The sequence below is a fragment of the Panthera leo genome, chromosome D2 (assembly GCF_018350215.1).
Source record: "Panthera leo isolate Ple1 chromosome D2, P.leo_Ple1_pat1.1, whole genome shotgun sequence".
Taxonomy (NCBI): domain Eukaryota; kingdom Metazoa; phylum Chordata; class Mammalia; order Carnivora; family Felidae; genus Panthera; species Panthera leo.
Window position 1 is genome coordinate 73947886 of NC_056689.1, and position 72089 is coordinate 74019974.

General features: G+C 40.7%; 1 protein-coding gene across 11 annotated transcripts; it reads right to left on the reverse strand.

Annotated features, from left to right (window-relative positions):
• Positions 1-15482: 15482 nt before the first annotated feature.
• On the reverse strand, positions 15483-53324 carry RAB11FIP2 (RAB11 family interacting protein 2). 11 transcript variants are annotated; one of them, XM_042907759.1, is made up of 6 exons: positions 52636-53324; positions 46503-46945; positions 45279-45747; positions 34837-34880; positions 23452-23497; positions 17541-17594 (listed from the first exon to the last, which is right to left on the reverse strand). In XM_042907759.1, exons 1-5 carry the CDS (start codon positions 52986-52988, stop codon positions 23487-23489), a joined length of 1320 nt encoding a protein of 439 aa, XP_042763693.1. In that variant the 5' UTR covers positions 52989-53324; the 3' UTR covers positions 17541-17594; positions 23452-23486. The 11 variants fall into 11 exon arrangements, 9 of the variants coding, with proteins under 9 accessions (XP_042763692.1, XP_042763687.1, XP_042763694.1 ...); XM_042907757.1 differs by lacking the exon at positions 17541-17594 and adding an exon at positions 32330-32383 and having other exon boundaries at positions 23451-23497; XM_042907758.1 differs by lacking the exon at positions 34837-34880 and having other exon boundaries at positions 15483-17594; positions 46503-46729.
• Positions 53325-72089: the final 18765 nt, after the last annotated feature.

Consider the following 72089-nt stretch of genomic DNA (forward strand, 5'->3'; position numbering starts at 1 on the left):
TAATAGGTCCAACACATTGGACGGATCGCAGCTCAAACCTGGGAAAGCCAGAAAAGAACTTACCCACGATTTGCTTCCTGACATAGGTGTATGAAAATCATTAAATTGGCCTCAACTGTTTTAAGATTTATTTGCTTTTGGCGTTATTTGGGAGGTCTTGGGGATTCCAGGAGAATGATAGGAAAGGTTTGGGGCATTAAATTTCAAAGGGCGAGACGGAAAAGGTCAAACTAGGGTGAGGAGGGGCGACAGGGCCCCCAGGAAGGAAGAGACGGACGGCACGTTTCTTGCCACACAGGCTACTGACAAGTGGTAACACACCCCCCAGACATGCCCCGGCTCCAGAAAACAGATGCTGATGATTGAAAACACCTACCGGGGCACCCATGTTTGGAACCTGGGTCTGGAAAGGCATGGGGCCGTCTCCGCCGGGCCTTCCTGGTTTTGGAAAAGGCCAACAGCAATTTACATCGTGACTATGAACTGGGCACCTGGGGAAGCCCCAGCCCCAGCCCTGGGGCAGGGAGGGCAGGAAAGGCCAGTGATGCTGACAAGAAATTCATGACAGCCCCAGAGGGGAAAAAGGAAAGAAAAAAAAAAACCCACCCAAAGAGGCCCAGGAAGGAAGGCTTTGCCAGGTGGCAACACTTCAGTTTAATTAGACAAAGGCTTCAGGGGTGGGGGCGGGGGGTGAGGTCTGAAAGCAGAGACACCTGGGGAGCGAGAGGAAAAGGGGGGTCGGGGCAAAGGTTGAGAAAAACAAGCCACCTGGGACCCTGATGGAAACACTCCCAGCGGCGGGAGAAGGTGTAAGGAGGCCGGTCAAGGAGGCTGCCCGGGGGTCAGCCTGCTGCTCGTGAAAAGAGGTCAAATGAACCAGGACAAAGTGAAAACACTGATAGGGACCTTTACCAAGCGAACGTCCTCCCCCTCGGGAAATAGCGGTAACTGTCAAATCCGGAGGGATGGCAGAAAGTAAAGAATCTAAGCTAAAAAAAAAAATCTTTCTTCTTCTTTTTCATTATTTTATGCTTATGCTATCTGATACTCCTAAAATTAGATACTATTATTACTATTTAATACTGAGCGATATGACTAAACTTTTAATTTTAGTACTCTTTACCATCATGTTATTGGGTTTTGCTGTAGGTATTTCTCTACCAACAGTATGATTTTATGAGTCCAATCAGATTCCCCCCCCCTCCATTTTTTTCATTTGAACGTTTCAAACTTCCTTAAAAGAGTTACAAGAAAGATACACTCTGCACCCATATAGCTTTTGTCTCAATTTATAAATTGTTGCCATTTTGCTACATTTGCTTTAGTTTTCTGGCTGCGTGCTTTTTCCTGAGCCCGTTTTGAAGTAAATGGCAAACACCAAAATGTTTCCATCCCAAATACTTTAATAGCCCCTTACCTAATAAGAAGGCCATTCTATTACTTAACCATCAACATACCTGAGAAAATTAACATTAATTTTACTTAATAATAGTTCATATTCAATTTTCTCAAATGTTCCCCAAATATATATATTTTTTGCCTTTTTTTTCCTAATCCAGACCCAATATCTGTGCAATAGATTTGGTCATGTCTCACAAAACTATTTTAACCTGAAGCAACACTTTTTTTGTTTATTGTTTTTCATGACATTTAGGATTTCAAAGATAACTGCTTAGAATGTACTACTCCTGGATTTATCTGATTATTTTCTCATAACTAGATTAAGATTAAATACCTTTGGCAAGAACACTCCATAGGAGATAGCTGTTTTTCCCAGAAGGAAAGCACGTCTGAACTACATCTCACCTATATAACAGCAAACGTTCTCATCAGAGAGGCATTAAGCCTGATCATTTGTTTACAGTTTACTTTGATGTCACGGTTTCTCCCGTAAAAGATTTACAACAAATGTCTTGGTCACAAACCGGATCCTTAAATAGTTATTAAGCACGCAGATATGTACTGAACTCTGAATTTGGTGCTAAGATTCCAGGCAAAAAAAAAAAAAAAAAAAAAAAGCAATCCGGTAAAGAAACTGAATTCTAGAACTTCGCCATCCAACTCCTACAGAAAATTTAAAGAGAAATTCCTAGACTGATATCTGCCGGAAATCTATGGTAAGAAACATGATGGGCAGTGCCTTCCCTGTGGCTCCCCAGCGGAGGCAGCGTCAGCCCTCATGGGGAGCCTGGGTCACAGGGATTCTGTGCTCTAAGGGGAAGGGCCCCATGTGTTGTGGATACCAGATGTGAGAATAGGGAAAGCTGACAGTTTTGGAAATGGAGGAGCCTGACTCTTGTTCTTGGCCAGATGGAGAACCACTCACCTCAGCAGGGCAGTGGTTTCCTTGAGGCTCTCCGCATGATACGTTCCAAATACAGACACCCCAAATTCTACAGAGTGGCTGAAGTCTATAATCAGATAATGGTGAAAGATTCATGAAATTGATCAAAAGATGTATCTTATTTAATTCTGAAGTTGGCACCTGGATATGATGAAAAATTAACACAGACCAAAAGACATTACGAAAAGTTAATCTGTCTCCTTATGCAAATACCCAGTCCTATTCTGCATAAATGACCACCATCTCATATATTCCTTGAGGAATGTTCCTGCAAACACACATACCCGTACATATTTTAATAGGAAAATTACTGGGAGCTCTCTATACTTTTCTGTTGCCTCTCCCTTTACCCCTAACAATGTGCCTTGAATATTTCGGCATATCAGCTTATGTACAGATTTCCTGCTTTTTACTTGCTGCCTAGTACTCCATTAGATACCAAAAATGTTTGGCTGGTGGCCGATTTTCCGGTTTTGTGTGATCATCAACAGTGCTGCCAGTCAGCATTCCAGCAAGCCCTTGTTTGTAGATGTTCCAGAACATTTGTAAGATAAATTCCTAGAAAAAAAGTTAACTGGATCAAAAAAGTTATGCATTGAAGATATTAACAGATATTGTGAAACTGTCCTCCGAAGAGCTCGTCTCAAGTTTTGCTGCAAATGACCTCTCCTGGAAAGCTTGTGCATTAACACCGCCAAGTAATCTGCTAGGTGAAATACGGCACCTTCTTTGTTTTTTCTAATTTGCAGATGTTTATAAGGATATTTGGGTTTCTTCTTCTGCCTGTTTGTCTTCTGAATATTTTCCTAATGGTTTACCTTTATCTTACAGGTATGCGGCGGCTCTTTATATAATAGAAAAGTTAGACCTTTTTGTCATGTGTGAGGCAATCTTTCCCCATTTTACCATTTGCCCTTTGACTTTACTTACGGTATTTTGTTGTTGTTCAAATGTTTTAAAAGGCTCATGTAGTCAAATATATCTATCTTTTCCTTTATAGGATTCAGGCTTTGTGATTTGAAAGAAAGACCTTCTCTGCTCTGACATTGTTAAGAAACAAAACAAAAACAGAACAAAAGCTTCCACACTTTTTTGGTACTTTTCACTATCTATGTTTAAATATTTAAACCATATAGAATTTATTTTGGTATAAAAAGTGAGGTTTGGATTTGAATTTGTATTTTTTCCAGATGGCGTTCAGTTGCCGTAAGTCTATTTATTGATCGGCTCATCTTTTTCCCATTGCTTTGATGCTTGGTTTTCATCTTTTGAAAAAGGTAATTACTCTCAATAAAAAGGCTAAATCAGACATCATTAGATCCTGAGTATGAAAATTTTTCAGTTAGTTTATTCAGTCTAGAAGCTACTGAAAAGAATGTCTGTTATATACAACTCTTAATCCATTGGGCAGTTTGGTACTTATTTTTTCTGCAAAGCAAAGAAATCATGTGTCATAAATGTTGGTGAAGTTTTCCTAAATAAAACAGACTTTCTTCATCTTTCGTTTCTAAATGATATGTTTGCAGTTCTGAGTGGAGAATGATAATGAGTTTTCTGCAACGCAGAAAAGGATAACAATAGTCCATTTACATCATTACTTCTAATTATTTGAGAATTGTCTGTATACTGGAGACAATTTAGTCTGTCTTTCTTTCTTTCTTTCTTTCTTTCTTTCTTTCTTTCTAATCTGGTTTGGAAACATCTCCCAGGTTTCGACTACATTTTTTCAAAATTAAACTTCATGAATTAATTAAGAGACTCATGGAAGCATTGCATATGAGCTCATCATTACTTCTTTGTGATACTGGATACATCTATCATTAACTATTGTCTCGTCTTGGTATCATCAGATGACATAAATTTCTACCGTCATAAAAAGATAACAGCTAACTGGTTATGGAGTAGACCCTAAAAGACTCAAAAATGCCCTTTAAAAATGGGGTGGGGGGCGCCTGTGTGGCTCAGTCAGTTGAGTGTCCGACTTCGGCTCAGGTCATGATCTCACAGTTCATGAGTTCGAGCCCTGTGTCGGGCTCTCTGCTGACAGCTCGGAGCCTGGCGCCCGCTTCAGATTCTGTGTCTCCCTCTCTTTCTGCCCCTCCCAGCTTACACTCTGTCTCTCTCTTTCAAAAATAAATAAACGTTAAAAAAAATTTTTTTTAAATGGGATGGGATGAGGGAGCAGGGACTTCCTGAACCCTTGGTAGACATCACTGATTGATTACAGCACTATTTGTCCATCGTGTTCAACTCTGTATCGTTTGTGTTTAGAACAGTGCTTTGCACAGAGCAGGTGTTTAATTTGTTGAGTGGAAGGAAGGAGGATAGGTGGACATAGGTTCAGATCAATGGATGATGGGAGAGCCCAGATGAGGCTTTACCAATGTCCATGACATAGCAGTAACTGTTCATTGATCAATTAACACTCGAGGGGAAACCTATTTACCATGCTGCACTGAGGTTTTCTTCTGGACTCATTTTTCCTGACTGTTCAATGAAAGACATGTACATTCAATAAAACACTTGAGTCAGAAAAGCCTATCTTGCTTAGTGTCCTCAGCAAGATGCTTTATTTATTTTTTGCATCATGATACAATTACGTAAACTGTTTTTATATCTAGAATTTCCGTAAGACTCCTGAACAAAAGTGGACCCATGTACTCTCTGTTTCAATTAGGGACCACTCCAGGTTTCTTTCTTTCTCATTAATTACAAATACAAGCCATATTAGGATGGGAGCTCCTCCCTTCATCAAGGACAGTGGAAAGTGTTTTTATAATAACCATGGTTGCAATATTTTAAAGTGCAGATAATTAAAATCTCAGCATGCTACCACATACAACAAAAAAAGTAAAACCTTACATCCTATTTCAAAGAACCAGCTACTGAGCCCCACCCTCCCCTCCCTTCTCTAACAGGCATCCGGGAAGGACCTGGAACGTGATGTGTGGTGGGAAAGCAAAGGTGAGCAGCTATTTTGTTCCGTTCAGCTTGCATACAGATGAGCAGGGCACGTAGACAAGGAAACAAGAATCCACAAAAAGTTATGGCAAACCCTCACTAAAGTAGTGAATGAAGGAGTTGATTAAGCACGCTTATTAAATTTTGACGGGCTGCCTATAATTCGAGATGAATTTATTTCTGCGTCCTGCCCGTTTCCCCAGGCAATGCGTTGCTACCTGTTGTTTCTCCTCTAGACCCAACTCCCACTGCCTGTAAAAAACCCTTATGTTCATCCATTTCAAAGTGTGTGTGGGGGGGGGGGTGGGCTCCCTTATAAGATAAAATCACTATTTATAATAGATATTTGTAACGACTGTATGAATCTTGGTTAAAAAACCTTGCTCACTCATTCAGCAATCATTTATCGAGTCCCAACTATATAGCGGGCATGGTGCTAGTTATCCACCCGTGTTACGGTGTCATCCGAGACTCAGCTCTTTGCCAGGAATTCTTTGTGTCTTTTGGGGATATTAAAAAAAATATATAACTACTAGACTCAAAAGAAGGACAAATGAATGTGTAGGGTGGGGGTTTGCTGGAGGTTGGCAGAGACCAGACGGGGCAATTTGTATGGAGGGAAGTCAGTGCGATCGGAAGAAATGTATTCCTACGATGGAAATGTATTCATGGTAACTCATTTCACAAAACAGGTGGTTTACAAACATCCACACGATTCAAATGATGAAAGTAAACGAGTCAGGAGAAAGAAATAGCGTCTACAAATCATAAAAGTAGGAGTAAATTTATCATTGAGAAATGCAGACCAAGGGGCACCTGAGCGGCTCTGAGAGTAGGTTAAGCATCTGACTCGATCTCAGCTCGGATCTTGATCTCAGGGTCATGAGTTCGGGCCCTGCACTGGAGGTGAAGCCTACTTAAAAAAACAAAACACAAAAATGCATACTAAGATTTGTTTAGTTACTAGGGAATGCCAAACACTAGTGATTGCCAGACTGAAAAATAACTTAGGTGGAATCTGTTCAACTCGATGATTCACTACGCAAATAGGAAGAACTCAGTGCAGAGAGAATTAAAAGGCATTTATGAAGTGATTGGCCAGTTTGTGGGAATCCGCAGATAAGAAAGTCCCAAACTACTTTAGGTGGATAATAATATATGCCTAGGGAGTCTGTAATAATGTTGAAAGAGTAAGGATCAGACAAAAGGTTGAAATAATATGTTAATGTCCCATAATAGTGAGATATTTGCAATAGTGAAATCAGAAATTAAGGTGTGGTCCATTGCTGTGGTTTTAGTCTGGCTTTTTTTTTTAAGGTGTATTTATTTATTTTTGAGAGAGAGAGTAGGGGACGTAACTAGGGGAGGGGCCGAGAGGGAGGGAGACACAGAATCCGAAGCAGGTTCCAGGCTCTGAGCTGTCAGCACAGAGCCCGACATGGGGCTCGAACTCACCGACTGTGAGATCATGACCTGAGCTGAAGTCGGATGCTTAACCGACTGAGCCACCCAGGTGCCCCTTAATCTGCCTTCTGACAGGAGATACGCTTTGGGAGTTTGCAGGACACCCACGAGTGAGGTCACTCCTGTCGCTGTGAGACCAGCAAATAACAGACACTAAAAAATAGGTTGAATTCCAAGGGAGCCTGGTTTAGGCATCAAAACACAAGAGTTGAAAGCCGTCGGAGAAGGCCCCACTGGAGAATGAATACCAGGATTAAGATTTATAATCAGTGAAACATTCCCTAAGTCTGGTGGGAACTAAGTTTTGTCCCATGGATACAGCATTCTGGCACATTCTTAGAGGAGGCATCATGATAGGTGTCTAGGCCACAGCTCCTCAAGTGGTGCGACCCCGAAGTAACAACAAGCCTCCCAGGAATGCACAAGTCTCCCTGGAATCTCTCGTGACTAAAATAACATGCGGGTCGTGGAAGAATCCGGGTGCCTCCACGCAGCTGAGTGACTTAGGAAACCTCCGTTTTCAGTCCTTCACACGAGGTCCCTTGCTCTGGGGGACCCACCCATGGTACCAACCTGCCCCAGTCCTCCATCAATTCGGAGAAAAGAAATAAACAAATGGCCTCAACTCCGAAGAGATTAAAGACCTAGGATTCCATAATGGAGTCACCGCAGCCAGCTCAGTGTTTCTAAGACTGCCAAATTAAACCCGATGCTCCCCCCAAGCCCTTCCTCCAAGGATGACCCTGAGACACCCAAGCCGTCCCTGTCACAGCCTCCCGACCTGGCCCGCTGCCCAACACGGTCCGCTGTCCATGGATCCCGTGCGGCTGTTACCATCTCTCTGCGAGCCCTCCTCTCACTTAACGGAGAGCTCATATAAGCACAGTTCCAATTAGTATGAATTCCAGTGTTTTCATTTAAAATCTATTCGCTTAAAGTCAAAATGACATCTTAATGCCACTCAGCAGAGCAATTTGCCCAGAATAAGAAGTGAGCTGCTTTTTTGGAAAGACTTACTGCTAGATTTCAGTCCACTTTTTTTTTTTTTTTAATTAAAATACATGGATTGTCTTCACCAACTCTTCCTGAATATTTCATGTGTTTTGTGCTTTACTTGCTGTACATATCTTCACAGCATGCATATTATTCAAATATTCCGAACAGATGGTCTCAAGTGCTACATATTATATAGCATTAAGTGAATAGCTTGGTAAACAAATGAGTCAAGGATTAAAATATTTTACAGCTTATAAATCATGAAAGATGTTCAATAACAGTACATTAATAAAAAAAAAATCTTTAAATGTAAACATAAAAACATTTAATGCCGCTATTGGATCAGTCAACTGTTTATGACAAATGAATTACTTTTTTTTTTTTATTTAAAAAAATTTTTTTAAATGTTTTATTTATTTTTGAGACAGAGAGAGAGCATGAGCAGGGGAGGGGCAGAGAGAGAGCGAGACACAGAATCCGAAGCAGGCTCCAGGCTCCAAGCTGTCAGCACAGAGCCCGCCGCGGGGCTCGAACCCACGAACCACGAGATCGCGACCTGAGCCGAAGTCGGACGCTTAACCGACTGAGCCACCCAGGCACCCTGACAAATGAATTACTTCTTAAAAGAGGTGGTCGTCCCGTAGGGTCTCAGATTGTAACCTAAACTAATCTGAGGCTGGCAACCAGTTTACCTGCGGGCCTGGCTCACTCTGGCCTGCACCCAACTTTGGTGGCTTCCTCTGCCATTTTCCTCTCATTAACCCCTCCTTCACAGCGAGGAAAGGAAAGGAGATAGGTAAGCCGATTTTGGTACTCTGTAGACTAACTTGAGCAGAATTTTGCTGAAAGAGGTTCAAGCTACAGGGTCACGGTGAGGATTCTGAACTGGCCGTGACTTTATGCCCTTGTGCTCTTAGTTCTCCTTCCACAACTCGCCAAGTTTGGCACCGATGTCTCCACGGGGGGAACTTGCAAAAACAAAACCCCAACCCCAACAACTTTTGCCAGTGTTCAGATGTCTCTGAATCCATTTTCCACTGTTAATGTTCTAGCCATTTTTCCACCAAGGGATAAAAACCCATAGACTCTCCCTACATTAGATGCTCTCTCTCCTACCACCCTTATTTTAAATCATGTTGCTTAAATTTAATGCATGATGGCCTTTTCCTAATCACTTGGCGTTTCTAATAATTGATGCAGGATCCTACAAGACTTTTTAAACTTCATTCTACATTTCCCTGGAAATGAGAGAAGTCAACCCAGTTTTAATTGTGAAAATAATATATGCTTTCACAACTATTTGACAAAATGGTTCTAACCAGCAAAGTAATGAGGTGGCTGTGAAATAAAGCCTCTGAGCTACAGTCATAAGCTGGCTTCATTTGTTCTGTTAAGGTTCGCTACCCAATTTCACACATAGAGTCACAACTTTATTCTACCACATTCCATATCCAGCAGAGAAAGATACTGCCTTCCTTAACCAAACGTAGAATAATCACCAAGTCAGAACAAAGGGAAGACATTCTGGCATTTTTACACGGAGGCCCATAGCCTCAATTGCAATCCAAAATCTCACCGCGCGAACCAAAACATCGTATCGATGAATCCATAGTATTCATTATGTGTCTCCTTTGCATAATGCACTGTGTTTATCTTAGGAGGATTCTACTCTATTAAGTTTCATCAATCTTGACGACTAAGTTTTTTTAATGTAAAGTAGTCACCAAGGAACTAAAGAAACAAAAAATAGGTTCATAAATTCAGGACTGGTGAGGAAAGTTACATTAAGTAAAAAAAAAAAAAAAAAAAAAGATTATAATAAGCTACAAAAAGAGGGTGGGGTCTCTATCTCAGTGGTTCTCAAATTTGAATGTGGCTGGAGGGCTTATTCTAAGAACATTCTGAGTCCTACCCCCAGAGTTTCTGATTCAGTAGTTCTGGAAAAGGGCCTGAGAAAGTGCATTCTAACAAGTTCCCAGGTGATACTGACATTGCGTTAGGGACCACATTTTAAGAACCAGTGATCTAAACGATTCACCTTTCCTGATCTGGCTGGAGTCAAACAGTGTGGTAGAATTTTAAATGGCTGATGTACAAAAATCAGACAAATTATGGAATCAACAGCCGTTATATTTTCATTGAAATACGTATTTCATATCCTAACAAAGGCAACATGAGAACACAGAGTCAATATAAAGTCAGTATTACTGGAAACTCACATACCACATGACCTTAACAGAGCACAATATTATGTGCATCACTGATCTTTGAGACACTAAGGAATTTTAACACAATTTTTGCCAAAAGGCAAGGACATCATAGATAAGATATCGAAAAATCATAATTACCACAAAAAAGGTATATAAGAGATCCTGAGAAAACATTCTAAAAAGCTCTAAACACTAGAGCAGGGGCCTTCAGAATGCAGTTGGACTTACCTGGACTGTTATCCTTCTTAAAAGCAACTCGGGTTCGGGGACAGGCTAATCAGGCAAGGCTCTGTTCTTTGTTGTAGGAAGAAAATTTAATGAGACCCCCCCCCCCTCCTGACAAATTTTGCAAGTGCACAAAACAGTGTTGTTAACTGTAGGCACAAGGTCGTGAGCAGAGCTCTAGAATCTATTCGTGTAGCATAACCGAAACTTTATACCCATCGAATACTCTTTCTCACCCCCTGCGAGCCTTGAACAGGGTTGTTACGTCTCCCACACAGCCCGCAGGGCCCTTGGCCAACCCAGGTTTTGATGAAACACAGAACCATTTGTGGGGGGGGGGGGGGGAGTAAAACATACTCTGAATTGGTCCGACAATGACTCGATGGTACCTCAGAACCAGTGACTAAGGACGAGATAGTACACTGGTGACCGCTTGTTAAAAAAACCAACGAACTAGATGCTAACATCTGGAAATCATACTCCACGTAGAAATCTGTATCTTCATTTTCTCTAGGCAGATCGGATTTGGCGGCCCTGGCCCCACGTTCATTTCCATATGGCCGCATGAGCTAGAAAACGGGCTGTCCGGATTGCCGTTACTGTCCCCGGGAATCCCTGCTCTGCTACCCCGGGCCTGCCTTACTCGCCACCATACCCACCGGACCCTGTCAACCCTGGAGCTTGCAATCCGTGCACTGAGGCTACTGTACAAATGAGCAAGTTCGCTGGGAACCGAACACGACCTGTGGACTCGGTCTCCTACACTCTCTGGTCATTTGCCGGAGCCTAAGAGAGTGCACGTAACGTTACAATGGTGAAACCTTCGCTCCGTTCTAGTTCGTCAACAAAGAAAAAAAAAATCACGTGCAAACTTGGGCACTAATATCAGTGACCAGCTGGGCACACCTTACGTTTGACCACAACGCACTACAATGGAAAACCCGCTGGAGAAATCTGATCGCTGGCTTCCCAGCATAAATGCTGGTATGCCCAGCAAATGATGAAACCATCGAACGTTTGACAGATTTTAGGATGTGAGGAGTAAAAGAAGGGAGTCAGGCATTCCTAGTGCATGTAATTACAGGTTTATTAAAAAATGTCGCTTGTAAGTAGGATCTCTGTACAATCATAAAAACGTGAAAGCGTGCCATTTGTGTTACCGTGTAAAACTATTCGGTGGGGGGAGGAAATGTAGAATGTTAGACACCCAGGTCACAAGCCCCTTACCTTGAAAAACTGAACAGGAACATTTCTGAGACAGGCATCGCGTTACAACAAACGCCAGGGGGAGAATGGCCCCGTTAAGAGGATGTCCCTGTTCCTGGGGCACCCGGTTGGCTCAGTCAGTGAAGCGTCCAACTCTTGACTTCAGCTCGGGTCATGATCTCATGGTTCCTGGGTTTGAGCCCCGCGACAGCACGGAGCTTGCTTGGCGTTCTCTTTCCCTCTCTCTGCCCCTCCCTTGCTCTCACTCTGTCTCCAAATAAATAAACACTTGGGGCTCCTGGGTGGCTCATCATGCATCTGCCTTCAGCTCAAGTCACGATCTCGCGGTTTGTGAGTTCGAGCCCCGCATCGGGCTCTCTGCTGTCCTCGCAGAGCCCACTCCAGATCCTCTGTCTCCCTCTCTCTCTCACAAAAACAATAAAAATTAAACACTAAAAAAAAAAAAAAAATATGTGCCTCTTCCCAAATGACCCCAAATATCTTTGTCTCAGTAGACTAAGGGAACATACGTGTGGGGATAGGCAGAAAGGGGAGCAATGTGGGGGGAGCGCAGGGATACGTTAAACGGACCCTCCCAGCAGTTAGAGAACAGGAAGGTGTTCTGGTCTGCAGAGAAATCCCTGGCTCCAAACGTGTGCAACTTGTGGCCCAAACTACCACACACGGATCCCATCTCACCGTCTGGAGTAACACAACTGCCTCGTACGCTGCCATATACACAACCGCACCCAAGCCATCCTCCTTCCGTTCCTGCCTCCTGCAGCCAGCACCTGGACGGGCAGGTGTGCCCTGGGACTGCTGGGCCGAGAGGGCGGAAGCGGTGACAGGTGAGTGATTTCTGCTGGACGGTAAGGGGGGAGAAGTGCTGTGGGTCTGCCAACTTACTCTCGAGTTTCACGCGTAGATTTTTCCTTAGTCGTCTTCCCTTTCCTCTGCGAGCCTGTACGGTTCTAACCGTACAGGGCTGTTGTGAGGAGGAAAGAAAATAACGTCTAACGAGGGGCGCCAGGGTGGCTCAGTCGGTTGAGCGTCTGACCCTTGACGTCAGCTCGGGTCATGATCCCAGGGTTGTGGGATCGAGCCCCGTGTCAGGCTCCGTGCTGAGCACGAAGCCTGCTTAGGACTCTCTTTCTCTCTCCCTCTGCCCCTCTCCCCCACGCGCACTCTCCCTCTCTCCCTCTCAAATTAACATTTTTAAAAATGCAGAAATAGAAAGCCTTCAAGAGGGGCCTTAGCCTCCATCTAAATACTAAAATGTCATTCACTACCAAACCGTAAGTTCCAGTTTTGTGAGGGGATGCCTCACACACAGAGGGCACTCACACATCTGTTGAAGAACGTCCACTCTAAGGTGCTGGAAAACCACTCTGAGTCACTTTGCAGAACAACTTCCGCAGTGAAGTGAGCTTAGGCCTTAAAATACACTTGCTATTGTAATACATCAAGAGGCATCCTAAGTACTTTTCAAAGGCAAGAGGGACTCACGTACAAATGCGTACATCCTACAGTCCAGTCTTCTCTGCAGTAAGAAATTATGACAACCAGTGGCGCCCGGGGGGCTCAGTCGTTTGAGCGGCCGACTTCGGCTCAGGTCACCATCTCATGGCTCGTGAGTTCGAGCCCCGCGTCAGGCTCTGTGCTGACAGCTCGGAGCCTGGAGCCTGCTTCGGATTCGGTGTCTCCCTCTCTCTCTCTGCCCCCTCCCCACTCTTGTGCTCTGTGTGTGTGTCTCTCTCTCTCTCTCAAAAATAAACAAACATTAAAAAAAAAATTTTAATAAAAAAATAAAGGAAATTATGACAACTGAATTAAGATTAGACACTTTAATCAACTATAATAAATCAATACTTATATATTATATAAAATTCTGATTCATGCATCAGATTACATAAATTATACAGCTGTCACGTATGCAATGCTTACAGACTTTTGAGTTTGTACCTGCAAAAAAATGTATACAAGTTTCCAGAGCTTTTTACTTAAGTGTAATACTCATCAGTTATAAATAATGCTTTTATCTTTCAAATACCTGCTAAATATATACACTTACAGATCTGCAGCATTTTTTTTTTGTACCTCGAAAAACGAACCACCTGGGAGCTTCAAGGATTAATGAGTCCAATGTATCGTTTTTTTTACAGACTTCCATTCCATCATAAGAGTGGAAAATGTCAATGTCGACATAGGAAATAAATGAAATAAAACGTCAACTCTAGCTTAATGCTCGAAAGCTTCTACACTTCCTATTAAATACATCAGAAAACCCTTCATATGCAGATTAATTAGTTAAGGTGCTACCTATTGCATATTAAATACTTCCAATGATTGCATCTGGATTATTCAGGTTATAAAGCTGTGGAAATGGGGGCTTGCGATGTGTGCCGACAGACCCCTACATCTCCATAAACCGGCGGCACCGTGGTCCTTTACCTCCTACTTCAAAGACGTCAAGTGAATGAGCATGCTTTATGCGCACGCACACACACGACACCTAGCATATCTAGAAGACACGTGAACACATGGACAGCAAAAAGTTTCGGCTGGATTTACAAATCCAAGGTAGGGTGCTTCTCCTAAAAAGGCTACAGAGGGAAAATAACAAGCTCCAGCGTAACAATGACTAGATACATTGAAGACAGCAGTTTTTTAGTTTCTGTTTTAAGATTCTCCTTGCTAAACAATAAGCACTCTGATGGGGGTGGGAGGCAGGAGGGAGGCGAGGCTGGAGGAAAAGGTGATGGAAGGATGTGAGGAAAGCAAGTCTGTCACTAATGCGCTGAGTTTTACTTAGGTGTCCATTCATGAAATCCTTTTCAATACGAGGCAACGTCTTCACAGCTGGAAAATTACAAGTAAATCTTCATTTACTGCCAAAAGCAATAGACGTAGCTGTGCATAATCTATGGATAATATGACGTTCCCGGGAGGACGGCAAACTAGGCTCAATGTAGAATACAGCGGCACAAAGAAATACCTAAACGTTTTCATGAATGGGTGACGTGTCACTTTATATACGTTTCCCAGGTCTGACCCTGGTATTCAGAAAACGAAACCTGACGCATGGGATGGCAGGACAGACAGCGTGTTCAACTTTCAAAGCCAAATTGTGGAACTGGAAGGGAACCAACTGTAAAACACTGTTATGAAAATAATAGCAGAAATACTTTTATCGGTAACAGAAGTACGTTCGCCGAAGATAGGTTTAGGATAGATACCCATTCTGGGATTTCAGGAAATTCTCTCACAGTGGGAATGCCCTACCGCATGCAGTTTTCAGCATAAAAGCAAAAGTAAAATCTGTTTATAAAGTCTATTGTGCTGTGCATTATTTAATGAGCACACGTATTTTATTTCTATTTCTACGCTACTAACAAAATACACCATTGGAATGCTTCAAAGTCACATTTTGGAGAAATTAACTAAAGGTGATCTCGATGGCCTTTTTCCTACGACATTAGAAACTAAAACTACTCTGTTTGCACTTCTGTCCAAACACGGAAACACTGATGTGTTTACTTGGGAACTCATTTTTACTTTTTGACTTTAGCATATTGTAGTGACCAATTACGAAAACATACAAGAAGTTGTACTGTGGGTCATGAGTGGAAGTTCATAAACACTGGAACGACGCTTGGACCCAAATGCCGACAATCAGCCATGACAAGTGCTGATTCAGTTTTCAATACAAGTCTTGTCTTAGATTTAAAAACAAAAGTATCGATTCAGTTATAACCAAATCATTCACATCTGATTGGTCTAATCCTTAACAGTTTCATATTGGCAAAGAATCTCTCCTCAAAAGTAAACTTCCTCATAAAAAGAGCAGTATTTGAGTAATGCTTTTTAATGAACTCGATTTACATAAAACATATCCCCGATACGAAACTGACATCTTTTGGCCAAAGCATATTGAAATATCGGCAGATAATCTATCACAATACTGCAAACACATGGACTTTAGTATTTTAAAAAGTGTAAGAAGAGCTTCGGTTGGACTAACATCAGAAAAAAAAAATGCTGAAAGTTTTGTAATATTTAATGAAATGTTAACTAAAAGTGGTACCGTGTTAAAAAAAATGACTCAGACCTCAAATGGGAAAATAAAATACTAATAAACCAAATTCTGAGGGTCATTACAGAAATTTATAAGTGGGGAAAAAAAGGTTGGTGGAAGTTATTTTTCCTTCTCCATTTCTTCATTTAAAAAGTTATTTAATTTTTGAAAAGAGAAAAAAAAATCCTTATTTTTTGTACGTAGAAGTTCTCAGAATTTCCAAATGTATGCTCTCATAGGAAAACTAAAGAGTCAGCTAACACAAATAAGCAATTTTAGCTTATGAATCTAAACTTGGCCAAGCATTATCTGATTCAGAATATTAAAATGAGCCAAACTCTTCTCTCTGCTTTGCATTGAACTTTCAATGGAGTCTTCACAGAGATAAATATTAGACAAAAATGAGGTTCATTAAAAGACTGCAGAATAGATGTCTCCAGAGACAAGCAGATTTTCCCTTTGAAAACTGGAGACACAGATTCAGTGTTTCATAATTTATTTTAGATTTTTACGGGAAAAAATAAGCAGATGATTAGCGATATTTTTAGACCACTGTTTTCCACTGTAAATTTCAGGCTAATTTCGTACAAATATATCAAGATAATTCTCGGAAGTATTGGCATTTGGGGGGAACTGACTTAAGAAAAGGGCCAACATATAATTCTGTGATAAACCAATTCTTAAGGGCAGATGTAGAACTGTGTCCAGGGCCACGCTAGCGAAGGTCTGTTCCAACGATTCACTCTTCCTTCGGTGACTCTTCTTTTGGTTCAAGACCCAAATGCAACCATCTGTCCTATTATTTACGTAACTTGAAACTAAGCCTAATTCTTCATTCCTCGAATTTGCTCGTTGCTTTGGGTTATCAGGCATCAGACGATCACCTCCTTTTTTCCCTCAGAATGATTTTCAGATCTAACTTCCTAATATCTTTCGGGCTAGTGATCTAAAGGCATTCAGAATGTCAACAAAACAGACTACCTTAGCTTCTCTTGGACTTAAATGAAACTCAAACGTGAAGACAAGTTACTCTCCTGAAGCTAATCAAGTTTCCTAAAATAGGTCATGCTTCAAAACAAAAACAAAAACAAAAACAAAACTCACAAAACTTTGGATCATTCCTTTCAGAAAAAGAGCAACATCTGATACCGGAATAACACAGGGGAGCAGCTCTGTGAAACCAAGGTTCACAAAGTCAAGAGGGACCTGAAGCAGCTTCCCGGTAACAAACCGTACGTGATACGGTAGCGATGACGATTTTGTTTTGCATCGAGAGAGCACACATAGATTTTCACATTGAGAAACTGGTATCTTAATTTTAGAGGCAACCAGTTGTTCTCAACTGTTTTAAAAACACATGTATATATGAGGTATATGCATGTATTTTATACACAAAGATACATGAACATATATTCATGTACACATACGGATGCATATAAAACAGGAACTTTTTTTTGAGTGTTTACAATGAACGGTATTCCTGCAGCTAAATGTGTCTACAAACCGACTTCTGAGAAACCGGCCACGGCGTCGATTCTGCTTGAGGAGAAATCTATTCCTGAGGAATCACAAGTCGTGTACTTCCGAAGCTGCCCCTAGGCCTGTGGCAGGTTCGTGGGCGACACCAGCACCTAAGTGAAGCCGAAGGAACTGCTTATTCACGGAGAATCTGGCCCCTTTTCACTTTCAAAGTGTAAATAATTTAGCTCACTTCACAGGTCACTCTTGAGAGTCCCTGCTAGTCTTTACACGGAACGTAGTTTTTCGCAATGAAGGCGAGTATGTAACGAAGCCTGATCATGTGGTTTCTCGCAGTACCGAGATTTCCTTCTCCCTTTGTCTCTTTTCTTCCTGCCCCGAGCGCAAGCACAGTACGACTGGCTTATTAACTGGTGGCGAACTTGCCAGCTTTCCGGGACGGTTCGTATGGCACTCTGAGGATACTGGGCGTCTCCTCCATGACCCTTACGAGGAGGTTGTCGATGTAGTCCTCGAGTTCCCGGATGTGCGTGTCTTTCCTCCTGAGGAGCTCTTTGTGCTTCACCAGCTCCTGTAGGACCTCCTCGTAGGTCAGACCACGATACCCTGCGGTGGCATCAAAAGGGTTGCTGTCCTGGAACAGGAGAAAGGTGGTCATTTCAGCAGACAGAGCATGGCCAGGGGGAGGGGACGGCAAGGTAAGAATTATTTGGAACTTCAACTTTTGGTTTTTCAAACCCCGATCAAGTTTCTTCTGTGTCCTTGGCTAGAACCAATGTGACGTTCAGAGTGGCTAGCCAGTCCTGAGGCAAGAACTAGGGTGGACACACCAAAGCCTCGATTGTAATTCTAAATCTTTCTAGAACGGTTCCTTACGTTGTGGACAGTGTCCTAATAGACGAAATTGACCACACAATTTAGGATTAAGAGATAAAATGCTCTACAACAAACACAATTAAAATAGACAAAGACTAAAGATCTCTAAGATTTGACTTGGAAAAACTCGACGTAGCTATGGAAAATTATACATTTGCACAATAGCTTAGCCCTCATGAACTGCTTCTACTGAACTGTGGTTTAATGCTGTGACTTTGGCTTTTTACTGAAGATGGTTTCAAAAAGCAGCCGTGTCAAATCTGCTTCTCCAATTTGCTGTAAAATGTTCAAGTCATTCAGAATTAAACCAATGAGCAGCCTTGTAAGAAGCCCCGTGGGAGTAATTCCTGTTTTAATTTAGAGGCAAACAAAGCTTTTTCTCCCCTCAGTAACTGGTCTATTTCCTCCTCCTAGGACTACTACGCACATAACTCATTTCCCCTTTTGCCCTGGTTATTAGGAAACTCAGAGTTCAACTACAATCATGTTAACTAACACTTAGGATTAGTGGGTCTGTGTTCTCTCATTCACTCATTTACTTATTTTGCTAACTTTATCCTATTGATGAACGTTCCTTTTTACACAAAAATAATAAAACAGAAAAAGACATGGATTTGACCTTTATTACAAAGCATTCTAATATTAAAAGAAAAACATCTGTCATAAATTTAATCAAAACAGCACTGGAACGTCACCTATGGTGTGTAGTATTTAGATTTTTCATTATAGTATATGTGTATATATGCAATATATATATATATATATATATATATATATATATATATATATATGTCCAAATATAAAGTAACAACTTTTATGCCTTTTTTACACAGTTCTGTCCTTAATCAACAACTTAAAAAGGGTTTTTATCACTTTCTTTCAAAACATTTCCATTTGGCTTTAAGGAAAAAAAACCCCCTGTAATACTGAGGAAACGGGTCTAGCTCTTAAGGACTAACTGATCTAATCTATCCAGTGGAGGGTAGAGAACGGGGACTGCTGGGTAAATGCAGAAAGGCCGTTGACTCTTTTTTTCTCTCCACTGGGTTAAATTTGTCTTTAGTCCTTTTTCAGGATCTACTTTAATTTGACATGTGTCTGGTGCTCACGAGGAAAGTCAAAGTGTAACTTTGTATCCCCTCCTCCCCCCCCCCCCGGCACCTTGACTTTGCTGTCCGGAGAAACACCTGAAGTACAGATACCCATTCGATGCTTAGGTTATCAAAGTCACTCCCTTCTCAAGGATAAAGGAAAAATTCAGGACCCAAAACTGGTCCAACGCCATGGGCATCTGAAGCAGTGAGCTCTGCTCGTTTAAAGGAGGAAACGTGATTCAAGGCATAAGGGTCAACAGTAGGTAATCCGTGGAGAACAGCTGGAAAATAAGGTTCAGGACAGAGGGCCGAGAGGCTGAAATGGTAGGTTCCGACAGACTGTCAAGGATGCCGGATGCTCTTGTTAAGGACTTTTGAGACTTACTGCAATGGTGAGGAAGCCATGGAAGGTTTCTACACAGAGGCAGAGTATGATTAAAGCGAAGTGCTAGGAAAATTAAAATGGGACCAGTGGGTAGGATCATTTGGAGGAGCTTAGTTGTAAAGCTACTGAATGAAACATTAAAGACAAGTAATAAAAGCCTCCAACAGATTAGCAGAAAGGACAGAGCGGATGCTAACGGAAAAGTGAGCTTCAATTCCATAAGATTATATTTAAAACAACTTATTTGAGCACTAGAAACTGGGAGCAGATACAACTTTATGAGTCATATTACCTTTGTCCCTAAAAACATTTAAGAATATTACTTCACAACAACTCTGGAGAGAAGTGTTGGTTTACTTTTTATTCTCTTCTCTCTCAATCTTTTGTAACAAGACGACTACACACACACACACACACACACACACACACACACACAGACTCACATGTTTACTAACTTACATAACTGGTCACGAGCAGTTTAGAGATATAAAACTTGTAATTTCCTAACCACATTCTTGTTAAACATTTATTACATTAAGCAGATTTCTAAAGAAAAGATAAGCTACAGTAGTACTCAATACTGAGGTAAGTATATTTTTAAAATGTCTTAAAAATAAGCTAAACTTTCTTACTATAACCTCAGTAATTCTGCATAGATTTGAGACAGATACCAGCCTAGGCCTCACTTCCCTTATCTGATAAATGAGATGTTCGCCACGGTTCCTTTCAATTCTAAGATTTCCTGGTCTACAAAGCAATTTTTTTCTGAACTCCATTTTGAAAAAAGTAGCGACATCCAACTCATGTGACTTCATTTATCTAATAAAACATTTACCGAAAAACAGAGTTCTTGTGCGAACTGCAGGGGTTCATGAAATTGCACTAAATGGGGTTCATTACTGCCGAGTTGACTGTTTTATGTGTTTTCTTAGTTTAACATAATAACAGCGTCAGCCTGAGTCTCTCTAATCTTAATCAAATTACACATATATGAACTGATTCCTCCAAACTAATTAAGTGACGATACACAGTTAGAAAATCATTCAGATGGTTATATTCAACGCCACACCAGGACTATCAGATAATGTAATGGAAATCGTTTTTAAACATTTCTGTGAAGACAATGAGGGTGAAGAACATGTCAAAGAATCCTTATTTTGACATGTGTAGTTTACATTAAAGCCACGATATGAATCGATCTAACAATTTAATCTCTCAAAACAATTACCATAAATACCGCTCAACGCTTTAAAGCCATAATCTGGCGTAGAAAAGCCACTATTTGGCTTATTTTTTCCCCCCTCCCGACCATCTAATACTTATATATAGACAGATTTCCTGGAAATACATTTCTGGCCTTCTCAATAAATTTTCCATTTGTCCTTTTATGTGAAAATTTCCCCCCAAATTTCTGCATTGAGTTTCTAGGCAGGAAAACATCTTAGAAACACATGTACTATAAACTATATTCTGGAAAAGAATATAAAATAATTAAAAACAGTTTTGTGCTTAGTTCCAGGTTTCATCCCACAGTTGAAAGCCAGTTAACCCTTCTAATTTTGGGCATCAGATGCTCACACTGACCGACCTATTCGGTTAATACATACAGATGTCTCCTCCTGTTCGTTGATACAATTCCCAACAAAATAATACAGACTAATATTAACACCTACAATAGGGAATGGAGTTATTTGCTGGTTACAGAAGTTCTTTTGCTTGAAGAGGAAAACTCTCAGGCAAATATAAAAATTAACTATTTTTCCAAAAGATATTTCTAACACTGTTCTCAGAAGAACTTCTAAAACTGAGAAACCTCCAAACTGGTGGAGACTCAAATAACCCCAGCAGGGCTCCTAGGTACTCAGTATTTATTCCTTCAGCACTCCGTACAGACGGCACATATGTTTTTAAGCTGTCTTCTCGTATTGAAATTTAACGTAAATTTGTCTTCTCTCTTCCCCTCTCACGACCCATCCTTTGTCATCCCCACAGAACTTCGGTTCAAAATTTCCATACGCGGATATCAGACAGTGGGGATTGGGTGAGAGGACAGCAGAACCGTTACGTGAAGTTTTCCAATCGGAATTTTAAGTAGCACAGTTGTACGAAAGGCTTTTGAGAATTACCAGGGAGCTATTTTTACTTCACACGTAGCCTAGCCTTTTACACCGGGAAATGTATATTTTTTGCAATATTGAAATTTAAACAAAAGCAAATTATCAGGACTCAAAATAACTGGAGATTTAAAGAGAGGTTGTCCTGGCAACCAAATATTGGTGGGGCACTAACTGCCATCCAAGGCGGCCAGGGGAAAGAGACAGAAAGATGAAGGCTTGGCATTCTCTGATCTTCTCATTATTGTTCTAATGAGGAACTTTGCTCTGGGAATATCATCTCAGCTACTTTCACATCTTTTGTCCGACTGCCTTCACCTCCCTTTCAGTTCTTAATTAGGCCTTAAAGAGCTCGCGCTGCCCTTTCAACTGGCTACTGCTCCTGTTTAAACACTGCGCTTTCACAGACAGGTGTTGGCACCAGCATGGAAGACGTACAAACTTAATTACAAAATACTAGGCCCAGAAGGGGAAAAAATAACTTGGGGGATGGCTCTTATTGGCGAACTTAATGTAAATTACTTCAAACATCTTATAATCTTCAACAGAAGAATTGTTCAAATGCTTTCCCTCAATAACGATCCGGAGAAGGATGAGCTTTCTCCTCTTAATTGCATCCTGCGGTAAATTAACAACACCTAGTAATCCTTCAACTGTCATTTAGAAGAGTTAGTATTCCAGAGAAAAAGAATCGCACATCAAGGATTCTTTTATCACCTTTAAATCCTTTAACTAAAACAATTTTCACATTTATATTTCTTTAAAGAATTCTAAGGATGCTTCTACGGCAATAAATCGCAAGATTGGGAAAAGTACATTTACAAGCACACAGAAATTGTAATTAAGGTTACTTAATAAACAATAGCTGCACATTAAATCGATTTTTTGATGTTGCATTTTGTTTGAGATTAAGTAACCGCCTGATAGAATTCATTTTACTATCTGATCAAAGGCTGACTTCATATATTCTGACATTTCTCGCCAGACTGCCATATTATAAAGACTCGAGTATTTATGAAACATCAAAACTTATAAATCATTTACATAAAACAGCAAAAATGCAGTACAGAGTCCTCTGCTTCTATAATGTTTTCTATAATTTTAAATACAAATAACTACATTTAGAACGGTTTATACACCACACCAGTTTCTTCTAGGCATATCACATCATAGAAAATTGCGATATGTTATTGCTTTAAAAAATTCTTATTATACATCTGGATCACACACATTAAGGACAGATGGTTCAAACAGCAACCACCAGCCTCTTGGAATAAAGGCTCTATTTCTGTTATTCAGTGGGAATCCAGTTTTCTACCGAGAACATGTGCCCATATTTTTGTACAGTAACTTACTCTCTAGATTTTAATGCTTTTAGAATCGACTGAAGATGCAGTGAACTCTGAACAGAGATCCAAACCTGGACTTCAAACACAATAAAATGAAGTTAAGATATCTGAATGATCCTTGCAAAATGTGAGTTACATTTAGACGGTCGCTTCCAAGCCTGTTAACATATTTGGTTTTGTTCTAAGAAGGTAAGTGTCCTAAAGGTTCTTTCAAAGACTCCCCCGGTTACCTCGATCTCTTGCCAAGATGCTTTTCCTATTGTTGGAAGTTAACAGGCAGTTTTATTCTTTCTTCGATCTTTGTCACAACAACAAAAATCGTCCACTTTCTCCCCACGCTCTCATTTCAGAACCGTGATGTTGACCTTGACCTACAGCTTTCACATTAATTTTAAAAGTCTGTAAACAAAATGTGTAGATTCTAAATTGGCTTCAGTTATATCTCTAATACTGCTTGAATCTCTACACACCATAAAGTCATGCCCTATCGTACGTTAAAGACTGAGTTTGAATTTTGCTTTTCTTCTTTCTCCCCAGATGACCACATTAAGCTATAATCCAAAGGTAACTGAAGGGTTCAGGATGAAGGTTTTTTTCAAAAATGTATGCCAGGCAGAAGGTCAGTTTGTGGTTTCTTTTCTGATGATGCACTAACCCCCCCTCGGCAACTTACCGGGATTTTCCTGAGGTCCTCATTGCTTGTTGGATTCATATGAAAACTAAGTAACAAAAGACAAACATCCATGTTAAAAGCGTATCACACAGTCCACAGTGGTTGAGGAAACAAAAACATAACGTTTTTAACCCACACTGCAAGAACAATTTCTAAAGTCCTAATTTACTTGGACGAATGAAACCTAATCCAGGATGCAGAAGAAAAACAGTATTTACTCAACATCCTAAAGTATCTATAATTTTAAACTTTAAAGGAAAACCCTCCAGTTATTATCAGAACTGAAGAACTATATATAAATAGATACAGTTTCTAAACATCTTTAAACATAAGCGATTTTACCCAGCAGGAGAGTTTATAAAATTGAATTTTATAACTTACTCATTTTACATACATGCACTCACCTCAAGCCTTGTACTATAAACTATGGAGAATTCAATAAATGTAGGTTGGAAAGACTGGAGAATACATGAGTTAAAGCAATCTTTTAAAAACATTATACAGGTATTAGAAAAATTAACTTTTATACACTATCCTCTCAATGAGAACGGAGTCAGAGTTGTATGAACGATTTCCGTCATTAATGTGATTTCCAAGCAACTGGCCTTCAAAATTTAAATACCCAAATGGACCCAAACAAAATGTGTTTTTCTTCCATGTGGAGAGTAAGAGAACGTCACAGCTGAATGCTATAATGATTTTCTTCTTTGAAACATGTCCATTAGGAAGGGGCTGTGACCAAAAAGAGGCTGAACTTCAAAGCCATCTGATGAGTAAATATTTCATCATTGCCATTCAAGTTTAACTCTGACCCGGCACTTAAGAGTATTGGACATTAGAGCCTCGACAAAGCATTACTGTCCTCGGAACCTTTTTATCCCCCCTCACCCCAACAAAAAGACTTAACTGTAAAGTATACATTTTTTTTTTCATTATCTGTGCTTTATCAGCCAAATAATTGGAATCCTTTGAAGAAATTCACTTTTAAAACTTTTGGCGGTGTGCACGAAAAGTCTCAGCTGGATGCGGTGTCTGGAAAATCCCTATCGCTGCAGGTGCACGGCCCAAGCGGTCAATCTGCAGGGCCTCTGTGCACATACCTGCACGGGAGAATAACTCACAAACCCGACGTTTCATCGGCTAGGACTGAGATCTGGAGTACAAGCTTCCAGAACTGATTGCTGACCTTCTCTATAGAATCCCTGTGGATAAATGTGGTATTTCAGTAGAGCCGGGTGCCACGGCAGAGCACATTAACACACGTCTTAAATACCTACAAACGAACACGCCGTCAGCAGGCTGACGCGGCTGAGCCACTCTCTCCTTCCCTGTCTTTGTGGTGTTCTGTATGGTTCCAGACTAGAGTCAGTGGTGCCAGCAAAGCCGCAAGAGCCTGACAAAAGAGTGGCTTAAGAGAAAATACCAAAAATAAAATCCGTTATCGTACGGCACGGCTAGGCCGGGGGTGCCGTGGGAGCAGCTAACACGTGCGGTTCCCGTCCTGCCCATTTTTCAGTCCAAGGCGGCCCACGGCAGACCAGTGGGATGACTCCCTTCCGGCCGTCGCCTCACAGCACACCGCTGTCCCGAAGAGGACAAGAGACACATCCAGCTGCGTTTCCCTCCGTCCCACTGAGTCTCAAGGACAACGCGATTTACAGTCGGGGCTGCAGCACGCCTCGGTGGTTAAAGGAGAGGAGTGACCGAGGGCCCCGGAGCCAAGTGGCGTCAACGCAAATCCTGATTCTGCCCTAATCTTGCCGTGTGACCCTGAGCAAGTCACTTAACGCTGCGTCGTCTGTAAAATGGGGCTGCGGACGCACCTGCACAGAGACTCCCGGAAAGACGAAGAGTTAGCAACATGGACAACACCCAGCAGAGTGACCCACAGGACGTGTTCAGCAAATTACTGAGTAAACATCTACCCAGCACTTGGACTGTGCCAGATCCGATTCTAAGCACCTGACCAAAATTAGCCCATTTAATCTTTACAACCCTCAAGGTGGGTATGACTTTCACTTTCAGAATAAGGAAACGAGTCGCAGAGAGGTTAGGTAACTTGAGTGTGGTCCCACGGCTGGTAAGAGAGGCGGGGCAGGGTGGGGTATCTGGCCCTCGAACCTGTCCTCTTCACTGTGACACAGAGCCCGAGCCCTGCTCTCTGCTCACTGGGCACCGGCGGCACGGCTGAGGCCCGGAACAGGCAGGACGCATGGATTACCCAGAAAAGAAACACCACCTCCCTTTGAGTGGGCACACGGCAGAGCTGTGGCTGGGGAGGTGGGGAGCACGCCCTCGAGAGTCCAAGCTTTCGACCACAGGGAGGAAGGAGATGTCCCACCACAGCAATTAGCTGAGCAAGGCCAAAGTCAAGGGAAAAGCAGGATTCCAGATCAAGTGAAGGATGGGTTTGGCAGAGAGAGAGGGCTCCGAAGACAGACACCGTGGGGCCTGGGGCTGGGCGACAGCGGTGCCTTGGCAGGACACTGAAGAGACTGGAACGCAGGGCTGCGCTGGGGGGGGGGGGGGGGGAGGGGGGGGAGGGGGGGAGGGGGGGGAGGGTAAGCAGTCCCTGAAGGCTTTGGGTGCAGAAGATGGGGCTCCTACACCTGATCTGTGGAGCAACAGGCAGGGTTTTGACAATTTAAATCTTCCTTCATAAATGCCACTTAGACAATTCATGTCCCATGGTATAATGACAGCATTACAAGAAATAATTATGACCGTACAAGTATCATAAACATTATTATGCTGATAGATATTTCATTCTGCATCTCAAGAAGAAATTACTGAACTGAGAAATACTGGTGGTGTAATTATTGTAACACAGATTTTTAGGAAGGAGACCTTTAGGACACACGTGTTACCCAAATCACGACACCACCACCACGTAATAACCAATAGCTTTAGCCTATGGAACTAAAGTGAAACCGTGGCAGTCTGAAAAATGCCCGAGAGTTCTTAGGGATGATTACATCACAACGGTCGCAGGCTGGAAGGGAAAAGGGGGTCGTGCGCAACAATGCCGGCCGTCCCCAGGTTCCCCACTCTGGCTGAGGGCTGGGACTGTCCAGCGGCCCACAGCACAGAGCGGAGGGACAGGGCTCTTGCACGGGGCATTGTCTGAAATCCAAAGGCACAGCCCCTCCCCTGTGGCCGGCTTTATTTTCACACACTGACGTGTCAAACACATGACAAAGTCAGTCATTCACGGCTGCCTTTTTTTGATCTGTCCTTCAGGGGGAAAAAGAGTTAACTGAACTGGATTGAATCAGCTTGGTGAAAAATAAAATGTCTCTATTTATTGAAGTGTGGCACCAATTTGTGTTATCTTTCTCTTTGGACTGCTGTCCTCCTGTCAGACAAGATACCGAATAATACAGTCTGACTGCTCAACTAAGCTGTTGACAGGTTAGGGAAAATGGTGTTTTTAACCAGGTATAGGATAAACTTAAACATGCTCCTACTGAAAATGTCTATACGAATTTCAACTTACGATTAAAACAAACTTAATGTTAGAAATCAAAACGGAAGGAATTTGGGGGTGATAAATAAAGAACTTTAAAGCAAATTTTAAGCTGATGAAAACATTTTGAATTCCCGTTTTCAAAAAGATTTTAAGCCAAGGAAGTATTTTACCTTAACATTCTAGCGTTCTTACGTAAAAGCTCATTTTTCACCTTGTGATATTTCCCCCATTTTAAAGAATTGGTAAACTCTTGACAATTTTGAAATTAGTAGTGCTCGAACAGATTTCAAGGAGCCATTAGTATCTCTTTCATAACATCACTTACTAATTTATTTTGAAGGTAAAATAAATACTGAGTAAGGAAATAAGTAAATTGGTGAGAACTTGAAACTGTCCTAAAATGTCTACTAGAGACTAGCCTGCCATAGACAGGCCAGAGAAGTCTACCAATCTTTACAAAGTGATCAAACCGATCACCACACAAATCACTAAGCATCTGGCAGTGATCATTTTCTTCTCTGTCCTTCATTTTCTCTACCAAATACCAACCTTGGGAGCAAGAGTATCTATGAAAGGGCAGACACTATCAAGAGCAAAAATGTATATACAGGGCTTGTCAAGAAAAAGAAACGACGACAACAACAACAAAAACCCAGAGAAGAGCAAAGATCTATGAAAACTGATTAACTGTCTTGTTAGCATAAGACAATGCAAACTGTGTAAATTCCTGGTTCTAGGATTTTAAATCTTTCAGTGAAAAGTCATGTAACAATGCTTGAAGCACTTTTGAAGGCGTTTAAAAACAGGTATTATTACGTCTTCCATAATATCTCTTTCCAACCCCCATTACTGCTGAAATTATAAAGCTAAATCCATTTTGGCCTACCACCTGACTCACTGTGTATCTAGTAAGTGAATTCAAGTCACCTGCAAAATCCAGGAGGTAGGTGACCCACCTGGCTGGAAGGGGGGGGGGGGCAAAGAAGGAAAGGAGGGGGGTAATAATGGAGTCACTTTTCTCAAACACCATTCAATTCCTTACTGAGTGAGGATGGGAAAGAAGAAGAACTTTAAACCATCACAGAAGAACTTCTGACAGCATTTTCAAAGGACACTATTCTGTCGATCTTCTTGATTAACTGTAAGAGTAGGGACTAGACCCCCAGGGCTCCTCCTCGGTGGCAAATGTAGTTGGGAGAGGAGTATATCCTAAGAACTACACGTGACGTGTTAACACTTTTAATGAATCTGAAAAGAGGAAAAGAAAAAATGCCCCATTTACAGTGAAGCAAGGGCAAAGGATAAGGTGAGCCTTACGACAACGGATACTTAAAAAAAAATTTTTTTTAACGTCTATTTGTTTTGAGAGAGAGAGCAAGCACGCATGGGGTAGGGGCAGAGAGAGAGGGAGAGAAGAGAGAATCCCAAGCAGGCTCCACACTGTCAGCACCGAGTCCGACTCACGACCTGTGAGATCGTGACCTGAGCCGAAATCAAGAGTCGGACGCTTAACCGACCAAGCCCCCCAGGCGCCCCAACAACTGGTATTTTATTGACCTTAACTGTGGTACCGGGCAACTTGCAGAGCCCTTGACATGTTGACTCACTTAATCCTTGTGATGTGCTGTGTTGTTTCCATTTACAGAAGAGGAAAGCGGCACAGAGAAGCTAAGAAGTTGACTCAAGGGAACAGTTACTAAGTCGAAGAGTCAGGATTCAAAGAAAAGCAGCCAAGCTCCGCCGCCCGACCTCTGGGGCCATGAACCCCGCTTCTCCCGCACAGGTGTTCTGAACTGTGAGCTCACAGAGGGCTGGTTTCAAATATAAGGTATGTCAACCTAGACACGGATCTTACAACTTTCATAAAAATTAACTCAACATTGATCACAGGCCTAAATGTAAAACACAAAGCTATAAAACTCCTAGAAGATAACCCAGGAGGAAATCCAGATGACCTTGGGTATGGTAATAACTTTTCAGATACAACACCGAAGGCATGATCCATGAAAGAAAGAACAGATAAGCTGAACTTCATTAAAAATTTCTGCTCCGTGAAAGGCATTAAAGAGGATGACAAGCCAAGCCACAGGCTGGGAGACGATGTTGGCAAAAGACATCTGATAAAGGACTGTTATCCAAAATATGCAAAGGACTCTCCAAACCCAACAGTAAGAAAACAAACAAACCCATCGGAAAATGGGCCCCACATCTCAACAGACAACTTCACCAAAGAAGGGATGCAGAGGACATTAACATATGAAACGATGCTCTACATCCTGTGTCATCAGGGAAATGCAAATTAGAACAATGAGACACCATCCCACACCTGTAAGAACGGCCAAAGTCTAGAATACTGACAACACCAAAGGCCCATGAAGACGGGGAGCACCAGGAACTCTCGTTTATTGCTGGTGGGAATGCAAAATGGTACAGCCGCTTTGGAAGATAGTTGGTGGTTTCTTACAACACTAAACATACTCTTACAATACGACCCAGCAAGAGCACTCCATGGCATTTACCCAAAGGCGTCAAAAATTAGGTCCACACAAAACCCTGCACACAGAAGCTTGATTCATAACTGCCAAAGCTTGGAAGCAAAACGTTCTTCGGTAGGTGAATGGATAAACTGTGGTACCACAGACAGTGGAATACTATCCAGTGCCAAAAAAGAAATGCCCTATCAAGCCATGAAAAAAAGACATGACGTGCATATTACTAAGTGAAAGAAGCCAATCTGAAAAGACTAAACTATAAGACATTCGGGAAAAGGTAAAAAACGACAGAGGCGGTAAAAAGATCAGTGGTTTTCAGGGTCTGGGGGGGAGGAAGAGATCAACAGGCAGAGCCCAGGGACTTTCAGAGCTGTGAAAACACTCTGTATCATACTATAAAGGTGGACACGTGTCATCATATATTTGCCCAAACCCACAGAATGTACATCACCGCAAGTGAACCCTAAACTATGGACTCTGTAGAGTTACGATGTGTCATTGTAAGCCCATCGATGTTAACAACGGTACCACCTTAGTGGGTGATGTTGATAATGGCAGAGGCTACACATGTGTGGGGGTAGGACACATATGGGAAATCTCTGTACCTTCTGCTCAATTTTGCTGTGACCTAAAACTGCTCTAAAAAAATAAACAATTTGTATTTTAAGTTTGCCTTTTGGGAATCGATCTTAATTCCTGGATTCCCCGCCCCTTCTGCTAGAACTTACTTGAAGAAAGAAATGACACTCTGTTAATCTTTTCAGTCCTGGCATCTGACCCAGTGCCTAGAGCATGGCAGATGCTTAACAAATAGATGTTGACAACAGCCAGTGCTTAATAACAATGTCTAGGAACTGGGCTAATACTTGACCAAGGAAATCAATGGTAGGCCAATACAAATTTTAACAACAAGATTTCAAGTCCCCAAAGAGCAGAGGAAATCATTTGTCTGAGTAACAAAGATTAATTAATTATACCTAGACCTGACGGCATATTAATGGAATGTCTTTCAGTTCTTTTTAAGATAGGAAGAATTATCCTGAGGCTTATACACTGCTAATATGAATTGACCTAAGTTTCAAATCGGTGGCCTATAATAAAATCAGTTCAACTAGCGAATCTATCCAGTTTACCAATCAGGTCTACCAGTTTGAGTATTTGGCCACAATACAGATTAATTTGAGATTTTTCTGGCAAATCCAGAAAACACTGATTCCGTAGAGGTTCAATGTTAAAGGAGTTTAAAGAAATGTTAATGATCCTCTTTACAAAAGTCCTAAAAAATAAAGTATCCAAAGAGAGATTCCACTAGTAAACACAACCTTTAGCATATTTCGAGAGGGCTTCAGAGGCAAGGTGGAACGCAATATTTTTTTTTTTCCTTCTTTTTGGGAAAAGAAAAAGTTAGCTCCAAATCAAATTAATGATATTTGAGATTAAAATACTACATTATCTCTCCTGGGACTGGGCACACACACTGAATACCTGAATGGCAGAACAAAACCTAATACGTAAATGTCTACGGGGATTAACCGTAATTTACTTATTAATATTCTCACAGGATGTCTTTCATGAGATCTCACAGGCAAGACAATTAAAACCTGTGGTCAATGACACCGGAGATCATGGACAGCAAATTCAGAACAAGCTGCTTTCCAATCATGAATAGTAATGAATATATTGTTGAAGATGTCCTAAAATTTGAGGACTTAAAGAGATCTATGAAATTAAGGTACATTTCATCAAGAATATCATATTCAATCCAATTTAACTTGCCATTTTCTCCTGATGAAGAAATGAAATAATTATTTTAAATACAGTAGGTCAAACCATTCACAAATTTCCAAACCTAAGCCCTATGGCTTGTACGATCAAGGCCAACCCAGCACCCTTGATCAGCCTTTTCTTGTGAGAGGCTGAGGACCTGGGGAAAGGAAACTCCTCCCTGGAGGGAGGGGAAGGGGTGACAAGTTGGCCCTGGGTCCCTTTGGCCTAAGCAAAGAAGGCCAGAGAGCACACAATACTCTGGGCCAAGAGTACCAAGCTGGCTCTGTACCTGGGACAAAGTCAAGTTGCGGAGAGGAAGTCAATGGAGCCCTCTGGTCACCAGGGAGGCCTCAGAGGTTCAAGAACACCCTGCAATTAGGCCCCTGGCCAGAAAGCAGCAGCTTCCCCAACCCCAGTCATCTTTGCTGAGCCTTCAAGGAGGGACACCCCAGGCAGCCAGACTTACCAGGGCCCTTCCATTAGGTGATCTGCACCCCAGACTCCTGTGCATACTCCCTGGAAGCAGAGCTGCTGGGGCAACTGGGAGATTTCTGGCCACTCTACACCCTCAGCTGAGAAGGCCAGCCCTGAACCTTTCCGGGTGATCAAGAACTGATTTCACAGGGCTACGAAATTATAAAATTTTGCTGGAAAATATATTGTCTTGTGTAAAAATATACTCCCTAGACACTCCAAAAGTCGGTAAATATAATTATTTTTATTGGAAATTATACATTATACTGTATCCCTCAGCCAGCTTTTTCTGAATGGTTCTTCATTATTAAAATGGTTCTTTATTATTAATAGTAAAAAAAACTAAGAACATTTTATTATTTTTTTTGAGAGAGAGAGAATGTGGGCACATAATCGGGGGAGAGGGACAGAGACGGGGAGAGGGAGAGGGAGAGGGAGAGGGAAAGGGAAAGAGGGGAGGGGGTGAGAGATTGAGAGAGAGAGAGAGAGAGAGAGAAGAGGGAGAGAATCCCAAGCAGTCTCCGTGCTCACTGAGGAGCCCAAAGCGGGCTGGGTCTCACGACTGTGATCATGACCTGAGCCGAAATTAAGAGTAGGACACTCAACCAACTGAGCCACCTCAGCACCTCACGACGAACATTTTAAACACAGGAATCCACTGATTTAAAGGGTGTACCTTGTCCCATTTGCAAGCTTCTGACGCCACAGTAACTTCCTCATATTCTTGCTCCTACAAGCGATATAAATAAAATTACTTTTCACTGCCAACGGTTTCTATCCGAATTTAAAAACTGAACTTAGAAACGTGGCTTCACTGGCATCATTCTCTGATTTCCTGAGTGTCTCTTCCTGTTCCGGCCCATATCATACATGCAGTAGCCATGTCGCTGTTCTCTGGTCTTCCCCACAATTGTTTTCCTTTCACATCGCTCATATGCCAAAAAAATCTTTACACTTATTATAGCATTAGGTGCAAATTCTTCATTCTGATATTCTACGTTCCCATTAACAAGGTCCCATCTCCACGGCTACCTCCAACCTTAATAGTTTCAGGTAGGCTAGGTCCCTGATAGCCACTTAAAACACTAACTTTTAACTCATTTACTGGTCTCATTCTAACCTCCATTCAAAACAGCACTTTCCTCTCTCTTCAGAGATCCATCCTTTGAGGCTCTGACAATTCTACCGTTTCCATGATGCCTAGGCTGCCTGACCTCACCCATTTAATCTCCTGTCATTTTTAGCTCTCTGAGCACTTACTAACTGTACCACCAATTAGCACAATTAATTACGTATCTTGTAATTACCTGCCAATGATCCTAAAGACAGAGACACTGCCTTATGCATCCTTGTTTCACAGTATTGACAGAATTGTCATAGGGGCGCCTGGGTGGCTCAGTAGGTGAAGCGTCCGGTTAGTTCTAAAACGAACATCTTTTTTTAGGATATCACCCTAATGCATACTGTCTTATAGTCTAAAGATAAAAGGCACAAAAAGATGGCATTATAAGACCCTACCCATCCCTATTATTGCATAAAATAAACTGATGACAATAGAAAAATACCTTAAATTTTGGTTATATGTATTTTTTCTCTTATGTGAGGAATATTTTTTAAAACCAGAATGATAGAACATTAAACACATCAACTAATATTACTTCAGGCATATTAAAGAACCTTGAGTGGAGAAACCACTCAAGCACAATCTTATCTTCTTGGTGAAAAACAGAATATAGGACGCTTTCCCCAGCAAAGAATGAAAGAGCCCACCTCCAAATCTGGTTAGAAGGGATACACTAGTGCCTGTGTGAATTTCCTAAGGCAGCGACCCTTTTCCCAAAGGGCACTCTGGAATGTTCTGAGGAGTTTTCTGTAGGCAGCATTTATCTTTCTTTTTAAAAAAAATTTTTTTTAATGTTTATTTATTTTTGAAGGAGAGAGAGAGAGACGGAATGTGAGTGGGGGAGGGGCAGAGAAAGAGGGAGACACAGAATTCCAAGCAGGCTCCAGGCTCCAAGCTGTCAGCACTGAGCCTGACACGAGGCTCGAACTCACAAACCGCGAGATCATGACCTGAGCCCAAGAAGTCGGACGCCCAACCGTCTGAGCCACCTAGGCGCCCCAGCATTTATCCTTATTTTGATAGTCTGAACTGCCTTCTTTAACAATTTAATCCAAGCTCAGCCACATGAGTTTAGAAAATATTCACCATGATTTAAGGTAAAGCCAAAGCTTAGATATTTACCCTATCCTTATTAGAGCTATGCAAGAATTTCTGAACGCAAGGTCTCATAGCAATATTGATTATAATACTTTTGCCTTGCAAAGTAATACATTTTCTACTTAATACGGAGAATATTTTACTTAATGTGATTTAGTTTATCAAAGATTATTATGGAACATACATCTTGAAAGAAACTAGAAAAACTATCAAGTTTCTTGTTTTCTGCCAAAAGTATATCCTCCATCAATGAGAAACATGAGCCCCTAAATTCGACTTTAAGGTTTAAGTTGAGAATACATTATTACTTGGAAATAATGTAACTTATTTAAAGCGATTATTACATATTCTGTGGATGCCGTGGAAGATGCCCCCACTTTCCGGGTCACCCTGTGGCAAACAACCGTAAGCACTTCACGTGCACCTACATTATTCAATCTCTTCTACGACTCCAAGGTTACCAAGCTGGTTATTCTATTTTACAGCTGAAAAACATGAGGCTTAGAAAGGCTTTAAATAAGACCATACAGGTCTCAATCCAGACCTGAGGCCTAAATTTGAACTCTTAGTACCTCTCCTAAATTCTCTTCAGAATATTCTACTATTACCGTATTTATATTTTCATGTTACCCGGCAAGATCTTTGAGTGGAAGAAGGTAATCAAATAATACGTTCCGAAACAAATATTAAATTATGTGCAGTATGATTCCCATTTTTCATTAATGCAGGGCACTTAATTTCTTTGAAAATGGAAAAAAAAATCTATATGAAACAAATATACTGTTTACCTCTAGGCATCAAACACGTGATGAACCTGAACACCCCCCCCCCCCCCACCGCCTTTCCCCCTCCAGGATCCACAACAAAGAGGTCCTTTTATTTAACGCAGGGCTGCTGCAGGGCCCTGGCTAATTGGCTCCTTGGTCCCCTGAAGTAGCAAACGTACTTCCTTAGGAACCTACCGGGCAGGGAATGACAGACATAGAGTATAGCTCCAAGACTCCAACTAAAAAAAGAAACGGCAGAATTACCAAGTAGTTAGTAAAGAGCTAATGAAGTTAACAGTATACAGTCACTATTTATAAAATATCCTTTCAAAATGTGTCTCGCATTTTTTTTCAATGAGTTTTCTTGCTAGTTACTAAAATAACTGTCTCTCCACTCATTCCCCAACTTACAAAATCATCTTTGATGGCCAAGGTTAAGCTCAAAGGCCTCTTCCTTGAGGAAGCATTTCCCAATTTCTAGCCAAGTGCTCGTCTACCTTTTTTCTATAGTGAACTCCGTGTGCAACAACACACAGTTCATTCTGCCTGGATTATGGGTCACTGCTTACATATCCCTGTCCCTAGTTTGCGTGGCTACTAGGACTTTAGTCCACTCTGACTTCTATCTTCAAGCCACCCACCCTTAGCCCTAGTAGAGCTCATATGCATGTCTGTTAAAACAATTTTTAAAAACTGGTGAATTACGTTTACTCCAGGCCAAGTTGACTCATGTAATTGCTATTTAAGTGGTATTAGCACTTTTGTCAGAAAGGTTTCTAAGATTAAAATAAATACATAAAATACACACATTTTTATCTGATGTATGACATATTATATTTAACATACAATATCTATATATCACCTGTTAATGTTTGTATTATGTTATATAGTAGTATTGTATTATATTTAACACATCAAATCCAAGAACAATAATTTGTTCTTAAAATATAAGTTCAAGGAGACAAATGTCAAATATCTGGATCCTAATATTCTTAGAAAGTAGCTAAATGTATAAAAAGGAAATTGTTTCGTAATCAGAGTAGTTGCTTTATTTTCTATCATCGGCAGCCATTTAAAACAACCTGGCCACAGGTTAACACTCCTACCATATATTAAAATATAAAAACAGTACCTGTATTTCAAAAGTCAGAGCTTTACTGTTATGGCAAGAAGTAGCCACGGGTGAGGTCATTAGTCATAGTGGTGCAAAAGAAAATGTTCTAAACATAGAAGCTGGGGCCTGGACAAGTAGTGTATGCAGAAGTCAGGGCTAAGTATGAAAGAAACAGAAGTTATTCTCTTGAAAGAAACAAACAAAAGGGTTCCAACAAGGACACGATTTGGTAAACTCAAAACCGCTGGAGAGAAGTACATGCAGTCATTACAGTGCTAAGGTGAACACGCTTTAAATGCATTAAATCCATAAGCAATTACAGAAATCTGCATTGTTGTGTTCAAAGAAGCCAAGTGTGTTTCAGTATTCACAAAATCTCAAGAACTGTTATTACTGTGCTGATACTAATTTCCTTGTCTTCAATAACTCAGAACACGTGATTTCAATTTCTAAAATAAAGTTCTAAAATAAACAAAATAGCAACTCATTAAAAAAAAACCCAAAACTTGAACCTCTCCATTAAGACTAAAATGCCAACTTTGATTCAAAAATAGGTCTGACATTGTTGTAATATAGATCTTCCTTGACTTACAATGGTGTCATGGCCCAATAAACTCATCATAAATTGAAAATACCATAAGTTGAAAACGCATTTAATAATCCAAACCTACCAAACATCATTGCTTAGCCTAGCCTATCTTAAATGGGCTCAGAACACTTACATGAGCCTACAGTTGGGCGACATCATCTAACATGAAGCCTATTTTATCATAAAGTGGTGAATATCTCATGTAACTTATTGACTACTATACTGAGAATGAAAACCAGGATGGCTGTATGGGTACAGAGTGGTTGTTAAGTTGTCTGACCTCGTAACCGAGTGGCTGACTGCAAGCTGTGGTGGCTGCCGCTGTCCAGCCTCATGAGGGAGGATCCTACAGCATTTCATAGGCCCAGGAAAAGAGCAAATCTCAAAATTCCGAAGTATGGTTTCTACTGAATGCGTATCGCTTTACCACCATCACAAACCTGAAAATTCGTAAGGTGAACCATTGTAACTTGTGTTTCAACAAATTTAAGACACTGATGAAAGACACACCATTGGAATGATCCTTGTTTCTTCTGCTTTACCAACCCCCCACCATCCAGACCTCTGCATACAAAAGTAACATCTCCAAGATGTTCCTTTCTTTCCCAACCTCACTGCCAAGTAATCTCCACCAACTCTCGCCCCCACAATCGTTCTAACTTTCTAACTAGCTTTTCTCCCCCTTCCCATTCATGTCCCCACCAGAGTCCCCCAAGCTCCAGTCCCCCAAGTCCCTAAGATAATTACTCTGATCCTATCACAACCTAAGTTAAATATCTTTCACGGTTCCCCAGTGCCTATACAATGTCCAGTCCTTAGCATGGAATTGAGACCTAATACGTACATGCCTGCTTCTATGAACTCTAAGAGCAGGATTTATACCTTGATAACCTCTGAGTTTCCTGTATATAGTAAGTATCCAGAAATAACGCAAATGAAAATACCATTTGATTCTCAGATCTGAAATTTAGAGTAAATCATCTGGAAGGCCTGGATTAGTCACCCTGAGGAGGCAATGGAAAGAATCAGGAGACCTGCAAGGGCTTTCTTTTTATTCTTAATCTTCAGAGTATAACATGTTTATAATAAAGGTCTGCTGATTGTGGGAGTCTTCTGAACCAAAAATCGATGCATACCCCAACAATTTCAAATTTATGCAGGAAAAAAAACACACCAAATGTCTGAAATTGGGAATCTCTAGAAAGTACCGTAAGAGCATGACTGGAGAGACCTGTGAATATTATATAAAAGCTACACTGGTGAAAAACAGTTGCCTTTCTGGCCTTGATCCTGAGAGCTTTAAAGGGAATGAGGAAAGCAAGGTCAATTTGGAATAGACAATTTTAGCCGACAGGAGACAGGTAAAGACTAAACAGAACAGCAAATGTCTAAAACAATTAGAATCATATCATTTGTGTCTTTCCAATGTATTGTTCTCATAATGCACAGGTTCATTAATGGCGATTAACAAAGATTATTAATCTATATGTAGCAAGCTTCCCTGCTTGTTGGTCTTACAAAGAAATAATCCTCTCAAATTCTATCTTAAAAATTAAAATTTACATATTGATTTACAAAATTTGGTGCACTGGGGTCACTAGAATATAATCTTAATACTTTCCTATCAGAAATCTCAAGGGGACTTATATACTATAGCTTGTATTTGATCATATCATAACAACTTGTTCTCTTTAACTATTGGACTCGCTGTGTTATCCTGTGTCCAGTGCCTAAGAGCTCGTTAATTACCTAAACTATATCTCCATAGGTCTTGTTAATTACCCGTCTCCTGTCTCAGAGGACCTTGTTAATAACTTGTACAGTCTCTCTAAAGAGGTCCTAACAACACATTAAAATTAAAGATGCTTTTCTTTTAGCACCTGTCAAGTGCTGTAAATTGAGAAATTTTCACATCAGTTTATTAGCCTACAGTAGTTTTTGTGGATTTTTTTGGCTGGTTTGCTTCTCTCACAAAATCTCTCTGTATCTTAATCTCTCAGCTCAAAATAACAACAAAAACAACAACAACAACAACTTAACAAAGTTTCGTCTTTTTTCGTTATGGAGCTTTTTTTGTTTTCAATTTTGAAGTCTATAAATATCAATTTGCATTAGTGAGTTAGCAAAAGGACGGCATGGTTGGTATCTGCAAATTAACCCATCGGGAAATGTACCAATTAATGAGAGCTATTATAATGAGTATTAGGATGACAAAGGGTAAAAAAAGTTTCAAGTGGCATCTGGGGAGTTCGGCAGGAAAGTTCTAGTTAGTGTTAAGGGAACTCATCATACTGCATATTCCGTGTTCCCAGTCACTGTTTCATTGGACACATTTCTGCAAATCCCGGGACACTAATGGATTAATGGCTCTAAAAATCACCTCAAAAGTTTTTGTTTTCCGTCTCATAAATGAGGCTACAAGTTTTCAGCTATGTAAAAGGTGTATAGCCTGTCATGAATAATAGGCAAAATTATCTTTAATATTAGACAAACAAAAAGTAAATTCTGCTATTAAAATAAACCTCATGCACTTTAAGGTTTACCACGCCAAAGACTGAGTTGTAAATTCACACGGGAGGGGGAGAAAAGGTCCATAAGGAGTGTTATAAAAATGAAGATTTTAAAACTATGAATGGGACTATTTCTTTAGGAGCATTTGTTCGCTATAACTTTTTAAAATCAAAATGTAGGCCTATAGTAAACAGTCTTTTTTTCACGAACATGTTCTGCAACTCCATAATAATGATTACATGCTTATAAGCCTATGGTGATTGGTGATTTGTGAAAATAAGAAACACATTTAAATATACATTCTAGGTAACAATTTTTTATACCTTCTAAGAAAGGTATGATACAACCATAGACAGGAATTGACTAGTTAAGGAAAGAAAGAAGGGAGAAAGGGAAGTAGGTCAATGTGATCCCAAAAGTAAAAGGCATTCTGTCATGCAAAATTACAAAATACTAGTGATAGATAGGAGTTCTTGATCTCAGACACTATTTCTGCACTGTCCTAAAAAATAGCTAAGGGGCACACAGGGTTTTCCACAGCAAATACTGTCAATGGAAATCCATGCATATATGCTCCAATAAAATCAGTAACACCCGGAATGATATTATAAAACATACCATTAAGTGAACATAGAGCAACTGAGACTTTTTGCCACATGGTATTCACAACTACAGTAAGGCGGAAAAATAATGAAGGGAAAGCATGTTCTTTGTGGGAGTCACAAACGGAAGGATATTCCCAAAACGAAATTCTCCAGTAAAAATACCTCCCGTAAGTTCTTGCTCTCCGACGAGCTTCCTCTCTTAACATCAAACATCAGCTCTCCATACAGGGTACGCTTATATTATCGACTGTGTATTTTTTTTTTTAATTTCAGAATAAGACATACCCAACGAACTTTCTCCTTAACGAATTCCCTTGACTGGGTAGAGAGAGTTCTTCAATCCTACACTTTTTCACGGAGGCTCAGAAGAACACCCATCTCAGAGTTTCTCTTCAAGTTATATATAGTATATATATATATATATATACTATATATATATAGTAGCGTATAAACACACGCATGTTTTGTAAGTGTTGTTCATCACTACTGATGCCTAGGTTTTACCTGAACCCTGAGAAAAAATCATGCACAGAGGCCATAAATATTAAACCGTCAGACATTTCAATGCCTACAATGATTTAGATGTGTCTTAGCTATTCGGCCAAATCTCATAGTCGTCTCCACTGTTACAGTCAAGCTGATCTCCTTACTATGGCCTCCGCCTCAGCAAAGGCCCTGTCAGCAAAACTGACATGACGATGTCACCTATTCAACTATGAGTTCACCAACAGGACTCCTAATTCCTATTCATCAATGAGTACTTACTGAGCTCTTAGGAAATACATGATATAATTTAGATTAGTGATTGTTAAACCTGAGAATCAGTGGTTAAGTCTTAAAGATGTTGATTTTTATTTCAGGGCCCATTCCACTAAAGATTCTAACTCAGTATGAGATAGGACCCAACAAACTGTAAGTTGAAAAGAAGTCCCCAGGAGCCCCTGATGATCAGCACTAAGGATGTGCACCGATGTAGGTGCTGTGGGGCACCCACAAAAGAAGAATTCAGCATAGCTGTTACGAAGCTTAGGTAGCTTAGGAAGTCTGGATCTGGTGTTACAAATCAGTGGTTCTTCAACTTTTTCAACTAGGCTTTTTAAGCACACCTGTTACCATGGCCCCTGTGCCCTAACGATTAATAATAGTGCTAAGGGTTGTGAGAAGTAAATGCAAACACTGCAGTTCACTTAATATTCTGAGGATGGATCATTCAGACAAGGTTTAACCAGTTATGCTTCGTTAGGTGGCCTTCCACACGCGTTCAGGGACACAGGCTGCCCCTCTCTTATGGCTCTGCCCTTCTCAAAGATCTCCACTCAGCCTGGGGCTCCGCCAACTAGTTCAGTAAACTGCCAAATAATAAATACCTTTGGCTTTGGCCTTCCTGGCCATACAGCCTCTGTTACAACTACTTGACTCTACCACTGTAGCACAAAAGTACCCATAAACCAACGGGTAGGCTGTGCTCCACTGAAACATTCCTTACAAAAATAGGCAGCGAGCCAGACTTGGCCCCCGAGCCTTGTTTGCCAACGCCCTGGTCTAAGGTAGTGAGGAAGAGAGGCAACAGTACGTGGACGACTATCCGGTACGTTTTCACGAACAGACCTGAAGATGGTCGACATCTCTTCGGCTAACTCTTCATTAAGCCAGAACTTCGTCACATGTCCCCACCTAACTAAGGGTCTGTGTCCGTCTGAAAAGAAAGGGCATCACGTGTGCTGAACACACCCACCCCTTCCACGTTCCACTGGAAGACCGGCCCCGTGTTATAGAAGAAATGGCTGTGAACAGATTATTTAAAAATGGTGCAACAAACACGCAGGGGTTTTTTGTTTTCGGAAAATTATATACTGCTGATGCAAACAGGCACGACTTTACGAATTGTGGAGTTAACCACACATTAGTTGATGCTGATGATGCCAAAGCACCTGTGATTTGTAATTACAAAAAGCAAGTGTAGCAATTTTAAATCACAGATAACTCGATACCCATCGCAAAGCGATGAAACATCTTCCTGAAAATGGCAAGAATTCCAACTGCACCTCCCAGTGCACGTGCAGTAGGCGCTTTGCAGCATGCCGAGTGTTCAACGGCATCCGGGCTTTTCAGAAGCGGCACAGACCACAAAGTCAATGCGGTGTACTCACCGCACCCCATTCAGCTTCTTCCGGGTCCATCGCTGAGCCCGATTTCTTCACTGGCTGCACTGAGGCTGGGACGTGACTGCGCTCTGGCCAAGGGGACATCTGCAGAAGTGACGTACGGCACGGCCGGGCCAGGCACATAAAAGTGTGCTGCCTGGGGGCCTCCGCTCGCTTTGCCTGCCGCCCGACCTTGGAGACAAGGTGGTAAATGGTGGCACAAGAAAGGAGGAGCCTGGTTCCAGAATACTAGGGTGGCGCTGCACGGCTGCAGGGAGCAAAACACTGGCTTCCCTCGTCCCCGGCATCGTGAGTCAGGAGGCAACAACACGGAGCTGTATGCTTGTACCGTGAGAGGTGATAAGCCACTGAGATCTGGGGTTATTACGTTACAGCTGGTAACTTGCCTAACACTGGGTTCTTAAGGAACTCCAGAAAATGTGCTATTTAGGGTATGAATATTACATTTCAGCAGTCCTTTAAACACACTCAGATTCTGAATAATGCTTAGTTGTACACAAAAAATGCATGTATCTGCCTTTGTGGCTCTGTCTTCCACATCCCAGAAGATCTTGATCTCTGCAGCCCACCCTGGGCTGGAAGAGGAGACTGAAGGAATAAAAGCACATTTTAGGAAACTGGTCTGCCAAGCTTTGTATTCATTCATTCAGAAATGTTTTTTTCTAACACCTGCTACCTGCCAAGCATCAGGCTGGAGACTCGGGGCAGAAACACGAATGCCATGGGGGCACTGCCCTCAGGTTCTCCACGGCGGCGGGAGGGAAAACAGTGACCAGCCTGTATCAGCGAACGATGGGAGGCCCGCAGAAAGGAAGACTTACGTAAGAAAATGCTGCAGCACACGGATCAATTACCCTCTCCACCTCCCTAGAAAGAGCAGGCCGGGCTTCCAAGAAGAGGGGCAGGGACATGAAAGGGACTGCAAGTCAGTGACTGCGAGGACAAGTGAACCCCCGTTCTCTGTTGGAGTAATCCCACAAAAAGCCTGATTCATTTCTCCTATCAGTTTGATGCAAGACTGTAGGACCTATTCCAAGGACAGAAGCAAAATACCGTATTTGTTTGTGGTTTACAAGGTGCTTTCTTCAGGTGGATTTCACTTTTTACTAAGAAAAACTGTGATGTCTAAGAAAGTGCTCCTTGGCCCCTTCCAGTTTTAATCCTACGCTACGCACACGCAGGGCAATACCACGGCCTCCCTGCACCTGCCATCACAGGTGAGCCAGAGACATCACAAAGAACACGATCCAGTTCCACAGCTACCCAGTTTACCCTCAACTTTGCTCAGCATTCTCGCGGACACTAGTCCCAAGAGTCCAGGAGACTCTAAACAGATCGATTTAGCACAACTGGAAAAAAATAACCTGCAGCACACGTCCTAGTGACAGGAGTCCATAGCTTCAAAAGTGCCTTCGGTGGAGATATTAATATGAGCAATCTAAAATGTCTCCAATCACTGAGGGCTGATGTCGGGACGAGAAACAGGAACATACTGTTACGTAACGACATAACTACCTTGACCGTATTCTCCAAATTCCACTCAAGATAAAGCTGCTTTCTGGAAGTTTGAACTGCTTTCTTTTCCAAGATCTATTTATAGTCGATCCTCCTTCTTTACACTATAAATTAGAGCAACCCGCAACCCTTTTATTCCAAATGTGTTACATTTACCACAAACATGGTTTGTACACAGATGAAAGGTTAACTTCCCAGGAACCTGGATGGTTGTTATCCTCATACCTGACATCCCAAATAGGGAGAAGAGAAATAAAATGTTTAAATCTTGTTTTTTTGGTTTTTTTTTTTAAATGCTTGCGAGCGTTTTATGCATATATCAAGAAACAACTCTAATTCTGATAGAAATAGCGCTCGTACTGAAATCGCCCAAACAAAGCCTGAATCGGGCAAAATGCCACACTCACTTTTCAAATCTGTGGCAGTCCATGTGAACAGCCCAAGTAAAGGGCAATTAAAGAGCTGAGGACACTTACTTTTTCCATATGCTGCCATAATTTAAAAACATTATTTTCCTATCATTTCCCATTTTTCTTGCTTTTCTTTGACTCTAAAATTATATAAATTATCCAATCTCTAAGTTATCTCAGACAGTTGTTTTTAATTATCTTCTTCATAAAAAGAAGTTCAGTGAAAGTGGGGAGAAGCAAATATATTCCTATTTACCCCTGTAATTTAGGACTTAATATATGCAATATACTATGTAAAATCCCAAAATGAAATATTTGAGAGCGGCATAACAAAACTACGGACTCAATAAAACATTAATACCACATGATAAAAATCTATTTCTTTGGAGTGTAGTTTATAAAGAAAACCGAACAATACCTTTTAAAGCCATGGCAAATATTTATTGCTAAACGAAAACGAAAGAAACACGTTTCCCGTGAAAATGTTAAATGCCTACTCGAACGCGTCATTAGGAGATCGGAAGACAGGTGGGAGAGTACCGTCTAAACGGGTGCTTGTTAGCACTGTATTTTTCGCTTACAGTGGGACAAAACAAAGCACTGCTTTTGAATAAAGTATGATATGATAGTATATAAAACATAATAACAGCTACCGTTCACGGGTTCCCTAGCTGGGCCCTGGCTTTATACCATGTACTCGATTTGTAACTTATCATCACCCAGTCCTACCAGGTAGGTATTCTTTTCCTTGTTTCAAAGATGGAGATGATGAGGTTTATAGAGGTCACAGAGGTAGCGAGCCAGGGTTCCCGCTCCGGTCTGCATTCTAGACATTACTGCCTTGAGGAAAAACTTCTATTTCCCACGGCAGACACTCTACGATACTATTCTATAATTGCTTAGGATTCCAATACATTCATCTTAGCCTTTGCTTAAGGTTTCTTTAATCAGCTGTTCCACGGTGTACTTCTGCAAAATCCATAATCTCATTTAAAGGTATATTCGCAGTTCCAACTTGTACTAAGGAATAAGAAAAGTACCGTTATATGCGTAACTGAGAACTCAGATTTTGAAAACCTAACCTTTATCGTTACCATGAGAGTGATCATTCCCATGACTACAAATCATCATATAGATACACTTTGATATATTTACAGTACCCACAAGGGTCACAAAGTTCCAGTAAACATTCACAAAGAAAAGCTACTTCTAAAGAGCCACTTGCTAAAGGCAGGTGACACCTACTATGAAAACCAGTAAGACCTAACATGAGCCAGCTATTCTTAGAGAATAGCCCACTGGTTGCTATGGTCCACTAATCCTCTCCAGAGAGCCCATGAACTAATCCCTGGAAAATAATATCTAGAAACACAACATATCACCTAAATTTCTGGCTTAAATGAACACCCACTGGTGATTCACTCTCACCATGTCTCATCAAAAGCTACACTGCTCTCTTCACAAGTTTCAGTTGAGTTTCTGGCTCACATAAGTAGAAACAGACTAGGGTAGGGATTAAGAATCTTTTATCCTTCTAAGATAAAAAGTTCAATTCCAAAGATGTATGCAATGATTCCTGGCTCCATAATTAATCATAAAAAGAAGATAAGAATTTTGTTCAAGTCAAATAAAAGGAATTTAAAACATTCAAGTATTTTTAAAGGGATATTTGATACTTTAAGGATGCTATTTTTCAAAATAGCCCAACTTCCCCCATGTTAGGCTTACCTTGAAGATGGCATTATATTTGAAGCCCTGAATTTTGTTGTAAACGGATTAGTTGACTCATAATCGAAATAGTCCTGACGATTTTCACTAAATGCATTGGGTGATTTCAAGTCACAAGGGCTATCAGATCCCCCATTGTTAAGTTTATCAGATCTTCTGCTATCTTTTTTTCCAGTCACTCTTTCAAACAGGCTAACTTTCTCCCTTTTCTCCCTTTTATTTTCTTTCCTTACTTCAACTGGTTTTGAAAATAAATTCATGCTGCTGTCCCAGGATTCACTGCTGTCTTCAAATGGATTTTTCTTCCTTGGCAGTGTTGCAAATTTTTGGGGTAATGAAGCAGTCACATTTGTAAATGGGTCATTTTGTCTTCCGAAAGACGAGTCACCTTCATCCACACTGCTGTCAGGTTGGTTCATTTTAGAAGTATCAAAGCTTAATGTTCTTCTGTGTGGAGATTTGAGACTTCCTGCAAACAATTTTGTAGTTAGTACATAATCAGTGACACATCGCATCATGCAACTTGACAGATTCTGTGTGCACACTGCTGCTTTTAGAATGAGAGCAATTAGCTATTTAAAGATATTAACCTTTAAAATAATCAAGGAAAACAATCTTAAAATGCTAAAGTATAGCAGTCTGAAGTAGGCAGGCTATTAATAATTAGCATATTGCTAGACAGTCAGTAATTTACTCAGCTCAGAAAGAAACAATAATATAAACACACTATAATGTCAAAACCAGAGGTTCTGGTGGGCATGATGGTGCTATAAATTCTCAAAGACGTTTTTCATCATTAGCATTAAATATACTTTCCTACTCCTGCACACGCAAGGTTTTTCTTCTAGGAACTTTCTGATTAAATGGAATATCCATTTATGTCTCAGGCTTCCGAGACTGAAGAAACAGCAATTAAGAAAAAAAAAAGAGAGAGAGAGAGAGAGAGAGAGAGAGAGAGAGAGAGAGAGAAAATCCAGGCTATGAAAAGCAACTGGGACTTATTTTTGTTATCACTTAACATAACCACAATGCTGAATGCAGACAAGTTCTGCCTTTAATAAACATCAATTTTGAGGATAGTCAGCACTCAACAAAGATTTGATAACTAAACTTGAAAACTATCAAGACGTTGCAATTTTTAATTTTCTAATTTCCTAAGTGAAACTCTGAAAATGAAAAGGGTAGTTCAGATCACTGAGGCTACGATTAGAAAGTGTCACTTACCACTTTCCGGAACCGCTCCGAAGGAATCTACCTGGCGTCCGAGAAGATGTGTCTGACCGGCGGTGCCAGACTTCAGCTTCTCAGAAGATATGTGGGTCCCAGTCAGATCAGACATCGAATGTGCTGAAGAGAGTCGCTGAGGACCCAAAAGGAAAGGCTTTTTTGGTTTGGATTTCATCTGCATTTCACCACTTGAAAATTCAGTACTGGCATCGGGCACGTGAGAACTTGGAATGATGGCAGAAGACGTATCAGAAAATGTCCCATCGTTTTTTCTACCTTTCATCTTATCTTTTAATTTTGCAAAAGGAGACCTTGTTTTGTCCTTCATTGATAAGTCAAACATACTTGCTGTCATATTGTTCCTCATGAATTGAATATTGACCTTTATCTCACCCCTGTTTTTGGCTCTTTTTCCTTGTTTGGATTCTAATCTAAACCACCTTAAAGAGAAGGAAAAAAAAAAAACTGGGTTGTAACATGTAACAAAGAGAGGATATGTGCTTGTTACGTACAAATAGCTTTTCAGGCTAAGCTATTCTTACAAATCAAGGCACTCTAAGCATGACAGTGATTATGTGTCCATCTGACGTAAATGTTGCTAGTGGCCCAAGAACACTGTTTAAGGTTAAAAGACACTGAGGTAAAGACTACTGAAAGAATTCATCAATACAAACTACTTTTGAGCACTGTAAAATGATAAAGGATCCCATTTTTTAACAAATACACATTTAGCCCCAACCCCCAAATATTTCTTCTCTAAAAACTACTAAAAGAATGTTGTTGATACTGGAGACCACTGCACTGGAGTTTGCTAATCATGAAAATTACATGTGATGTGAATTTAGATTCACGTGAAGTGGGTCAAAGCCTTCTCCTGAATAAAATCTGAAAAATGTGTAAAACGTAGGAAGTGACAATTAGTATTAACTCTTGTAAGGGTTTTGAAGAATAGAGAAAGCCTAAATGCTTCTTGTTAGAATGGACTTGCTTCATTTGCTATTGCCACCGTAACAATAGCAAATAAAAATTCTCTTAATTGGGGCCAAATCTTCTGCTTTTAGTCAGTTCGCCGAATTGCACTGCCCGCTGTCAAATGACGTTACAGGAGTCCCCCTTATCCGCGGTTTCACTTTCCACGGCTTGTCACCAGTGGTCAACCGCGTTCTGGAAGAAGATGATCCTTCTGGTACTTCCTCAGAAGGTCGGCGGTAGCCTCATGCTAGGTCACGAAGCCTACATCACTCACCCCACTTCGTCTCAATCCGGAGGCATTTTATCATCTCACATGATCACAAGAAGGATGATTACAGGACAGTAAGAGATGTGAAGAGAGAGACCCCATTCGCGTTACTCTTATTACAGCATATGTTACGACTGTTCTGTTGTATTATGAATTTCTTACTGTGCCTAATTTATAAGTTAAACTTTATGACAGGCACGCATATATAGGGACAAACATAGTGTATCTAGGGTGGGGTACTAGCCACACTTTTAGGCAACCACTGGGGTCTTGGAACGGATGTCCCGTGGATAAGAGGGGGCTACGGGATAAGAGGCAAAGTTTATTTTGGTTTTGTTCACAGTACTTTTATCCATGAGAAAGTCTTCAGTTGTCAGTGTGACAAGTGGTCATTCTATAGGGAAAACAGCCAAAAGAAAAAGAAAAAAATTTGCAAAATCGAGCCTAGAAGAAAGTTTCTAGTGTTTTCCCATTACTTAACAACGAAGCATAAACCGCACACAGGTTAGTACTTAAATACAGCTCTAATAAAGTGTAACAGATTTTCTTAGCTACAAAGGAACTCTGATCGAAGTTTACATTAGTACTTTCTCTCCTTGTTACTAAGAAGATACCCAAGAAGCAGCTTATGTTTACCACACACCAAGTGAAGACTGGTTCACGGGTCTTTCCAGGCAGGAGAGGAAATTAGCACATAGCATATATACCAGCCACATCTTAGCAAGCGGCACACAAGAGAAATATTTTCGTCATTAACTTGAGGCATTTCAATCAATTAAGGTTTAGTTGCATCAAAGCAAGCAATTTATTAAAATAAAATATTTTATAGTAGAAACCCTTAATCAGAGACCCTAAACTGAGAAAAGCCCTTGAGGCCAATGGTGAAATCTAAAGACACAGGGACTAGAAATAAGAAATGACAGCAATAAACTCTGTGGAATAGAAAACCCTGAACAATACAGAACTTAGCACTTGAAGAGCTTGGTAATGAAACAAGGTTCTATACCCGGTTATTAATTCCCAGTTTGGGATAATAAAGCCATTTTAAATAGGGGAGAAATGCTTCCGATGGAGGGAAATATTCTGTGCCATCTTGGGCTTTACACAAAATAAGCGAAATACACTTTGCAAGAAACATACCAGAAACAAAACAAAAAACCTAAGCATGTAGGACTTTCATGTATATAACAAATCAAAGCAAATCTGAGAAAAAAAATAAACCAGTAAACCAATAACCCAATAAATGGAAGAGGGTAAAAGTAATCGGAACTCACTGAATTTCAGAGATAAGGCCAAACCCATCATCTAATTTAACATCCACTTTTCACAGATGAGGAAATTGAGGCACAAATGGTAAGTAATGTCCCAATGTCAGATTAAAGTTCAATAAGGAAAACATCCAAGTGGATGAACAACATGTGCATGAAAACAGTTGCTCTTTCCTATGTGATGAACCACATATGTTAGTAACATTAAAGGCAGGGCTGGTCACATGTTATAGAACACTCTATTTAATCAAGAGACAGTGACAGCCAAAGAGGAAGGCAGCACAGGTTTTCTACTGCTAAAGGGTAAGCTACTTGAAGAGTTTGCCTTGCACTCAATAAATGTTTACTGAATGCTTTTTCTAAAACTCTATTTTTAACACAACCAAGCTATAATTCCGTGTGTGTGTTGCATTGTTTTATTTTATGGTAGGGAACACTAAAGACTTAGGTAAGCTTTGAAGGATCAAGCAAGTCGGTATCTGAATACAAACTGTAAATACAGTATATTTTCCATCCTCCCCCCACCCCGCCCCAAGGAGAAAACTGCAAAGCACTTTTAACAAATATATAAACTTAAAATTTAGGCATGACAAATAACTTCGGCTGCTTTGTTTTGAAAGTGATATAATGGGGAAGTCTTAATGAGACCTTCAAGAATCATTCCAGAGATACTACTTATTTTCCCAGGCTTCAGAAAGATAAAATGAAGACACATCATTTGGGGCTTAGTGGATTAATGCTGATTTTTTTCACCTCTGGAGTACCGGGTTTCAACTGCGTCTGGCCTCTGTTCAATTTTTAGCGGGCACAGGCCCATGTTCAAAAGCCACCACACATGTGGGAACTATTCCCAAGCAATCGGTGCTGTGTGGTCAGAAACGGGACAAGATTGGCAGGAAGGGTGCCAGAGGCCAGGACACAGGTGCACTGCAGACTCACACAAAAGTCCTAAAATCTGCATGTGTTTGAGTCATACCTAACTCGAGGGACTCTGATTGTTAATACTTTTCATGAGCATTTAAAAAAAAAAAAAAAAAAATCAACATCACCCAGTTCTGCTGTAAAAAAAAAAAAAAAAAAAAAAAATCAATAGATATTACATAACAGCATGAACGATTTTACCATTCTATTATTAAACATTGTATTATTTCCTTAAATCTTGTGCCAGAACCAACCCAGACACTCATAAAAGTGGGAGATACAGAAGTTCTCTTTCCGTGCCCCACTCAAAGTGTTCTGGCTCAGGCCCTTTCCCTCTCCTTACAGGAGAAGAGAAGAAAAGAAAAGGAAAAAAAAAAAAAAAAGGCATTTAATTTCAAATCATAAAAATAAGTAAAATAAGAGTTTTAGCCTTCATACTTCTCTCCCTATCATGACACAATTGGAAGGCAAGCTGTAAATACTTAGTCTTCAGCGTCAAGAGTAAAAAGTGTCACACCCAGCAGCTTCATGGGACTTCTAAATCAGCTGGTGGCCTTCATCACTCATACCGGTTTTCTAAAAAGCACTTGGGGATAGGCCGACAAGGCTCAGCCCTGTGCAGAATATTAAATATCTTTCTTGCAATACACCGGTGGCTCAAGTTCATCGCTCACTGTGCCACGTGCACAGCTGTGCTGCAAAAGGAAGCTATTAAGTATATTAAAAACCCAGAAATATTACCAATAAAGATATCTCATCAAATACGTGGTCCTCATTTATCCACAAAGAAAATGGGATTTAATAACATATGAAAATCGCTTCACATGCAATAAACATCACAAGCCCTGTTGATAACATTTAAAAGCGTTTTTCCCCCTAAAAGTTCTTATCAGTTTTATGTAGTGGCCAATAGAGAATTCCCGTAGGGAGACTACGATAAGAGAGTGTTGCTTATGATCAAATTTATTGTCATTCGGATGCTGACAAAGATAAAGAGTACAACAAGAAGGAACTTTAAAAGCTTAGTTCATCCTCTGAGTTTCCGAATTCACAGTTGGGCCTACTTTCGCTCAGAAAACTTATATTGGAGAGAAGGCCTGAAATACATCATTCGATAACCTAAAAAGTGGCAAAAGTGCAGCATAGTATTTCAAGTTATAACATACTTAAAAGTTTACATTCAAAGCACTTTAAATATTATAGAGTGAGTGTCATCCAGAGTTGGTGATTTGAAACAAATTATTTGCTAATTATCCACTTTTTTTTCAGTTTAAATTTGATGAAGAACTCCTCAGGGGAAACTGAATACCACTTTGTAGGTATCAAACAGTTATATCAACATCACTGATATATATTCAACTTTACAGTTTTTAAGCCCTTTCTCTTTTTCTTAAAATACTGTTATCTTTCGGTGAGCTTAAATGTTTACCATTTTCCCTCATGCACTCCCAGTACTTATCCCTCTACCCTTTTACCCTGCGTATATTAAATCTTACATACAGTTCCGATTTAAAAGACATTTTTTAATAAAAATAAAAATTGCAACCAGGAGAAGCCTGCAGGAAGATATGTACAGAAAATAGTAAGACACGGTTGTTCTAAAAATATAAGAAATTAACATGAACCTCAAGAAAGTTATGCTTATAAAAAGTTTTTAAAAGGGCAAATAAATTTCAGTTATGACTGAAACACCAAAGCTGCTTCGGAAACTTGAAGTCCTGTTATAAAGTCAACCTATATTTTTCTCTCATTAATTCCATTAATCTTAAGGGTCTCTCAGACCAGAATAATTATAGGCTTAAGAAAGGGTGAGTACACCTATCTCTGGAAATTTACTATTTTTCGACTTGAGACATAACATCCAGTGTTAAATTATATTATCCTTTTTTTAAATGAGAACGTATCTACTCTAAGCTTGAAAGTCACAGGTAAAAGGTCATGTTTGTATTGAAAAGGTCATCAAATCACTTCATCAGAACTGAACCCTTGTCTCCAATCTGAGAACATTCCACGTAGTCTAAACATGCCGACTTTACAGAACTAATTCCGAAGTAATACACTCCCTCCAATACGTTGTAAATTCAAAGAAAAATGTTAGTGTCTATTGAAGGTTGAGAATATTTGTACATAGTTTTCATTTTTTTTTTCTTGTAACGGCTTTAGACTCCATCAAGCTGTACTGACCCTGAAAGATGGTTGAGCTAAAATAAAGGCCAAGTTTATAAAGCTGCAATGAAATACTGAGCTCTAAATTTGGTAATTTATCTTCCGACAGAGTTCAGTATGTGATCTGATATTGGAAGACTTAATTTTCTGATGTTCCAATTCCTGGAAAATTGTAATGTTTAATGATTATAACAATTTACACATACATGAAGTTTTAGTTGGTCAACACTGGGATCCAGTCCTCCTAGGAGTAGTGAAACAATGTCAATTTACTTACAATTCAATGCAAAATATTCAATTATTTAAGATGTTTCCCTTAAACTCAAAATGAGAGTAATGGATCCTTAACGACTCCATTTAAAAAATATTTCTTCACAAGGGCTACTTCGACTTCAGATGTGTGCAAATGTGGTGCCCAAAACTAGGTCATATTTCAGTCCAAAAACCAACGCCCCAGTTACACAAATAATTTCCAAGAACAGAAAATCCATAAATATCATCTCCCCCCAAATTCAAAATAAATTATATAACTTACTCTGTTTTCCTTCTTTGTTTGTCCTCAAAGATGTCATTGAGATTGATTGCCACCTGCCCTAAAAATTTATCCAGACCCACCAGGGACCTGTGCATAACTATGAGGAAAAGAATGTATTTCTCTGGATTCCCCTGCATTAGCAACCCAGGTAGCTCAAAAGAGGCCTCTTCCTTCCAGACTGGCTCAAGGGTTTTCTCGGCTACAGAGGTGGAGTACTTTTCCTTGCCCAGCTGAATTATAGTGTATGTGTCATTGGTGCCACTTTTGCCTTTGGGCTTCAGATCTTTGGCTTGGAGCACTGTGACCTGCACGTGGGTAGGAAACCACTTTTGGGCTTGCTCGGACAGCATCATTCTGTCCTTTTTCTCTGCACCGGGTTCTCAAGCGCAGGCGGTGCCCCTCCCGGAGGGAGCGCCTAATTCCTTAATCGCTGCATCCTAAGGGCACTTAACGGCGACGGGCAGCCTCACAGCTGCCCAACTTCGCCAGGGCTCACTGTCAAGCGCCTTGCTGGGGCAGCCCCGGGGCACGGCTGCTCTGGGGGTGCCCTCGCCGCCGCAGAAGCGCAGGGGCCCACCATCCCCAGGCCGCGCCGCCCAGGCCTCCGCGAGGACCCCGCACCTTCACGCGCCGCCGGCCGCGGGGACGGGCCCTGGGCGGCGGCGGAGGCGGGGGCGGGCGGCTCCCGGGCCTGCGGGCAGGTGAGGCCTGGCCGCCGGGGCCCCGCGGAGGGCTGCGGGGGTGGGAGGGCGCCCCCGGCCCGGCCGACTAGAGCTCGCCCGCCCCAACTCGCAGCCCCCGGCCCCCCCCCCACCCCGCCTGCCTGCTCGCGGCCGGGCCGCCCCCGCCTCCTCCGCACCCCCCGCCCGCCCGCGCAGGCCGGCGGGCCCGACCCGGCTCCTCCTTCCGACCCCGGTAATACGAACCGCCGGCGGCTCGCGCGGCCTGGCTCCCTCTCGCAAACCTCTCCCTCTCCCTCTCCCTCCTCCTCCTCCTCCTCCTCCCTCCTCCTCCCCCTCGCCTCGGCTCCTCCTCTCGGGCGGGGGCGGGGGCGGGTCGCCTGGTTGTGGAGCGGGACGGGGGACGGGGCACGCGGCCGCCCCGGCGCCGGCGGGCCGAGGGCTGCAGGGCGGCGGGCACTGGGCTCGGCCTCGCCGGGCCGGCTGCTGCTAACACCCCGCGGGCGGCGACGGCGGCGGTGGCGGCGGCGGCACTTCCGGGTTGGCCTTCTCCATGTTGATCTCGGGAACGCGACGGGGCGGGGCCGGGCGGGGCCGCGGGGTCAAGGGTCAGCGCCTCCCTGGTTGCCGTGGCGACCGGGGGCGCGCGGCGCGAGCTCCTCTCCCAGTGCTGAGTGCTCCTCCTGGGTTTCGCGCCCGCTGCTGCGGCCTGGCATGGCGTTGGGCTCTGGGGACGCGGGCACCTGCACGGGGCGGCTGGGGAAGCCAGGGAACGTTCCTGAAAGGTGGCAACCAAGGCCCGGGCAAGCCCGATCTAGGAAGAGACCCAGTTTTAATCTTTGGGAACCGTCTTGGGGGTAGCCTGATGCCTGGCGCTCGGCACCGAGCGGACCTTAGATAAATGGTGGTGGGATGCATGGGCCCTCTTCCTTGACCGAAAACACACTTTTCCCCAACCCCTTATCCACTCTTCTCAAATTCACTGGAAACGCATCCCCCACCCTCCACCTCAGTGGAAGAAGAGAGGGCAGCCGATAAAAGATTCCAAAACCGGCACAGGAATTTAATAAAGATCGCGAGAGACACTGGGCTGCAGTCAAAAGACCTGGTTTTACACCCATGTCTGCTACCATCAGCCTGTGTGACCTTGGACAAGTCATTTCCCCGCCCTGAGCCCCAGTTTCTTCAAGGGTGAGAAGACCGTGTCTAAGACCGCTGGCCACTGTATGGGTTCAACGTCAAAAGGACACCTCGTGGGCACAGTCTGCTAGACTATCCTACTTCGGAAGCCAAACCCAGAGAGGATTCTCCTTCACCAAGGGCTACAGACTATGGCCTTACCTGCGTCTTAGGGCAAAACCGAATGGACACCAGTGCTGCTGGAATGGAAGGGGTTTTTTTAAGAGAAGAAAATGGGGATCTGTTAATGCTGAGCTTTTTCTGGACTAGCCTGATCTGGTGGGGAAAGTATGGATGATGGCTGACGAGCCGGGAGCCTTCCTTGACGCTCTGCCTCTGCCAGAAATTCAGTATAGTGCTCGTGATGGGCACTTAGCCTCCTGAGGCAGGGAACTGAGATTCTGGGAGCCTCCGACTCGTTGCCCGTAACTTGTAGATAAAGTGGCTGTTGGATTGTAGATAGGTTTTGATTTGATTTGATTGTGAATAAAATAGTTTGGAGGAGTATTCTGAGATAATGTACGTTTCCTAGCATAGTGTGGCACCGAGTCTCCTTTGCCCCTCAATTTCTCAATGACAAGAGACCTGCATATACTACCTTTATTGTATTTCTTTCTGTTCCTGTTTTACCTTCCCAAGGAAAGTCTAAATTCTTTGAACTGCCTTGTGTGTATCATGGATCATCCCTCCACAGTGGCTGACATTCAGTATGTACTTGCCCTGTTGAATGACTTACTGCCTTTTCTCCCTTTATAGGACTACTTTTGAGACCCAAACAATGTGATAGATGTGCATATACTTTTCCGACTTAAAATGGCTGTAAAACGGGGCGCCTGGTTGGCTCAGTCGGTTAAGCTTCTGACTCTTGATTTTGGCTCAGGTCATGATCTCGTGGTTTGTGAGATCAAGCCCCCGGCACGGACAGCAAGGAGCCTGCTTGCGATTCTCTCTCCCCCTCTCTCTGCCCCTCCCCTGCTCACTCACACATGCTGGCTCTCTCTCTCTCAAAGTGAATACACGTAAAAATAAAATAAAATAAAATGGCTGTAAAAGTAAGGTATTGTGTTTATTATTTTTAGGCAAGGTTTACAACTTTTCCATTTGAGGACATGATGTTGTCCATATTCCTCAGTGCCCCATATTTACAGGATACTAGCTGCAGCACTTAAAACTAACAAACAAGGTCTTTTCATTAAACGTTTTTTGAATGGAGGCGTGTGAAGGCCTAATATATTTGTACCACCAGAGCAGCCAATGAAAAACTTTAGTTAGGGAGGGGATGACCTTATACATTATTTTAATCTTGAAGAAAGAAGATATCGTCCTAATTCTAAAGGACGACCCCACAAATCTCAAAGACTACCCAGATTCTAGCACATTCTTTCAGGGACCCACTGGCACTTGCTAGTGTCTATAGATTTCCTCTCATCTATTGGAAACTCCCAGTTTTTTAGTTCTGCTTACACACAGTGACCGGTGTGAGTTCTGCATGAAGTAGGCACTCCAAAAAGAGACACTGGATGGATTTGCCACCAAAATCTTCGGGGGAATAAACTATAGATGAATCTTGAATAATCCTGAGCTGGACACCATCTAGAAAGAAAAGACCTGGTTTTAGGGCATTCTAAAGAAAGCATGCTATAAAAGTGGGGTTTCTTTTTTTTAAAGAGAATTTTCCATCTCTGAGACACAGTGTATGAAAAGGCCATGTGTGGAAAATAAAACAAAATCACCATCATACTGTGAATATAGCAGCTGGATCCCAGAGTGGGCCATTGTCAACGTTAAAGAAAAACATTCTTAATGATTTTTAAAGAGTGCACTGAATAGTCAATGGTGGAATTTCAACCAGGATCTCCAGGGAGAAATCATTTGACACCTGAAACTCACGGAAACAAACATGGTGAAAACAAATGTAAGTTCCGATTTTGTGTAAGTTGCATTTTTAGACGCCTTCATGCCTCTGTTAAAGGCTGTAATTAAATAAACAATAGGCAATTAATTATAATAGTGGATGTGTGTTTCTAAAGAGCTTAAATTGTTTGGTAAGCTTTATTAACGATTATCAACTTGTTTACAAGTATCAATTCACTCATCTCTGAAATACAGCCATCTCCAGGGTAGGAGTTAGCAGCCATAGTTCCCAACGACACAACCACAGACTCCAACACAATTCAAGGAATACTCTAAAGGCAAGAGCGAAACAACTGGAATTACTAACGTCTCTTCCTGTGGCACCGAAATTTCTTTTGAGTTTTCCCCAAACCTAGCTAGGGCCAAAATTGTTTAGATTTACTATCTGGCAAGATCAGAAGTTACGACCTAATGATTGTAAGCCAGAATAAGAAAGTAGCATATTTTTGCCCCAGGGAAAGCAAATAAACAACAGCAACAAAAATGAGCTAAAAAGAAGCCAGAATTACATTGTAAAAGTGAAGTGATTGCCTGTAAGACATTTCTCAATTGTTTACTAAGAGAGTAAAAACTTGTCCGTTGGATCGAATGTGTGGTTGGCTCACAGTGAAAAATAACGGCAATTATATAAGATCCGGGATCAAAGTGGTTCTGCAAAATGTTTATTGTCTGACAGTTTTAAACATCTCTTACTAATTTTAAGATACACATGGAAGGTAATTTAAGAGGGGAAGAAGGAGCGGTGCCTAGGTGGCTCAGTCGTTGAGCTTCGGAGTTTTGCTCAGGTCACGATTGCATGGTTCATGGGTTAGAGCCCTGCATCAGGCTCTGTGCTGACAGCTCGGAGCCTGGAGCCTGCTTCAGATTCTGTGTCTCCCCCTCTCTCTCTGCCCCTCCCCCACTTGTGCTCACTCTCTCTCTCAAAAATAAATAAAAATATTAATTTTTTTTAAAAAAGGAAGAAGGATTACATACATAAAGACAACATACCAGAGTTGAACAGAGTCACTTGTTTTTATTATCCTATGACTAATGATATGTGCAGAAATATTTAGTATTGGGAAACCAAACACCAGGGCTTGGGAAAATAACACAGCTTAAAGGAGTAAAATGCTGAAATTTCTCATTTTAAACTGTTACAAAGCCAGTTGCAATGATTAGGAAAAATTTGACCAGAAAGTAAAGTCAATATTTATTCTCCAATAGTGGAAGATTCCAGTTTAAAATATTTACTAAGTGCTGCACCTTTAAGTAACGCCCCATAGGGAGACTTGTTCCAAGCACTGTGAAAGACTCTTCCCTTTGGGCAGCAGCATCTCTAAACTTGCAACTTGCAAATCTATTGTAGGACAATTACAATGCTCTTAGTGTTTAAATAACCCACTAGGTCATTCCCATATACATAATGTAACAGATGTTAATTATTTTTCAGTTGGAGGTTCAGAGACATAAGGGCAGCAAGAAGCTTTTCCAAAGTATCATTACAATCTTCAGACTTCGGATACACACACACACACACACACACACACGCACGCGCACTTCAAATATATAGATAACTTGTACATATATACATATGGCAAAATTCCAGAATCACGTTGAAGATATATACATAGATTAATTTTCACATAATCAGTCAAAAAATAAAAGAGTATTTGGCAAGTTGATTTACAATCATAATCACAATAAACTACTATTGGGAGGTGTTGATGATTGTTTTCATCGCTGTATTGGTGGATTTGTCTTCTGGGATTGGGCAGTATATGGATTCAGCATATAGTGCACGAGAAGCAGTGGGGTGTATAACATAAAGAGCTCTAGTCAGCAACTTGGGTCTTAATCCCCAGTCTGCCTATTACTAGCTACATATCTTTAGGGAAGTAATTTTCCTTCCTTGGACCTCTGTTTCTTCATCTGTAAAATAAGAGTCTATAATAGGAATCACTAAAGCATTCTATAATATTTAATTATTCTAAGTAGTACGTCCACAACACAAAGAAGCAAATTGCATTTTAATTTTCTAATTGAATTCAGTCAACACACTAAAGCAGATTCCCTTTCTATGTAACTTATTCATAAAGGATCCTCTAATTCAAGAGAAAAAAAAATCTTCAAAATGTCTGGAGAGTCTGTCTCCCAAATGAAAATGATCATCACAGAAAGGAAGTAAATACAACTTTTATTAACAGACTCTACATGAGGAAATTGACACTAACAGCCCAGGATTTGGAAGAAATTACATATAAGTGGTTTTGGAAAGACTTAAACTTTTCACTTGTAGTAATAAACATAAGTTCTATTGATATTCTTTGCAACTTTTTCAAGCTACAAAGACATGCAGACTGAGGAGGACAAGAATTTATGGACCAGAATAGATATTTACACATCAGAAAATTTTGTGTGGATGTCTTTTAATTTCCTCCTCATGCTATCATACTATTAATGTTGTGTGATTTTTGTTCCCTCAACAAATTTTACCCATGTTGGGGCAGCTGGGTGGCTCAGTCAGTTGGGCGTCCGACTTCAGCTCAGGTCATGCTCTCACACTCTGTGAGTTCGAGCCCCGCTTCGGGCTCTGTGCTGACAGCTCAGAGCCTGGAGCCTGCTTTGGATTCTGTGTCTCCCTCTCTCACTCTCTCTTCCTCTGCTCATGCTCTCTCTCTGTCTCAAAAATAAATAAACATTAAAAAATTTTTAAAAAATTTACCCATGTTAATGCACGGAGTGTGAATTCATGTACTTTAACTGTTATATGGTGTTGGGCAAGATGAATAAGTCTCATTTGCTCTTTTCTTTCTGAACAATGTTTCAATTGTTTCCAATTTTTTACTATCATAAACAATGCTGCAGAGATATCCCTGTAGGTCTCCTGTATACACGTGCAGGGAACTTTTTTTCATAATTGTGCCTCTTTCTGACAGCTGACATTGAAATTATTACGAGTTTGTGAATAGTAGTGTGGAAAATCTAGGGGTCTGAGCATCAGATCTGTGTTCTAATCCTGGATCTACAACTAAGGAGTTGTCATCCTGACAAGTCATAATCTTTCTGTGCCACTGAGCTTCTTTCCATCATCAGAGTTCTCAAAGCCCTTAATAAGTATATTACTATATATATATATATATATATATATATATATATATATAAAACACACATATGTTATATATTTTATATTATGTATAATATATGTTATATATATTTATATTATATGTTATGTATTATAACTGTTATATACATTTATATTATATAATGTATATTATTGTATATATAAATATATACTATATATAATATTATGTATTATATATTATATGTTACATAATAAATTTAACATATAATATGTATTATGAATGATACATATATGTGTGCTATGCTATATAATATCTATTAACTCATTAATTTATATATACTATTTACTTTCTCATTATACTATATATGCTATTAATATATATAATACATACTATGTGCAATTTATAACATATTCTTTTAAGTTATATCATGTAGCATATATATATATATATAGCATACTAATTTGTATATGATTTATTTCTCTCTACATATTTACATACAAAATAAAATAAATTTACATATATATAAAATTACTGAAGAGCAAAGATTACAGTTCTGGGAAGAAGTTTTGTGAAACTTAGATATTTATCTTCAAGTTTCAATTGTGTCATCATGAGCCTTTCTGAAATCTCCTAGAACATTGCAACTTATATGGATTTATGTAGAGGTTAACACACACTGGATAACTCTGAATATTATTGGAAGTAAGATTTATCATAGTTACGTAAACTTAGTGTCTTTGTACTTTGTCAACATGCTAACATTTTTTCATGTTCAGTTAAAATCCAAGATGGAGAATTTCTTAACAAATAATAAGGAATTAGAATTATAATATTTCTGGAACTGATATATACGTTCATTTGGAGGACATTAAACTGGTGGGCAGCTGGCAAAAACATTTAGTGGTTGTGTTTTTTTCCCATACAAAGGATCTAGTAGTCTCTCCCTGTATACTTATTTAATGTATGCTAACCAAAGCAAAGGGCTTTAAAAGTATTTGATGTGCATGTGTGTGTGTGTGTGTAACAGAAAGGCTGACTAGGTGGAACAATTTGAGGGATGAATCCAACTCTCTTGTTCCAGGGTCAGATTTTATACCGTTTCTGCTAAGCAGTTTTCCACCATCCAGAACAATGTTTTAGTCCATCTGAATATCTCATAGGTTTGACTTGGAACTGGGTGCTTATCTTTTATCCAGTCTGGATTAGGTCACCTTCAGAACATTTATAGGTTATAATATAGAGCAGGACTGTTACTGAGACTGTATCATAATCACTTTGTAGCTATTGGAATCATCCCTGATGATGCAGAATTAAGCATAGGACTTAGCTTGAAATGTAGACCGAGAAGAAATACCTGCTTCCAGGAAGTTAAGTGGTATAACGAAAGGAACATCGAACTGAAGAAGTCATCTGGTTCAAACCACTAATGGCTTGTACGACCTTGAGCAACTTAAATTCGTCCTCAGTAAAATAGCAACTTGTAAATTTCTTCTACCTCCAAACTTGGATCTCAGATTAGCTAGAATGTCTTCCCAGTAGACTCACCCCAATGAGCCATTTTGTTTTACTGTAGTTGTTTATCAGGCTTACGCAGGAGGATAAGGTGTTTACACTGTGTAATCTGTGTCTATAACCGTGCTCTTGTAAACCGAGGTCTTAAAAAAAATGATGACATTTAAAAAAAAAATTAGTCCCATCCAAGTATGAAGTGCATCATATGAAGGTGCAAACTGGCTTTATACAAATGAAGTCTGGTGCATTAGACACACCAGGAGTCAAGGGCCGGCAATGTTTTCAAAGACAAGATTTTCTCCAAAGTTCCCAGGATACAGACACTCCCTCAGCTTCCCTTGAGTGGCTGTCCCGGGATAGGTTTTGTCCCTTGACTACTCACTACCAGTGTGACTTTGGGCAAATCGTGTAAACTCTCTAAATTTAGATTTGCTTGTCTGCAACCCTAAATTGGCTGTTGGGAGGGTTAAATGAAGGGTTGGACACAGCTCGGGGAGGGCCTGGTGCGTAGGAAGTACTCACAAGATGTTTGCTGCTGGGAGGTTGGTGATCAACCCCACTTCTCTTTGCAACTGCTTTCCTCATTCTGAAGGTAAGACTGGACGGCACACTTGTCCTGGGCTGCTCTTCACCAAGTAACTAAGGATCTGGGGCTGTGGCAGGTGCCCTTCTAGCCCAGCAGGCAGGAACCAGTGAATGGAGACCCTGAGTTACTCTTGTCTTAAGCCAAACCCAACATTATCAGACACTGTTCCCAAACAAAAATAGAAATGAAAGTTTCTATTCTCCCAGTAATGTTTCAAACCTTCATTTGGAATTTAAGGATGACGTTTTAAACAATCATTTTAACATCTTCCTAAGAATTAATTTGATTTCCGAGTCGCAGAAAAATAGGGACTCGCTAAATAATATAAGCTTCCATTGCTATAAGTGGATGAATTAGAAACTCGAGTGACAGATCAGATACCAGATAATATTTTAATACACTAGATTTTCACATCGAAATGTTACGAATTTAAAAACACCAGTGTGACATCCTTTGGTACACCTAGCTACAAACATTGCGCGACTAATCGGTGTTTTCTGACTCCCACGGACTACTCTAATTTTAAGCATGTTATCTCTTTTGATAAAAACAATAGCTAACATATGCTGACTGCTAACCTTATGCCGAAGCTGGTATGACATCACAATCTCATTCGATTTCAAAGAGGTAGCCCTATAGTCAACGCAAATACAACGATTGTTGTTTCCTATCTCATCGCAAAGAATGAAGGACGTCGGTGTGGTGGATTCTCGTCTTCAGGCATTGTTCACACGGGGATGAGGCAGGAAACTTGGAAACCAGATCCTTCATACCCTTTGACCAATGCTTGTTCTTCAATTGGCTTTAAGCATTATCAAAATACCCTTGACAGATCTCAGAGCCTAGCGCTGCTTTAGTGAAAAGCACAAGGCAATTGATCGATTTTGCAACTCATAGCATCTTCTGTGAAGCAGCAGGCCTGGGCTGTGGTGTTCGGCATCCATAAACTGCAGAGGGATTGAAATGTATTACTGAACACATTGAGAAAAAAAAAAAAAACCACTTTTTACATCACCCCATTCTTCCACTTCCGTAATCAGAAGGCAAAATGCCAATACGTAGTCTCTTGTGGAAAAATCCTGGGTACATAGGGCACCTGGCTGGCTCAGTCGGTTAAGCGTCTGACTCTTGATTTTGGCTCAGGTCATGATCTCACGGTTTGTGGGATTGAGGCCCATGGGAGCACGGAGCCTGCTTGGGATTCGCTCTCTCTGCTTCTCTCTCTCTCTAAAAATAAACATCAAAAAAAAAAAAAAAAAAGGAAAAGAAAAGAAGAGAAAAGAAAAGAAAAGAGAAGAAAAACACTGGATTTTCATTCATTCAGGAGACCAAAACTCACACACCACCTCAACCTCCCCATTATGTTTTATTGGACATTTGCTGGAGAACAAAACACAACAATGTATGGAAAAGCAGTTTGTTAAACTGTGAAAAATTTTACAAATATAAGATTTTATCGTAATTTTTAGGCATGTATCTATTAAACATACACCTCGTAGCATCCCCACATTCTTCTGGCATCCACAGTTGCTTAAAATGATTGAGAGTTGAACAGATTTAAAAGCAAGAGAATTCTGTGTTGAATACAATCAACTTTGTAAGGGCAACGGATAAAGAACTTGATAGCTAAGTGGATAAATATATGTGATGGACCAAACCTGGTTGACCATTGTGGGACAGATAGATTACGTTGTATTGACAGATTGAATTTAAACTTTACTGTGGAATGAAAAGCCCAGTGCCTTCTCGGAAAAACACACTCTCACAAGCTCATGTGGCTGTAAGGTTGATAATATGTTGATAATAACTGGTGTGTTTTTCATTCCCAATAGTACCCAGTCCCCCTTGTGACCTTTCTCCCAGCTTCAGGCAGCATTAGGCAGAGCCAGACTTTACTATTGCTGCAGCCACCATTTTCACTTTTCCCATTTCATAGTAGCCAGTAGGGGAAGAGGTATAAAAAGCAAAGCTTACACAGTAAATGAAGAATTTTGGAGGAATCCAGTTGAAGAAAGAGCCTGAACTGACAAAGATGTCACTGGTCAGGGGGAAGGAAAAAAAGACTGGGGGAGAAGATCAAGTTTGCTGCACATTTTTAAATGTCTCCAAGACCTTTTCCTTTCCCCCTTGTTGGCAATGGGAACTGAGCAAATTGTTGATAGAGCCTCCAGCCCAATTTGAGCACCAAAGGCAGTCATCAGTTGAATCTCGTTTCCTAGGAGGGTCCTTGAAAGTGAGGAAGGTCCGAGAGCCACCCCCCCCAACCCCAGTGCCTTGCACCATGCTGACTTGAAGGAACATCAGTGGCAGCAGATTAGCAGGGCAGAGACGCCCTAGACAGAGAAGCTTGGAGGAAAGCTTTCCATGAGCTCCCTGTCATCAGAAGCACCAGATAAACTCTGAGAATTTTATCTTCTCGACAAAGGTGTGAAAATGACTAAGAAAACACTGGTAGATCTAAATGATTGCCCAACTCAAGAGATCTGGAAGATATGGAGTACAAGGATCAAGGACCAGGGCCCCACCATGATGGGGGGGACACATGACAGGCCAGTGGGAATAGACACGACAGCCATGGACTCATCCTGGCTTCTCCCCTGGGGCCTCCGCTTCAGTTTAGCCCTTAGAATTTCAGATCTGTCCTGGGGAGAAGGATAGAGAGACAGAAATTCTTATCTTACTGAGTGTAAAACCTGAAATGACTGAATATCTCCAGTTAGGATGTTTTCTGGGTGAATTTTGACAGGAGCGGAAATGGGAGAACCCAAATAGAGATGAAGTTGAATGACAGGGAAATGGAGTTACCCATCTTACATATCACCTGAGTACGTGGCCTGAAATGCTACATTTGCTAGAAGGGATAATACATTGCAAGAAAAGTGGGGGAACTGCCAGAACCCATGGATTTGAGAGGCCCCTCCATGATGTTATAAGATAGCGTCGGATCTCCTTTTCTATCAGCTTATGGTTGTACATTAGGGCTGCCTGTTAAAATGTATTAACATATGTAAAACATATACAAATGTATTAACCTGAAGTGAAGTCTCTAATGAACGTGGTCTTCCAAATCACCTGCAAGTGAACTGGACAACCTCGCAACAGCATACAGGGAAAAGATGTAGGGCCATGGTTGAACCCAAATGCCACTGAAATTGATATTGTGGTGTAGCTTCTGGAAAAGTTAATGCAAATTTTGGGTGCATTAATGGAAATACAGTCCGTGAAGGTGCCCCAATACTATCCTTCCTTCTCCTCTCCTGTTACAGTGATTGCCTATCTGTGTTTTCATCTGAAGACAGTTCCTCAGCACAGGTAATGGGCCTCATCTTCTCATATGTTCTCATGAACACATGAATATTGCATCTGCCATATCCCTTCTCCCTCTTGCATTCTCAATTGTTTTCTTCTCTGCTGACTCAAATCTCATCCACAGACATATTCTCTAATACTGCTCATATTAAAACAACAACTCATTTGACCCTATATCCCCTCCAGCTACCACACCGCTTCTCTGTTTTCAAAGAAACATTTCCTGAAAGACTCGTCCATACTTGCTCTCTCTTTCTCCCATTTTCTCTTGAACATGCTCCAATCAGATTTTTGTCTTTGGCCACTCTACACCTACATATTGCCTGAGTCAATCTTCAGTCATCTACCTTGGCCGACTAACAACACTTGACATAGTTAACCACTTACATCTATCATCCTTTAGGGACCATTAATGTTCAAATTTATAAAGCAAAGACATCCTACAAGAACACCAAGGTTCAGAGGGATGACCTACTCTTGTAGCATTTGGTGTGTGACTGTGTAAGGTCACTGTGAGATACAACGGTAAGCAATGAAAACATGAATCAGTTTATTGTACTCATTTAGTGCCTTTGTAAAATTATGTTTAAAATATGTTTTATACTCTGCTCCTACCATAAAGTTTACTAAATAACTCAAACCAGTTGATTCTTTGAAAAGTGCGATCGCTAATTGGAACATACAGTGTTATATAGGTAATATATATTCTCTCTGATTTTATATATACTTATACATAAATATGTATTTTATATAAGAACATACAATGTTATACATGTAAATATAGCATATAACATATGTGGCTACCATATATTTAGTATTATATAAAATATTTAAAAAATATAAATATTATATATATTATATAGTATATATAGTATATATAGTATACTATATATATTATTACTATATATTATTATATATAGTATATATATTATATAGTATATATATTATATAGTATATATATATTATATATAGTATATATATAATATATATTATATATATGATATATATAGTATACTATATATACATATACATATAGTATATACATATATAGTATATATACATATAGTATATACATGTAGTATATACATATAGTATAGTATATAGTATACTATATATACTACATATAGTATATAATACATAGTAGACTATTATATATAGTATGCTATATATATATTATACTATATTATACATATATTATACTATATATATACTATATATATACTATTATATATACTATACTATACCATATTATAAATATAAAATATACAATTATGTCATATTATATGACAATTATTTTATTATTTATGAACTGTGTATAAGGTATATAATTAATATGTATATGTGTGTATATATGTATATAATTTATAGGTTTTGGGGGTTGCACAAACTGAGACTCTTACCAGTTAATTTGTTTACTACACTGATAATATATGGAGTAAAATTAGAGAGAGGTACTAGAGATATGGGTACTTAAGCCTAGGAGTCGGTTCTGGGCTTGGTGTCCGGGAGATCAGAGCTGGAGTTGGAGACGGTTGGCATTCTTGGTGGCAGGGGTTTATGTATTGCACCAGTGATCCAACACCGATGTGTGTCTCCTCCGGGCTCAGGCTGCTTTTGGCTTCCCGCTGTGTAGCCTACTACCCACTCCCACCTTGGACTGTGTAGATGATCTCTGCCTCATGCTGCCACCTCTTCCTCATCTGAATGCTCCTTCCCCTTTGCCAGGACTTAAGTTCATGGCTGAGAGGGAGTCTCATCAACCCAGCCCGACTTTTCTTCTGCAAGCCATATCATAGCCCTGCCTATGCCACCTGCACCTGTGCACACGATGGGTGGGAGGAGAGGGCGCAGGGCCCTGAGGTCTGCAGCTGATTTCCCCCTTGTATCAGGGACGTGGGCGGGGCCAATTCACTTGGACTGAGCTGTTGATAGGCAGATACGTTGATTGGCATGCAAAACACATTAAAATACAGACATTGAAGATTTTTGGTGTGGCTCAAATTTCAGGATTGAGCTTCATTTAGGAACAAAAACACTCTACTTCTCAGCCTAAATGAAATGAAGTGTTCAACATCACTAAATGTAAGCTCTTGTAACATAGATGTCGTATGATAGAAACACAACATATTACTTCAAGTATTTCTTTCTATATCCTATTAATGTTTGTAGATTTTTTCTTTCTCAATTGTTGGCCTAATAATGACTGCAAATTATAATTGCTAATATTCTCTAGAGTAGAAGGCTTTCAAATCACCTTCCAACATTAATACCTATTAAAAAAAAAACTGAGTTGCTTTTGGAATTTCCTGGATTCTTCTGTTTGTCATGCAAATATTCAGTTCTGCTCTTTTTATGATAATATGAAATAAAGTAGTTTCTCATAGTAACATTGTAAATCATTTGCTTTCTATTACATGCAGCTGGTTCTGTTACTGTAATGATTTTCTATGAGTGCATATTGCAGAACACATAAAATGCAATGTGATATTTCTTTATTCAGAATTTATATGCAATTATTGTTTGCCCAGCAATAATGAGACAATTTGGAAATATAGTAATTTATCGTAATACATTTCTTTTTAATAGGAATCTACACTGAGGGGGGAAAATCCAAATTTCTAAAAATGCCATCTCTTTTTGTTATATAGACCAGAGTTTTCATCTCACTGAAAATTCAATATCAAAATTAAAAACAGCTGAGGTAGTTACTCGGGTGCCTTACTTCAGCTTATTCAAAAGAATATAGGATGAACGGTAAGAATTAAGTAAACCACAAATTATTTTGGAGTGTCTGGTTTGTATTATAAATAAATTTTTCACTGCTGGTTGTTTTTTCAAAAATATTGACTATATTTTTGATATCCATTCCTGTGATCTAATGTAAACTGTGTCCTACCAACTTAATGTATTGTTTGTTCATGATTACATTTTTTATTACACTCATATGCTATAAGTATTTCTCACTCTGCTCTTCTGGGTGTCCCCCGAATGGCCGCAGTGTTTAAGACATGTCATGGACGATGTTAGGCAGAGAACTACCCCCCTTTCATGTTGCCACATACTAATTTCACACCTTGAGTCGCGTCTAACCACAGCAACAATGAAATATCCATGTTTTTAAAGAAAATTGAAGAGCATTTATTAAGGGGCAACAACAAAGAAGCCAGAACAGAGTGTCACTCCAGCATCAAAGTTTTCCTCCTTCTTGATCTGAACTAGAATTTTAAAATACTTGTTGGCAAATTTGCATTGGTTTCTATTTTGACGAAACCAAAGTCATTTAGTTCTTGCGGTACAAATGTTTATGAGCCTTTCTTTATATTCTTAAAATTGTTAAATTAATACAATATTCTCACATTTCATTCTTAATTACAAAAGTAATATTGCCAATACAGTGTATTGTGTATAATAGGAAAGAAAGATTACTAGTCACTGCCTATGGGGCACATATTTGAAAAGTGTGTCTAATTCTCAGAACAATATTCTATTTTATTCTCATTTTCTCATTGGTTCCTGTGTCTCCTTACAAAGGGACACAATGTTTATAAGAGGAGGAAGAACAGGGCAAAAATGCATGAAAGGTTATGGCACCAGGAAACTGATGGAGGGGACGATCCTCTTCGGATGGGACACCAGTAAGAGAGGGGCCAGTGTGGTGTGGACTCTGCTCAGAGAAAGCCATGCACACTATGTACACAGGGCCTGCCATATTGGTGGACATGGAAACATATGGAACCAACCAGAACAGCTCTCCACACCACTGACTGGTGACCAGTTACCCACGAAGATCCTTCCTTTTCCCAGAGGTGTTACATCTTCAAACAGGGTAAGGTCATCTCAAACCACATGTCACTCCCCTCTTGTCCCACCCTGATTTAAAGAGAAAGCCAAGTTGCCTTCCCAGCTCAAGTCCCCTGAGCCACCCATCTGGGGTGAGGTAAGGCTTGCTAGGTGCTTTGAAGAGGATATAAATTGAAGTTTGTAAGCCAGACCAGGTAGGTATGTGTTTTAGTTCCAGAATGGCCTATATGAAACCTGCTGGAGATATTATTAAGGAATGTGTCAACCACTGACATCTTCAAAAACGACCAGAAAACACAACTGGTCAAGCCAAGAGAAGCGTATCAGATCTGTTGCAATGAGAATGAATACCACTTGGACAGTCTCAGTGATGCCTCAAAGTGGAGAAATTGGGAAAGGGATGAGAGTCTGAGCTGGTGCTGTGAAGGGAGTGTTGTAAGGTAGGAGCTCACTGGGGGAGATGGGGCAGGTTGTGCCATAATGGCTCCGGGTAAGGGCAAAGCAAGGCTAGGGTTTTGAAGAGAATCTTGCTGAGCAAGTTGCTAGGCTTAATCAGTAAGCTATTTACAGTTATACAGGCTTATCTTCCAGAATGGGTCTATTGTCTTATCTTCTAGAACAACTGCTTTCTGGATCAAACAGACATGTGATTTTGCACTTTACCATTGTAAACAGATTTTTTTGCTGGAAAGCTTTTCTCTTATGTTCAAAATGTTAAACACACACACACACACACACACACACACACTCCCACTCACACACACAAACATGTTGTCTCAAGTGCATCCAAAATAAAGATAGAACTACAGAAACGTTGGTAAAACAAAGATCAACTGGTATTTCGGCTGGACCTAGGGTGGATTTTGTTCTCCTTATGTTAATCAAAGATAGTTGTTTCAGCCCCCTGCCTTGTGGGACTAAGACAGCAGCTCATGGGATGATGGAGGTGGCTCCCCATAGATGCTTAAAAAAAAAAAAAATGAAAAAGAAGAAAGAAAAGAAACCCATCTCTTACATCATAGGAAATGGAGTGGAAACAGAAAAGGGAGGGGAGGGGGTGTTCGTTTCCCTGAGAACATTCTTCGGAAAATATGGCCTTTCGGTATTTCCTTACCTGCCCCTCCTCACCTCCACCTTCAGGTTGATCTCCTTTCATTCTTTAGGGTTGCCACAAAGACTCATGTAACTTGATTTTTCACCTGGATTAAAATGTTAGTAATTGGAGACCTTATGAAAAGTTATTTCCTGAGGGCCCCATATTCATCCAGAGACAGCCAGAACTACAACCATTTTGATGAAAATTACTTGCTTTCCATAAGATTCTGAATTGTTAAAAGATGGAGGAAACATGCACGAGGTGGCCAGTGGTCATTGAGTGCTTTCCGTGGTTGGTTTTGAAGCTTAGTGAAACAGACAGATTCTATTGTCAGCATTTTGGTGGTGATCATGGACGGCTTTTTCTTTGAGGAGGTAACAAGGTAGTTAGAGGGGGCTCTTAACCACCAGGGAAGGGTGCCTCTGCCCAGTTAAAAACTTCCATACACATGGGCTCTGTGCATTTCGCACTCGAAAAAAATCATTTGGACTTTTTCTAGTGTTCCTCAACCAACAGGTCAGAATGGAAAGCTAGATAATCATTTTAGATACAATTGCTTTGATTTGAAAGTATCTAGATGATGTATGTGTTGCATCTGGGGGGTGTGGTTGAAGCAATTCTTTGAATTATTTAGGAAACAGCTTGAGTCGCCCATTTCACTAGGCGAACGGTCTTGATGTCAAATATCCAGGGAGTTCCGAAAATATCCAACCTTACATGAGGATAATTTTCAGACTTTTGAGGTTCTAGCGGAGCCCGGCTCTTTTGACGTGACGGGGGAAGTGTTCCCCTGCTCCTGAGAGGGAATGTTTTCGTCTGTGGTCTGCCTACCCCTTATGTCTTCTCTCTTCCTTGGCCTTTACTTTCTCCACCTGCCTCTGCTTCCTGTACAAACTCACTGGTTTACTACTCCACGTTCAGAATGCTTTGAGTTGTGTAGACAAAACATTTCAGTGTTTGATAAAGAAATTTCCATTTTCATACGAGGTCACATTCAAGTCACTGCCTACGGGGTTATTATAGTTCCCTCCTTACATATTTACCTCCCCTGGAGCTTCGCTTTTGAAACTATAACCCTTTCGCAAAAAAAGACACTAAAATGACTTGTTGGGGGTGGGCTTCGGGTCCGGGCTTTTTATCGCAGGCCCCTCTACCACGCCACCTGAATGTCCCAACTGCTTTTCAGGCTGAGGTTGTCTAGACACAGAAGCTCTGTGGAGAACATTTTCTCTAAGCATTTGGTGGCTGGGAAGGAATGAATGCCTCAATCCTGAAGAATGTCACCTATTTGGTTTTATCTCTGTTTGGTTTTCAGGGAGTTGGCCTCCAGCTTGATAACACTTCTTGCCCTCCCTTGTGACCTAACCTTCTGGTACCGGGGCCTTGTTTTTGCCTTCTCAGTGCCCACTCCTTTCGTCTTCTTCTTTTGACCTCATTGCCACAGACCTCTAGCAGAGGCCGGGAGGCCAGCTGTACCCCTCCGGCAGGGGGCTGCCCTCCTGATACCCGCTGCTGCTAGCCAAGGCCCAACCAACCGAGAACACACACTTTCACTTGGTTAAGCATCTTCCCTCAGGGAGCCAGAGTCGAGTTCAAATAGGTTAAAGCATTACATTTGTAAATTTGTAAAGGATCAAGTTGTGAAAAGAAGGGCAGTCTTGTTCTTTGAGACTTTATTAGGCAGTAAATGCAACATGATACATTTATAGGAGCAAAGACCCAGATTTTCTGAACTTCGCTGAGCCAGAGAGATGTGTTTTATTTCATAGATTTTATGGAATGGCTGCAGCATAGGTACATTTTTACAAGGCACTACACTGACTTAAGGTAATCATAAAGTAAAAATAGGCAAAGGGTGCGTTCAAGTCTAAGTAGAATTTATATACATATTTACCCAATCAGATCCAAAGACCCAAAACCATATGTTTCTCATTTTTGGTTTAATTTTTAAGCTCTTAAGTTGCTCTTTTTGATGGAAAAGAAGTTGGGTTAGCTTTTTGAAGAATGTTGCTTGTATCATAATAAAATGCACCAACTATGACAATAAACCCTCATATCAGCAGAAAGCGACACGAGGCCATGTTAAAAAAATTCTTCACTGTGACAAAATAAATCAGCATTATATGGCAAACCTCTTGCAGCTTGTTATCATTTTGCTGAGAAAACAGAGCTACTGAATCTTTCCTACGTGGCAATTGACCACAGGCAGGGAAGGTTTTTCAGATGATGCCACGATTCTCCAGCTGTATTTTGATACAATTCTTCTATTAATTTTGTCGCTTTGTTATTGTAGTCTTGTTATTCTTCCATCC

What these genes read in the sequence shown, in the direction of transcription:
- RAB11FIP2 (XM_042907753.1), bottom strand. Translation starts at nt 52,988, where the DNA reads ATGATGCTGTCCGAGCAAGCCCAAAAGTGGTTTCCTACCCACGTGCAG. An exon ending in CGGAGCGGTTCCGGAAAGTG is followed by an intron (nt 45,748 to 46,502) that starts GTAAGTGACACT and finishes AATTGTTTGCAG; the next exon opens with GAAGTCTCAAATCTCCACAC. An exon ending in AATATAATGCCATCTTCAAG is followed by an intron (nt 23,498 to 45,278) that starts GTAAGCCTAACA and finishes TTTGTTACTTAG; the next exon opens with TTTTCATATGAATCCAACAA.